The sequence below is a fragment of the Nuphar pumila genome, chromosome 4, assembly GCF_984573655.1.
Source record: "Nuphar pumila chromosome 4, dmNupPumi1.hap1.1, whole genome shotgun sequence".
Lineage (NCBI taxonomy): Eukaryota > Viridiplantae > Streptophyta > Magnoliopsida > Nymphaeales > Nymphaeaceae > Nuphar > Nuphar pumila.
In genome coordinates this window covers 140,011,640-140,083,728 of record NC_143252.1, presented here as the reverse complement: position 1 = coordinate 140,083,728, position 72,089 = coordinate 140,011,640, and the positions used below count along the sequence as shown (strand labels likewise).

Genomic DNA, 72,089 nt, shown 5'->3' with positions numbered 1-72,089 from the left:
ACGTAACCCAATCGTGATAAGCAATGGCAGCCCTCAAGTTTTCTAGCGCTGGAGGCGGTTTTTTGGTCCATATACATCCAATTGATGTATATGGATGGCTGGGGTTAGCCCACATCCAGGTGAGAATGTGGAGTAATCTTAGCAATTGATTGAATGGCTAGGATTAATTAAACGCAAGATGAATCTCCTTAATTTTTTCCTGAAAGAATGTAAGATGAATCTCATCTTATGCCAGATTGGAATCTAGCGGTTCATTTTAGTGCCATCACCATGCATATTTGAAAATAACCATCGCTTTCTTTGTCGGCAGCCATTAAAATACCCCACCAGTTACACAACATGCCATTGGGTTTTGAACTTGCAACGTCAAGCGGAACCCCGGCCCGTTGGTACGTGTATTGTTGTTAGGGCTGATAAACAAAGCCGAGCTTGGGGCATAAGAGATATCCAGTAGGGTCTGCATAACCCCAGTTTGTCTTTAGAAAAATAAAAAATAAAATGACATTTGAATTATGTTTTTATTTTTATGAAAATGTGAATTTTTTACTTGAATATAAAAATGATAAGGTATCGATTTTCAAACCTTATAGAAAATTACCCACATGTCAGAATTTAAGACAACATGAGAGTTTATTCCTATAAATTCGATCACGAATTAGATCACATATGTATGGTCATGTTTGATCCTGGTTCTCTCTCCCCCGAATGGAAAGTATATACAGCCTCAACCTCACAAGAGATGCCCCCTTGGGTTTTGAACTCATGATGTCCTGTCAACTTGGAAGTCAACCCTATACTTGGAACTTTATTGCACTTTTGGAAGAGAGAAAAACTCATAGAAAAAGAAAGTTTTGCCTGTGAAAAGTTTTTTCTCTTGTTTGTGTAGCACGAGAAAAACAGAGTAAAAAAATGAGAGAAGGTGGGTGGTGGTGAGATGAGTGGTGCAGAGTGTAAAAATAAATTTATTTATTTTTGGTAGTAAACATTCTTCTAGCCTTCCCACGAACAAATGTTTTCTGTCAAAAAATGTACCTTTTAAAAAAAACTCTTAAAGTGAAAAAGTCTCTTTTGTTTGGAAGGGTCAAAAATCCATATAAATTTTTTACCCTTACAAATGAGAGAGAGTTTTTTTTTAAAAAATACATTTTTTTTATAAAAAAAAATATATTTTTCTCAATCTCATCAGGTTTCACTACCACCACCCACCATCCTTCTCCTTCTCTCTCTCAATTTTTCACTCTGTGTTTTCTCATGTACAAGCGAAAAACTTTCTTTTGAAAAACTTTTCATATCAAAAACTCTCGTAGGTAAAACTTTCTTTTTTAATGAGAGATTTCCTCTCCTCCAAACGTGCTCTTAGTGTTCTTGAGAATGAACCCTTACCCCCACATAATTGTTTTTCATCAAGTATTGACGAAACGAGGTCAACTAGCTCAGTTTAACTAGCTAGTTGTAGCCCATAAAGGCTTCTCACACCTAAATAGGTACATCACCTTAAAGCATTAAAGTTGAAGGACGTTGAAAGTTCAATACTTAAAGTGAGCATCACTCGAATCCAAAAAAAAACTATCTTCAGTTGGCTGGGAAAATTTTACACTGCATAGCACTAAGAGGAGACCGCCATGAAGGGGCACCTTTCTTTTTGTGGCTCCATTATAAAAATAAATAAAATAAAAAATAAAGAGCTAAATCTAATTAGAGATTCATATAGGTCAGATTCATGATAGAAGTTTTGCAATGGTATAAGAATATCTTTATATGTTTTGGATCACTGTTTGCTTCCCTAGAAGTAGGGATATAAGCCACTTATCGTTCATTTTTATATAGAATAGGTCCAGACCTGAGATCCACCTCGAATTCATGGTCCGCTCCACTAGAAAATTTAGATATTCTTATACCTTTGCATCGGGTAAGCTCGTGGAGTTTTGCGCTGTCAGGACAATGATAGTAAGTACCGCATGCTCCAAAGGCGAACAACAATCTTAAAAGATAAGCAAAATATCTCAGATAATCCGATAAGAATATGCTTGTCATTCCTAAAAAAATGTGGGAGCATATCCTCGTTTTATTTCTTATTCAGTTATACCCCTCCATCCTTCTAAAATGACTTATTTATCCCCTCAAATCTTTTTTCCAATGTGACTGACGTATCCGCTTGAGTTGCAATCATCTTAAACAGATGCAAGCGGGTCGAGTTCCGTCTGTTTTGGAGGCATAGCTGAAGCCTGAATCCGACATGCTCGGACTTTGACTTGGATGATGCAAATGGGTCAGAGATCAAACCCGGATCCAAACAGAATCCGACCAACGTTGTTTGATAGGAAGAAGTTCGGGTTTCGGGTGAGATGTGGTGAATACCGTGTCCAAATCAGATATGGATCTAAAATCGGACCCACTTTTCAAAATTGGGATATTGAAAGACTCCCTCAAGACATCAAATTTTAATGGATGCTAACAATCAGTGTTGTGAGAGGCTTACGCCTCAGAGGCGAGGCGCATACTCAAGGTACTGAGGCGTTGCTGTGATGCGCAAATTGCCCCTCATTAACCTCCGACCAGTTGTAACCACCGACCACCGGAGTTGCTGTGCTGCTCAGTCTTCTTCGACCACTGGACGACCCGCATATCCCACACTTCCGTATCAGCTGGGCGCGTGGTCCTTCTCCTACTGCCTCCCCTCCCACCGCTTCACTTCCATACCAGTTGTGAGAGACGTACCCCTCAGGCTCAACGCCTCGCTTCGCCTCATCGCATTTAACAACCTTGCTAACAATAATTCACATGCAAAATTAGCCAACTAGGTGAGACCTTTATTGGACCATTATATATCGATATTCTCAAATGTTATCACGTACAGATATAAAAGCTCCAAACTGGGCTGAGGCCGGATCCAGCTGGGGATTAAATTCAGATAGGTTGGGCCATTATTGACATTGAATGATACCCAACGAATATGTACATCAAGATGCACAACCCTTGGCCTAGAAGAGATAAAGTGATATGCCAAAACACTTTTCATCCCTATTTAGGCATAATCACCGGCCATCGTGACTGGGGACGTCAATGGATCGGATATATCCGGTATCTGACCAGATTTTACGAATCCAATTACTCGGATTTGGCAAATCCAAGGCAGGGATCAGGATGGGGACAGAGCATGGGCAATCCCCTCCTCCATCCCAGGGCCCCATTTTCCCCAAGTCCGCTGCCATCCCTAATTTGGTCTTAGCTTTTTTTTCATCCAAATCTGAATCCGAATCCAAGCCCGATTAACTAATATCCTATTAGTTGGGTTTCATATGGCAACGTTCTACCGGGGTTCAAAACTTCTACATCCTTAATAGTGACAAGATGACACCATGAGCATGTTATGGTGGACACCAGGGTTTGCATCTCTATAACTCGTTGCTTCTTCTCATTGGCTGTGGGGCCCACAAAGCGGAGAGCAGATCAGGTGATCCGTCAAATTACTTTAAGAAAGTGATTTGACATCTTCACCGTCCATTGCGTCGAACTTCACGATACAATTTGTGGACGGTGAGGATGCCAAATCACTTTTCTTGAAGTGATTTCGATGATCACCTGATCTGCTGTCCACCAACCGCGAGGGTTGAACAGAAAGTCGCAGCGAAGTGGCCCCACACGCCTTTTTTTTTTTTTTAACGAGCCCCCCTCTGTCCGCGTAAGAGTTAAAGAGGTTTCCCTCACGTGCGTGCATGGATCATGCCACACGTGTGTGATCCGTGGGCCCCGCGCCCGGCTGTCTCTCTTTTGGACGTGAGCGAATTAAAAATGAGCCAGGCTGATCTCGTCCTCTGGCATTTATTGGTGTGCATTTTAACCAAAAAAAAAAAGATGGGGGTATAGATGATGTGTATCTTTGTAGGGTCTGTCTCCTTCAAGGGTATCTTTCGAAGAGCAACTTGCCTGCATTAATTTTTTATCGAAATGCAGCTTGCTTTTGTCCTCAAACTTTCACTGTACCTTGTTCATTAATTGTATATTTGCACGTAGGGATTGTAAATTTAATCACTCAACTGTATATATAATTTTTTTTAAATATATATATATATATAGAGAGAGAGAGAGAGAAGATGGTACTACCCTGTTAGTTGCCTATCACCTTTTTTTGGCCTACCGCCAGCTTATTGGGCTTTCCAATGTTTTTTCATGTTTTTTTTTTAAATATCATCATACAGATGTGTTGTACATGCTTGATTTTATAGGAAACAACTCTTAAATTGTCCTATTCTCACACACAAGTCAGATTTTATAAGGTTTTAAAATCAACGTTGTAAGATTTTTATAAAAAATTCAAAGCTTAAAAAACATATTTTTCTTCAAAAAAACTTGTTCTAAGTGTCGTTTCTTAGCAATTCAACCATGTCAACACATATGCAAGGTTAGATTTAAAAAAATAACTCAAAAATGTGTGTTCACTGCACTAGGTTGGTGAAGCTACCACTTTTCATATATATATATATATATATATATATATATATATATAGAGAGAGAGAGAGAGAGAGAGAGAGAGAGTAATCATAGGGTGCTCTTGGAGCACCTACTCCTACATACTAGAAAAAATAGTTGTAGGTTGCATGCATCTTCTCAATCAGACTTTATAGATGTACTCAACATAGTTTATTTGATAGGAATCATGCTTCAAATGATGTTTTTTTTACATAAAATAAGATCTTTTAAGTCACGAGATTTTGATACATTATAAGCATTTTTTAAAGGTCTTAAAAAACCTAAAAGTATGCTATAATCACATGATCCAAAACTTGTTTTCTACTAAATAATGCCTGTAGATCATATCTATAGGCCTGATCAATAAAAAAAAATTAAGAAATTTTAAAAATCTAAAGCTTCTATTAGGTGAGAGTAGGTGTTTTCTACTAAATAATGCTTGATAATTGGTTACTACTTAATAGCTTATAAGAATTCAATTTGGTTGCTAGGTATGGCTTCGGATGCAAGAGGTTGCGAGTTCTTTTTTTAAATATATCAGAAAACAAGAGATTGTGCAAAATATCTTATGATGAATATTCTTTGAAAAAATAAAATTTTTCTTCAACTGAGCCAGCTTGAGCTCGAGTCATGATCAGGGCCGGCTGGCCTCTTTGATATTTAAGGCCACCGCCTAGGGCCTCAAATGAAAAAAAAAATATAACGCTTATATTTCACATGCAGAGGGCCTCGAATGAAAAAAAAATTATGAAGAAATTTGGGCCTCCAATGAAATATGCCTAGGGCCTCAACTTCTCTTGAACGCCCCTGGTCATGATCATAATGAATCAACTTGAGGTCGAGTCAAGCTTAGTTATAGGGTGAGCTTAGCCTAGTGCTCGAGCACACATTATCAAGGCAAGCTCAGCTTGTTTACTAGCCATAACTGTGTATATCCTTGCGATTTGTTATCACATAATATGATTTGGGGATTTTTGGGGGTTTGCTCAAAAAATGTCCTTCTCAACTTCCCAAATAGTATGATCAGCTAAAAGTAGAGTTTACATATATTAAGAATTATAACACAAATATACGGATGTTTTGGAGTTGGATATCTGACCAAATTCAGATCCATTTAGGCAGATTCAATTCCATTGATAATTGGATCCGGATATTATATAGAGTATAGTAAGAAATCCCAAATCCAAATCCCACAGACATCTGAATTTGAATATGTAAATTCTATACTCGATTAAGTATTCAAGCTACTCGGATATAGATTAAATTTTAGCTTTTCCATTCTGAATCTGAATCTGACTCTGAAAAAAAGGAACCCCGAAACAAGGCCATAGCCAATGTGGCACTTCTAGGCCCGTAGCCGCGACCGTGATCTCGCCTCGTTATCAAAAAGAAAAAAGAAACCACCAATGTTGTCTAAAAAAAAAAAACCTAATTAACCCCTAGGATAAAGCATATTTGTGGTCATTGAGCTGACATGACTGAACTTGGACAGAACATGAGCAACATTGCATTGTGTTTTGTACGCCTTCCAACCAACATAAGAGGGTTTATGCATAAATGCCCTTGACCTAGAACTTAATGTTCAATCAAATAACAATTCATATAGTCTAAAATCACGTTATATTAGTGGTTGTCAATTGATAATCTAATCAACACCACACTAGAGACAACGAAAGAAAGAGAAATGAAAGGTGAATTAATGCTCATGAGATTCATGAGAGTGATATATATATATATATATATATATATATATATATATATAGAGAGAGAGAGAGAGAGAGAGAGGGCAACTTAAATATTGCGTCATGTTCTTAAGAAATTTAACGAGGGAACTAAGAAAAGACCTAATAAATAGCAAATAGACAATGGCATGTGATAGGAGATTACAAATCGCTTATATAAATTTCAACTTGAATACTGCTTTGGATTTTTAGGAGAGAGGTCAAGTATGGGAGGTACTCATGAAGTGGGAGAGATGCTGAACTAATTGAAGTTAGGGATGGCAGTGGACCGGGGTAGAGGGGGGGGGACAAGGTCTTCATTGGAGTTTTAGGAGATCTAGAGGTCAAGTATGGGAGGTATTCATCAAGTGAGAGATGCTGAACTAATTGAAGTTAGGGACGGCAGTGGACCAGGGTGGATGCGGGAGACAAGGTCTTCACCCCCCCCCTTTCTCAAAATTCTACCCCGTCTTAAAATTCTGCTCTCCATCTCAGCCTTCATCCCTGCACGGGTTTCGATTTTAACATCCATCCTTGCCTTCATCTCCGTTTCATGTCCTCCATCCCCGGTCGACTGCTATTCCTAAAAGGTATTTTAGTTATTTTACTAATGGAGATTGAAGACGGGTTGGGGGTGGGAGTGGTGCGTACGTCCATCTCCACCTCCATCCTCACATCGGTTTTTGATTTTAACCTCCATACCCACCTTCATCCCCATTTCATGTCATCCATCCCGGGACCAAATGGTGCGAGGCCCCGTTTTCCCCGGACCACAGTCATTCCTAATTGAAGTCGGTTGAAAACCACCCCTGGAATTAGAGACCTAGCCCCACGGACCACCCCTCCCCCCCAATGGAGTTGCCTTGCTTAAAAAAAAAAAACTGTTCTGGTAGCGTAAACCCACGCCCTCAAGGAGTCGCCTTAAAAAAAAAAACTGTTCAATAAGTCATCTAGAACAAATCTTTGGTATATCTGGGAAGAAGGTGGATAACGTGGCACTGTACCCGAAGATTCCTATGTTCAAATTTGTGCACTACTGCTATAGAGGGCAAAGAGATCCTGCTCTGTTGTTCTAATGCGCTTACAATAGGTTGTGTTGGGAAAGATTGTACATCTTTCATGTATATATGGAATGGAAATAGAGGTAGGGGCCTATCACCAACGGGGGCTTCGCTTGTCTTGAAGGGAGCAGTTAGTGGGTCGTTGCAGGTTCAAAAAATCCAATGGTATAGTTGTATTGATTGGTAGGGGTCTGCCTAACCCCAGCTAGACTTTTTAAAAAAGAAAAAGGTAGGGGCCTATCCCCAGCTTTTCCTTATGAAAAATAAAAAGTACACAAAATTCATAGTTATTTTCTATCATTTTTGCATGCATGTTGCCTTCCCGTACAATATTTTTAGAAGATATATATTTACCAGTTTGAATGATCTCCCGATCAATCGTATTCACAGGCACCACCATCAATTACCATGATTCAATTATATATTAGGATGGTCCAATTACCAGACTCTCTCTCTCTCTCTCTCTCGAAGCAGGTTATTTACCAAGATCTGGTTGTTAATTTTGGTACTCTATTCTTTACTGAATCTGCGTAATAAGATCCAGGTTCAACCATCGACTCAAATCTGAATCGTTGGCATCTGTCTCTCTCTCTCTCATCATCCAAATCTTCCCTTCTCTGTCACTGTATTTGCAGTTTGCATATACCAACGGGGCCTCCGCTTGTCTGGTAGGAGCAGCTAGTGCACGTCACCTTCTGTTGGGACGGTGCAGATTCATAACCCAATGGTATAGTTGTATAACTGGTAGGGGTCTGCCTAACTCTTGCTTGCCTTTCAAAAAAAAGAACTTGAGTGTCGGTGACCCCACTCTGGTTTTTCCTTGCAGAGGGCAGGCCCATTAAGTAACCCCAACTTGTCAGATTTGAATGCAAAAATCCAAACTGAATCTAGATCTGGTTGTTAATTGGATGCTCTATTCTTTACTGAATCCGCGTAAAAAGATGTAGATTCACTACCCAAATCCGAATCGTCGGCATCTCTCTCTCATCATCCAAATCTTCCCTTCTATGTCACTGTATTTGCAGTTTGCATATACCAACGGGGCTCTGGTTGTCTGGTAGGAGCAGCTAGTGCTAGTCATCTTCTGTTGGGACCGTGCAGGTTCAAAACCCAATGGTATAGTTGTATAACTGGGTAGGGGGTCTGCCTAACACCAGCTGGACTTTCGAAAAAAAAAGAACTTGGGTGTCGGTGACCCCACCCTGGTTTTTACTTGCATAGGGCAGGCCCATTAAATGACCCAATTCTCAGAGAAAAAATAAATGTTTAGTGATGAATGTCCCTTTGTGTTGCAGGGGGAAAACACCCCTATGTTTTACCAAAGGGGGCTCCTCTTGTTTGGTAGGAGCTGTTAGTGCACGTCACCTTGTGTTGGGACCTTGCAAGTTCCCAATGGTATGATTTATATCAACTGGTGGGGGTCTGCCTAACCCCGGCTTGCCAATAAAAAATAACCATAGGTGCAAGCTTTGTCACAAAATCTAACCACACAGATGTGTTGAGAAAAGATTTCTTCGCTAACAATCGGATCTGGAAAAATGTCTCTCGGATCCAAAGAATATGATTTTTTTAAGTGTCAAAGTTTTGGTACATTGTGGACCCTTGATTTTTTAAAGTCTTTAAAAACCTACTTACATGTTATAATTACATGATCCAATCTTTTTTTTCTAATTAAACAGATCATGTAGATCACATTTGTAAAGTCTGTTAAAAAAAGAAAAAAAAGGAGGTGACTAATATGTTTGGTGAAACTCAGATTTGGTACGCCCCTTATAGTCAGTACTTTGAAGAAGCAAAAACAACAGCGCCCTCATCTAGTAAAGCATATATAGAGTAGCTCTTTTTCATAGTAATCGCGCCCTAGATGAGGCGAATTGCTTTGGCGCTACCCTCGACTTCTAGCCAGTGCTATACCGTGGTTTAAATTAGGGGTGTCAACGGGCCTTGTTTACCCGAACCGAACCCTATAAAGTCAGGGTATGGTGATAAATAACAAGACCCGATTAAGACACGGGTCTAGATTCAAAGGTCCGATTAATACATGGACCCGGGTATAGTTTATGAAATTTTATAACAGACCTGACCCCAACCCAAGTTCTAATTAAGACTTGTAATTTTTCAATGGAAAAATGATAAAAAAATATGGTTTTACCATGTATGGTCTGGGTTTGGTTCATGTCATTCTTATCGGGTTCGGGTATGATTTTTCTTATAGTAGACTCGATTAGACCTGGGTCAGGTCCCGATACCATACTCAAAAATCTGGTCCAAGTCTGGTTTCACCTGGGTCTGAACCAAACCCGACCTGTTGATACCCCTAGTCTAAATGAGTGTTAGGTTCACCAGTCCTTCCTCTTCCGAATAGAATCTTTGACTCACTGTGGCATAATCACTAGATTAGTCATAGGTATAATCCCAATGAAAATCCAAAGCGATACTTGATAGTGAATTAGGAAACATTGTTTGAGGTTCATATTACCGACTCCAAGATGGTATTTGAATTACAATGTGGGAGGCCTTCTTTGTCTCTTTTAAGAAAGTCATGAGGCAAGGGGGACCTCAAGGGTTTTACCAGCTAGCCAGTAATGAGCTTTTTCAATTGGATTATCTTAAAAAAAAAAAAAAAGTAAAGCTAGAGAAAATTCTCAATTAAGAGAAATTCTCACCACCACACCTAAACACTTCAGGTAGTCGCCCCAGGCGGCTTGACGGGCAGTCTAGGTTCAAATCCCATGGTCATCACCCCCTGCATAATTCGAAACTTGGCGACTACCTGAGGCAGAGGAGTAAGCAAGTTTTTTTTTTATATGCAGGGGGTGATGACCATGGGATTTGAACCTAGACTGCCCGTCAAGCGGCCTAAGCCCAACCCCACAGCCGCAAATCCCTTGGGTCTCTTAGGAGTAAACAATTTACAGACACTTGCCCATGTAAGGATTTTTTTGTTTGATAGCCAAAATGGGGACAACCCCAAATGGGATCTCAAGTGAAAAATAGTGGCAGGACTACCTTACCAACTGCTCAACTTGGCTCCCCCAATTTTGTTCAAATTTCTGTTAGTAAGGGTGGGCATCGGGTCGGGTACCTCACTAGTTTGGGCTGCCATGTGCAGCACAAGTCTGATAACAGTTGGGCTCTACTTCACCCAACTAGTAAACTGGCAAGGCCAAAACAATATTTCAATAGAGCCCGTACAGTATACAAGTTGTGCTTAAAGGGTTCGACTAGACCCACCTAGGCCTTAGCCTGATAAGACCAAGGTCCAACCCGAATCAAACAAGAGCCATTCTGGGCTTTGGCGAGCCTGAGTCTGGGTTGGGCCTGTCGGGCCCTAATGGGCCTTGGCCAGAGTCTGACCTGGCTAGACTCATGCCTGTGAATGGATCATTAAACTAGGGATGCAAACGGGTCGGATCTAGAACAACAGCTAAATACATGATGGAGTTGGAGCAGCCAAAAATTACAAAACCTCCATCCTAAATCTGACCCATTTGCATCCCTACCTCGAACTGTGGGCCCCACTCTAGGGTATAGTTATGTTACAGGGTGCATGTGAAGTAGGGCTCATTGACTACCGACCTCTTGTGTTTGTCACCCTGTCTTACGGAAGAAGCCCCACACAATTTGGTTCTTTTAGCCGGCAAGAACCTTCCAAAGCATGTGAACCTGAAGACTTTGGCGATAAACCCTAGCTCTAAGTAAATAACTGATCTAAAGAAACAGCCAAACTTAAAAAACTACTATTTGTACTCTTATCCTTTCCTCAATGCTTAAAAACACTTAATTGACTAAGAAAGCAAGACAAACTTCTTGATTATATTAGAAAAAAAAAAACATTTTCTTCCTAGGTTTACCTTGTAGAGGGCGGCGCCGCGGCGGGCCCATTAAATGACCTGGTTCTCGGTGAGGATTCCTTGTCATCCAAAAGAAAAGAAAAGAAAAGAAAGAGAGCCTTCTCCCCTCGATTGATAAAACAAAAAATCCAAAGTACGATAGGTCTTTGATCCTGGGGAGCAATTTCTCCTTTTTAATCGGTCCAAATCAGTTTATTATGAAGTCAGGGTCGTTTCTTCAACATCAGATATCAAACCAAATTTCTCCTAATTAATGATTGAGAAGCCTTTCTTTTTCCCAATTAAGATGTATTTTAGAAGATCAATCTGTGATAATCCCAAGCTTTTAATCTTACTCTTCTGTTTTCAACACATTGATTTCCATGTAGATTTTCTTGGATTGCTTTCTGGAAAAGAGTGACCTTAAAAAATGACTCTTTTAAACTCTAATGGTTTCTAACTACGGTGCTAATGGATCAGGTTTGTTGGGGACCTAAAAAACAAATCCGACCACTTGTTTTTTATGTGGATATCAAAGCAGAATCTATGTGTATCTTGCTAGATCAGATTCAGCTTATCTGATCAGATTATTTTTCAGATCTGGACTGACTGGGATTTGAGATTTTCTGATGGATCTTTGTTGAGATTCCTGATCAAATTTTGATCTTTTTATGCTTTTTACACATAAAATACATGTTTTCGGCCTTTTATTGGATTCAAAATTACCATACAACAACAACAACAACTACGCCTTCATCCCAAAACAATTGGGGTCGGCGATATGAACCAAAAAAGAAAATCATTCTGGGTCTTCCACATGAATTCTTCTCCTCCAATCATTTCTATCCAATGCCATGTCCTCAGTGAGGTTCAAAGCATTCATATCCTTTCCTATCACCTCCATCCATGTCTTCCTAGGCCTACCCCGACCTCTTTTAACTAATATATTTTCCCATTTCTCCATCCTTCTAACTGAAGCATCATTATGCCTTCGCCGAATATGTCCAATCCACCGTAAACGAGTCTCTCTCATCTTATTTTCAATGGGTGCAACGCCTACCTTCTTACGTATCTCCTTGTTCTGAATCTTATCTTTTATTGTATTTCCACACGCAACTGTACATGATCGAATCTTTACAATTCATCTTCGGGTTTACACAAAAATTTGGATCCACATTAATTTGGATCAACCATGATCTGGCCTATACATGATACGTTTGTACATGTCCTAAATCAAGGTCATTTGGACAAATACGTAAATCGGTTTCTATATTATCATCTTTAACCTATGTCACAAGAATACGCCAACTTAAACTCGTATCATGTCCCCTTGTATACTTCTCTGCCTGCGAAATTACATAAGAATACCGTGTCCTTCTAGTTGTGTCAATGTGACGTAGCCTTAATTGTTATGGGTATCAATTGGAAGTACGATTGTAGAAGTCAAGAGTCTTGAGATTTTCCACAAATTGCATACACCAATGAAGATCAGGACACATTTTGTTATTGCACAAATTGGTTTTGAATATACACTACAAGAAAAATGTGGATTAGCGACAAACATTTGCGATGAATTTTTTTTGTCGCAAATGTGCGACGGATTAGCGAGCGAAAATTATTCGTCGCTAACATTCAAAATATTTGCAAAATTAGCAATGGAAATATCTCCCTCGTAATTTTGTCGCTAATGAGCAACGAATTAGCGACAACATTTTTTCATCGCCAAACACTACAAGAAAAAATGTTAATTAGCGACAGAATTAGCGAAAAAATTATTCCGTAGCTAATCTGTCACTAATTAGCAAGAGAATTTTTTTCGTCTCTAATTAGCGACAAAAAAATTTCCTCGCTAATCCCTCGCTAATTTTTTATTTAAACTGTCCCATCTGAAGCACAAAACTTTTCCTCTCTCCTCGTTCGAAATTTTTCGATTTAAACCATCTCCCACCACTCCCCCTGTGAGGTCCTCCGCTCCTTCAAGGAGCTCCGTCGGCTCTGCATTGAGCTCCCCGACGGCAAGCTCAGCGTCGACGGTGGCACCCTCCTCAAGTGGCAGGCCGAGTTCGGGAGCTCACTCGAGAGTTGTGCCATCCTCGTTGCCCCCTCCTTCCGTCGGTGGCCCGCTGCTGGCTACAATCTCCCCATCGATCTCGCCATTGAAGTAGAGAGGGACCCCAATTGCGACCCTGAGGACCAAGGAGGCATCCCAGAGTCATTTTACATGAACGACGGACAGAAGCTATGCATCGTCTGGACGATCACCTCGCTGATCGCCGCCTCCGCCGGAGAGCATGCCGGTTCTGTGCAAAAGACCTCGCAGTGGCGGGCCGGGCAGCTCGAGTGCAATGCATGTGTGGTGCGGTACAAGTCTAGCCTATTGTTGTCGGAATACCGCCCGGCAGAGAGCAATTTTTTTAAATTTTTTTTTTTAAAATTTAGCGATGGATTAACGATGGATTTTATCCGTTGCTAATTTAAAATAGCGACGGACTCGCGGCGGATAATATTCGTTGCTAATTTAAAATAACGATGTACTTGCGACAGATCATGTCCGTCGTTAATCTGTCGCAAATTAACGACGGATGTAGCAATGGATAAGTTCTATCACTAATTAGTGACTAGGATTATGCGACAGACGCTATCTATCGTTAATCCATCGCTAAATTGTTTAGCGACGGATAGTGTCCGTCGCTAATCCATATTTTTCTTGTAGTGATATTCGTTTAGATTCTACCTAATCTAATTTGTCAACTAAAGCGTCAAAGTTCAGACTAGCAATTACCAAGTATATCCCTATCTAACAAATATCGATGATATGTTGAAAATATGGTGATTTTATCGTGATATTTTCAAATGATGATATAGTCCCCAATAAGTAATGGTATTTTTAAAATATTACTTTTTCATAATATTGACTCAATAAACACCTTTTCAATTTCTTGTTTTAAATTATTATAGTTTTGATTTCTTATATATGCAAATATTTTTTCCTAAGCTTCCCAAAAAGAACTTTCTTAATTGATTGCAAATTTTCCTTAAAAAAAGTTTCTTAATTTTATTTTTCGTGTTCACATGTGGGCTATAGGGCTGACTTGGAGTGCAAAATGCTAATATATATATATATATATATATATATATATATATATATATATATATATATATATATATATATATAGAGAGAGAGAGAGAGAGAGAGAGAGAGAGAGATGAGTAGGTGTGAAATTGGTACTGCTAAATGATACATGTTAAATGGGTTTTTTTGCTATTCTGATATTTTTTTCGCAGTTCGGACCCCATAAATATGTTGGGCATGGTTGATTTACGAGAAATCCACACCTAGATCATGTGTTTTCAATGAAAAAAATTATGATTGGAGCGTTACAAAGATTTTGTATGGTTGATTTTTCAAACCTTATGAAAACTACCCATGTGTTCGAACCGAAACACTTCAAGAGCTAATCCCTATAAAATCAGATACATAGATCACATCTTTATGGTCAAAATTTAAAAATAAAATATAAAAACCCTGAAAAACTCATTTATCCCATATCATTTAGCACCTACCTATTAATTTATATGGGTTAATATTTGATGTATTTGAAGGCACCAAATTATATGAGCTAAAAATCATAGGTTCAAGCTTTATCAACACAATCTTACCATATAGACGTCTTTCCAGTGCGCACGGTTTGGTTGGCGATCACTCCTCGGATGCGAGCAAGAAAAAAAGGTGAGTTTCCTTTTCTTCCATTTCGAGATATATTAAATTCTTGAATGGAGATGGAGCATCAATTCTATGATCGAGAATATAACAAAGAAAAAGTGGGGTGAAAAGGGAGTCACTTGCAGTTCAATCTTTTCTCATATATTATGGAAATACCCATAAAACCAAACATGGAATTGTATTCCGCTATATGCTCTTTATGATGCCCATCGCTAGTGGCACAGGTGTCGAGCGATCGTGTACCACTTGTTGGAGGTTGTCCTCCATTATGTGCATGGCTTTGACTTGTTGCCCTACAACCTTAGCTAGGTTGGTTAGGGTATCCATGATGGTGTTGCATCTTCCTTGCCACGTCATCTCAGGATCATGCAAGAAAGTACTTTTATAAGTGAGGTTGGTTTTTATCTTGGTATCGCGTATTCAATAAAATTGATTCACACCAGTAAGAAGCAAAAATTAGATATATTACTATGCTTTTTTTTTGGGTTGGTTCTCAACAACACACAAAAACAACACCAAAAAGTACCCAACAATGTTGGTAAACACTTGTAACCTATCCCACCATAAAATCTAGAAGTTGCTAACTCCTACAAAGTTGGATGTATCTGCATCCTATGGGCAACTGGTGTAATACCCACAAAATTTTGAGGCATTTTCATGAATTTTATATTTTGCTTTATTGAATAGTAAATCCAAAATTTTGAATTTAGGTAGGCACTGTGCTAGAGGGTTTGTAGAAATTAGAAAAAAAACATTAAATGTGAAAAAATATCCTACACGCTCAAGGGTCTCATCGACCCTTCTGAGTTTAAATTTTTTAGAAATTATTTATGTCACTAGGTTCTGTGGGAGATGGCCATGAAAGAAAATAAGTTCGGACTCTATAATCCCACAGAGACTACAACAAATGTAGATCAGGACATCAAAAATCTAGTACGAACTTATTACTTATCTGAGGTTTTCTCTCATATTAGGTATGTTTACTATTGGGTTTTAGGTTTATTTTTTTACAAAGTGCTTTGGTTATGACACTTAATCTAATTGGATGGCATGTCTCATGGATGATATTCCTTAATAAGAGAACATGTAATTACTTTATACATGCATCTAAACTCAATACGTACATATACATGTTGACTTTATATATGATTATTACAGAAAAGAATATGGTATATTTGTCCTGATGTATATGTAATACTTAAAAAACATAAAATTAAATTTTATATAAGTACGTATTTATGTCCTATTTTTTTGTGTGCGTATGCATCAATTCTACTAGTTCCAAGCACATGAGTAATTTTTAACACTATCAGAGGAAGCAAAAGAATGATTAGATTAAATGCATTTTTAAAAATTCTTAGAGCTCACATCATGATAAATTGATCATAGTCTCGTAGATTTTATTATGCAATTATGGAATTTGGCAACCAACACAGTTAAGTTCTCTGGTTTTGAGATGACCATAATTTTGAAAAACATGGCATGTATCACTAGATTGAAGTGCTTTGGGGAGCCAATGAATACACCTCAGTTTGAAAATTTTATGCACTAATATCAAGTTGTGTTGAAAGCACTCAAAAATGCATTCGAAGGTAAAAGTTTAAAGTTGTCATGGTTGAAGAACAAATATAATAGCTACAAGGTGATAAGAATGAAGGAAAGTTGGCTTATGTTGAAGGGAATGCCGATTATAAGGTAGACAAACAATTAAGGATATTTTTGCTCTACTTCTTGGGCATATATGTATTCTTCGGCATTGGTTTAAAGTCGATCTATGTATCATATGTGCAATTGGTGCGAGACTTGGATCACGTTGATGAATATACATAGGGAGTAGCTTCACTTGCACACCTATATACAAGTTTGAATTGTGTAAAGTGAAAGAAAACACTTGGCCATGTTGGTGTTGTTGAATGTACGAATATTGATTTGATTTGTTTGATATAAAAATATGATTTTATTATCTTTATGTACTAATTTATGAATTAATCTATATATTAAACCTTGTAAGTTTGGATATGAGAGCACATATCCATTGAAAGACCCCTTGGACATGACCCTATCCCTCAATTTTCATGTATTGCTATGTGGAGTATGTTATGCATTGAAGGAAACCTAGATTCTGAGAAGGAGGATCAAGAGGAGAGATGGGTTCTCAGTTGGGAAGGACCTAATGTACTATAAAGTTATACATGCAGACCAGAGCACATGTAAGTATACGTGAAAGAAGTTATATTTTTATAACTAATAAAATATATGATTTTAACCATGAATGAAACTTTATTATGTAAGTAATGTGGTCCCCTATAGAGACTCTAGTATGGAGAAGGATGTGGTTGTTCTTACCATGGACCTCACGAGAAAGGACATTTGGTTGCATAATATAAATAAAGTTTAATGTTAAATGGCCAACCGAGTGGTCTAGCAGTTTGGGTATGCTCAACAATAACCTTGTCACTCTCACGTAGTTAGCAAAAACATCTCAGCCTGTTTAAAGGATCGGTCAAATGATTACCCCAAGTTGTTTCCCTCCAAACTGAAAAAAAATGACATGATGATGGTGATGAAATCAGCTTGTATTCTATGACATGTGTCAAGCAGAAACACGTAGTTGCTGACAACCTATAGTTTTTAAGCAATTTTAACACAAAAGGGGTATTGAGATGAGATGGTAATGCACTTATACATATATTAACTTTGTTTGCAAATTTACTTTTATTACAAATTTATTACCGTGTAAACTTATATATACTTTGATTACAAATAAAAAGAAAAGCAAATTATGATAAGGAGATAAAAACAACGAAGGATTGCAAGTGGAGAGAGGGACATTGAGATGATATATGCCATATAAGAGTCCATGAAGACTCTTCTTTTAGAAACCCATATGAAATGGGTATTGAGATGCAAAAGGCAGCCTATGAGGTTTCTTGGTGAATAAGAAAAATAGAAAAGAAACAGGAAAGGGAGGTGATCGTCTTACCTTAAATGTGAGGTAAATGTCTCTCTTTTTGGCTCTTGGCTTTTGAGAATTGTCAAAAGAGAGGACATCTCTCTTGGTTTAGGAGCTCTCTTTAGAGGATGTGAGAGTGATGCATCTTCTTGGCCTTTTGTTGGTTGAGAGGAATTGAAATGAGAGTGGGTTTGGCTTGCTTTGTAACAACTCTTAGGGTTTTGGGATTCTCTTGGGTATTGGGAGGAGTGGTTGAAGGAGTGAGAGACAAGGGTATGCTAGCTTCTTCTTGGTCACAAAGAGAAAGATCTTGGCAATATTCATCGATCCTCTTGATGGGTTAAATCCTAGGTATACTTGATTTTATATTAATAAAGGCTCTTAGTACTCTCATCAAAGATGTAGACATATTGTCAAACAACATAATTCTGGTGTTCTTGTACTTAGTTTATTTATTTGATAGTTATCTTGTACTTGTGTGCATTTTTTAATTGCATTGTCATCAAATTCGACCTAGTGTGATCTTAGGTAGGGGCTTCAAAACATCAACACATGGTATCAAAGTTGTTGGTTGCAAGGAAAATCAAATATGGCCTCAAAGACGATAAATATTAAGTTTAAGGTTGAGGAATTTGATGGCAAATAAAACTTTACATTGTGGCAAATAAGGGTTAAAGATCGATTGATTCAATAAAGTGTATACAAGGCATTGTTAATAGGCTGAGTAAATTAGTGGCATCAACCGGTGATAAAACAATATCTAATGGGACATGGTTATGAGCGATGAGGATTAGGAGGATTTATATTTTAAAGCATCAAGCATGATTGGGTCATCCTTTGCAAATGAGGTGATGTACAACGTGCTTGAGATAGAGTCTTCGATAGAGTTGTAGAAAAAACTAGATATCTTGTATATAACAAAGTCTCCAAAAAATAAATTTTATTAAAAGTACCAACTCTATTATTTAAAGATGTAGGAAGGTAGTATTGTGTTGAATCATCAAAATGTCTTCAATAAGATTATGAGTTAGCTCTTTAAAATAAACGTTGTACTTGAAGAGGATGATAAATTTATGATCTTCTTAAAATATTTTTTTGGTGATATAAAAATTTAAAAACTCTTCTTTATATAAAAAATAGAGTATCAAATTTGATGATGTAACTACAATATTACTCTCTAATGAGATGCTTGAGAAGACTAGTCTCAATAATTGATAAAATGAAGGCTTGATGGTACAAGCATTAAATCATGATCAAAGATGGTTCGAGGATCATGTTCGAGATCAAAATCATAACAGAAAGGATAGGTTTGTTATGAGGTGATACTATTGCAAGAAATCTATTCATAAGATGTTCAAATGCAAAAAAGGATGAAGAAGATATGAAGAAAAAGAAAACCAAAAGGTATTGATAAAGCAAGTATTGCAGCAAGCAGTTCTGAGGAACTTCTCGTATGTCATTGGCCCTACGTTTGTATTCTAATGCACTACCTGCACTAGAGGAACATAACAGTTTTGATTTTGCACTAGTGCTTGAACGGCCTAACCTATATTCTGAAAGGTATCCATGAAAAAACCCCAATGAGTCTGTGAATCATCACTGAAAGTGTTCTTATTGAAAGTGTTCACACGATGAGTCATCTACACTTAATCATTCTCTAAGCTAGACAAAGCACCATTCCGGTTAAGTACATCTTAGTAAGGCATACCTAGAATCTTTTTCAAGGCTTATCTTATTAATTTGGCCATGGGTAAATGCAACTACCATATAGGTTAGTGCATTGTGATAATCATCACATGGTTCTCTTTGTATAACCTTAATTCAACATTTATTTTACGGAGCACTCATTATGCATACACAACACTATGTGTTTCTATCACCTTGCATGCATTTCGCATATACTGCATCACAAAGCATAACATGCATTCTTATAACACATGAATCATGTAAACATTTTATTTAATTGTTATTCATCCACTATCACATAATTCTAACGAATAGTAATCAGTTAGGCATGCTCATCATAAATGTATATCATTATATGAAATATATTTTTATATCACCGTTAAGTTATTCGGATCCCATGGTTAGAGTAGCCCGAAACCGCAACAACATAACCATGTCCTTTGAATGGTCTTTATAACTGCTCTAGACGGTATCAAGTGATGTTCTGTATGATAAGGAAGACAAGACTCCCGAATTCACTACAAGAAAAATGCTAATTAGCGACGGAAATTTGCGACGGATCAGCGAGCGAAAACTATTTGTCGCTAACATTTGAAATATTTGCAAAATTAGTGATGGAAATATATTCATCGCTAAATCCGTCGCTAATTAGCGACAACGTTTTTTCGTCGCCAAAACACTACAAAAAATGATAATTAGCGACGGAATTAGCGAGGGAATTTTTCCGTCACTAATTAGCGACTGATTAGGGACAAAAAATTCCCTCGTTAATTCTGTCGCTAATTTTCGATTTAAAGCTGTCTCGCTTGAGGCGCGAAATTTTCCCTCCCCCCGTTCGAAAATTTTCTTCCCTCTGTTTTTCCCTCCTCTCGTTCGATTTAAACTATCCCCACCTTCCTCTGACGATGCACAACGACCTCTCGCACCACGGAGGTCGACCTTCTCAGGCACCTCTCGCACCACGCGTAGCTTCTGCAGCCGCTCTGCAGCGATCCTTCCGTCCATGTCTCATCGTCCAGCCCGACGACACCTCTCGCACCACGCGCAACTTCTGCAGTCGCTCTGCAGCGATCCCTCCGTCCCTGTCTCGTCGTCCAGCCCGACGACACCTCCATCCTCCATTCTCAGGCACCTCTCGGTGGAGACTGCTCGGGCACCAATGGCACCTCCATCCTCCGCATCGTCGTCCAGCCCGATGCCTCCTGCAAGTTCTCCCCCGTGAACCCTGGCTATGCCGCCTGCCTTGACCGCTCCTCCCGGCGGTGCCCCTCGGCAGTCTCCACCGCCTGTCCCGCCTCTCCCTCGCCGGATCCCGTCTCCACTACGACCCTCGCCGGATCCCGTCTCCCTCGTCGGATCCCATCTCCAGCCGTGACTGGCTCGCTGCGGAAGAGCGTCCCGACACCGGTTCTGTACAAAAAAAATTGCTCCCTGCCGAAGAACGCGCCGACAGCGAGCAATTTTTTTTTTAATTTTTTTTAAAATTTAATGACGGATTAGCGACGGATATTATCCATCGCTAATTTAAAATAGCGAAGGACTCGTGATGGATCATATCCATCGCTAATTCGTCGCAAATTAGCGACGAAATTAGCGGCAGATAAGTTGTGGCACTACTTAGCATCGAAAAAATCGCGATGAAAGTTGTTCGTCGCTAATCCGACGCTAAACAATTTAGCGACGGATTAGCGACGGATTTAGGTTGTCGCTAATCCACAGGTTTCTTGTAGTGATTGTCAGAACAAAACAAACTCTCACACATTAGAAGCCAAGCGAATAGTTCACACTAAAGAATTTTAGTGACCCCTCTCTCTCTCTCTCTCTCTTTATATATATATATATATATATATATATATATATATATATATATATATATATATATATATATATATATATCCTATTTTTTATATATCCTATTTTTACATCAGAAAAGCATGATCTAAGGCTTGATCCTTAGCAAATAAACCATGTTGAACACTTGTGTGTGGTTAGATTGAGTCTATAGAACTTGCATCTATGATTTTTTTTTTTGAAAGGCAAGCTGGGGTTAGGCAGACCCCCAACAGCCACAGGGTTTTGAACCTGCAACGTCCCACAGTAAGGAGATGTGCATTGACAGCTCCTACCAACCACGTGGAGCCCCCTGTTGCACTTATGATTTATTGCTCATTAGTTCCTTACCTTCCTTAGTAGCCAATATTTACCCATATATATATATATATATATATATATATATATATATATATATATATATATATATATATATATATAGAGAGAGAGAGAGAGAGAGAGAGAGAGAGAGAGAGAGATGCAAATATGCTAAATGGGTTTTTTCGTGATTCTGACCCTATAGACGTGTTTGACAATATTGATTTACCAGAAATCAACACCCAGATCATATGTTTTTGATGAAAAAAATGACATTTGGGGCATAAAAATTTTACAAAGATTTTGGACATGTTGGAACCGAAAGACTTTCAATATATTAATGTTTAAAGAAACATGGACTGAGCCTGCACTGGTATGTGCTCAAATTCTTGAAGACAAACATCACCAGTATTTTGAAAATTTCATGATTTTATTGCAAATTTTAGTAGGGTGATATTCTTCAAAATTGCAATATTTTCTAAATATCACCTATTTTGAAAATAGGATGCTTTTAACCTGATAACTAATGAAAACTGTCTAAATGCCGAATAAAAAGCAAAAAAAAAAAAGTTCATGGGAAATTGAGTACCATGAATATGAGGATATCATCTTCCTGATCATCTACCAGTGCCTGAACCAAAAGGACCTCATTCCTAGCAGATTGACTGTAGGTTTCAAGCATGGAGATCTGTTAATTATGGCCATGTTCTTCACCATCATCAACCTATAAAACACGCCGTCTAGCCTGGCAAAGTGTTCCAGCTAATTTTATGGCCACCTTTGGTGTTTCTCTTGCTGCTGGAGATATTTTCACTCTTGGTGTTGAAGCATCAGGCTTCCAGCAGACTGAAGGCAGTGCAGGAATTGCTGAGTTCCACACATTTCAACATGGTGGTAAGAAGATAAGATGCTAGAAAGAAAAGTCTGGTTAACCGCCTTGAGATATTTCCAAAAGGTGCTATAAGGAAAAAAGACAATTATAAGAAGGCCCATTGGCTGAACGTTTGGATACAAATGCATCCTAGCATTTTTTTAAGATGATCACCTTGGGTCATGTACTCTTTATGAATTGAGATCAGATGCAATGTGATTGCACACTAGTGTGCTGCTGCACGCAGCGTGGGGTGTACAAAATAGGTCACATAAGGGTGTGTTTAATTGCACGAGGATGACAGCATGGGGCCCATGCAAACACGGACAGGCACCACCTCCTCAAGTCCCAAATGAACACATTTTGGTGTCTTGGGGAGTTCCACCCTCCCCTCTGGAACAAGGGAGGACAGGACACCTTGAATACTTTTGAAAAAAAAACAAAAAAAAGTATCATTTGGTGTCCTTGTCCATGGCTTTCTAAGAACAGGACAGGAGATGATGTACTTGTCCATGGCTCTCAGCAAATAAAAACGCCCCCTGAGAGATCAGCAGGAGGAGCGAGTAAATGCCAATATGTGAAATAATCATTGCTTGCTAAAATCGAATAAACACAATGTAATAGATGAAGAGCAAGAATGTCGTATACAAGCTTCATTTATTAACCATAAGACAAAAAATAATATTGAATCACCGAAACAGATCCTCGAGGCCTGTGAACCATGTGCTCTGTGCTGTGAGTGGGACTGATATGAGCATTGCCATATTTCTTCATCTGCTTAACGATGAGTACAATACATCCACAGGCTTTCTTTTATTTCCAAGCCGCCGAATCAATCTCATCTCTAGCTTTCTTGTACAGCTCAAGCTTCCGAGCAATGCCTTCTCTCTTCTCCATCAGTTGTGGGTCCTCATCCAACATTCCTCCCAGCTGTTTCTTCTGCAGATTCAAGCAGCTGCTGTCAACTGCTTGTAATTTTCATGACAAATTTGACACACACACACATGTGCACGCGCTCCCTGCGGGTCCACAGCAATTGCCGCGTGATAGGAGAGGGTGGATCAAGTGCAATCACATCGCATGCTTTCAGTGTGCCGCTGCACCAAGCCGCCCTCCACTTATGGGATACAGCCTATCAGCTGTGGGGCACAACAGAAGATGGAAGGCTGATCAGGTGCAGCAGCACACCAAAGTGCCCTGTGTGATATGTGATTGCACCTGATCTGCCGCTGTGATAGGGTGACAAGAGGATAGGGATGTAAAAGGTTTGGAATCAGATCGGATGTGGCCAATGCCATATCTTACCACGTTGCCTAAACGGATTCAAATTCGGATTCAGATGGTGAAAAGCTCATACCAAATCCATTTTATTTACGTGTAAACGGATTCGGGTATATGTCAAATTGGATGAAATCCAATTTGGTAGCAAGAGATCAAAACCATATCTGCGTCCGATTATAATAGGATATAGTTTTGGCTCACCAAATTCAACTAAACGGAGCTCCCTTTCAGCGTGCAGAATTTTGAAGTCCTCGGCCACTTTCCCAAAGGAAATGTAAATACAGAGAGCCTCAATGCTCATGAAAGGGAGATCGGGGATTGTACGGCTCTTATTTAGCACAGCTCGGATCAGGTACTCGGGTTATGTCCAAAACCAACCCTACCAACATCTGTCTGGCAGGGTTCGCTTTGGAGGTGCGGTCAGGTCGTTAGATCCTCATCCAAACCCAAAACCAATTGAAATTGAAATAGGTAAAAAAGTAAAAACTCAAATTTAAAACCTGTCACATGGGCACAGATACAATAAGGATCCTGGACCCGATATTTGTATGAAAAGTAAGACACGAAGACGCGTATTTTTCTTAAATATTTAATGTATAAAACATATTTCGATTAGTTACAATATATAAAAATGTATCTACTAATAAAACACAACAAATATTAAAGTATAATATATGTTAAAACGTGTCATACCGTGACATGTAGTGTTGTTTGCATGCTGTGTCGGACACGACCCCAACAGCATGTCACATAGAACCTGACATAAGGTAAATTATTTTTCTTTTGTTTTGGTGGTTGAGACTTGAGCCAGCGCCACCAGATTTTCGATCCCAAAAGCTGTTTTTTTGAGTAATAAATCCGAAAAAGAAAAAGTGCCTTCAAACCTATGTCACAGGGATTCAGCCAGCTGGGTACAGCACTCACATCGATGCCACATGACTCGGGTGCGGGTGCAGCACCCAGTACGGTCAAGCCGATCCTGGGTGCGGTCAATGCACTCAGGGTCATAAATGTCCAACCTTGAACTAAAAAAATTGATGAAAGGGTCTGGGTGAGAGATTAGGGCAAAAAGTTAACTGTTTTTTTATTTCATTAGTGTTACTGTTCTCTGTTAAAAAATTTATATATATATATATGTGTGTACCCTCCCTCACCAAGCACCCAATTTTTTTTTAAAGTGCCGTATCGCTGCACCTGCACCCGCACCTATGTGACATAACCTCAAACTCAAACGCAATAGAAAGAGGGAAAAGGGAAAATACCTCTCTTTTCCCAACTTGGGAATAGAAATGATCGAGCAACGATTTCCTGGCCTCCCGAACCTGAGAGTAAACCACAGCCTTTGGGATCGAATTCCTCAGCGTATCGCACACCATGTTAATATATGCTTGCACGTTAGAACCTGAAAGTTCCACAAATATGCAAATTAGGGTGTGTATGGATTTAGGGTTGACTGATTAAAATCAGGATTCTTAATATAGTATGAAAAGTAGAAATCTTTATAGATAGCATCCTTAAGTGTTTATTGTCTACGGAAAATTCAAGAGAAACCAACCAGAGTAGAATTCCAGTAGAAAGAACCCTCAAAATAAAGAATTGTGGACACAGAGAATTCTCATATCTAGATGAAGCATTGGTCATCCAAGAGAAGTAAAATCAGAAAAAGGTGCAAGCATCAAGCAAGTTTACTTGTCCTCCATATGAATTGTGAGGCGCATAATCAGCCTGTATCGGCAGAAAATCGATAACCTGAATTGGATATTTTTAATAAATGTAAAAAATGCTTAAAATTAAATTTTAAATATTATTTTAATGATTTAAACAAATGTCACATTATGATTGACACAATATTTTGTAATTATTTTTTGGCCGATTCAGAACCATTCACTTGAGAATCCGTATCAGCCAATTCACCTGAATCATTGGCCAAACGATTCAGGGCCGATACGATACTGACAACATTGTATAATTCCCAATTATTTGTCTTCCAAAAGCTGGAAAAATCGGAAATGGTGCAAGAAAAAAAAAAATCACCAGGGCAGTGTTTTTACCTATCCGCCTTAGGTGGTTGTCCGCATAACGGTCCATATTGGGAGCAGTTGCATTCCCACCTTTCTGCTCTCCTTCCAACGGCAGCTTGCGGAAGAACTCCACTGTTAGGTAACTAGATTCCATCTCCACTAGCCTTAGAACGGTCTTACGGCTGTCTTCCCTGAATCTCTCCAGTGCTTCATTTGCTGCTGCTGCCAACTCGGCTGTGAGAGAAGGAAACCGCTTCAATGCCTGTAATGAGAATATTGCATAATTTTTTAAACACTTTTCTTCAGCTTGGTAACAAATTTAGTACATCAGGTTTTGTTTAAATATGAAGAATACAACCACCATGTGCTTCTCTTGGTTTTAAATTTTGAATTTGTCCAACTAGAGAAAAACACATGACCTAAAACTAGCTTATTTATGTCTCTCAAATTTATGCTACTCAAAGCAAAAGCATGATTATTTGATCGATACTGCTTTAGAAAGATCGTACTTGATGAACGCTAACTGCACCTGAAGAGAGAAATATTGTTTTTCCAGGGAAAGTATGAAATATTTACTTAACTTTATTCTAAGAACTTAGTAAACCAGACAGCTGTTCGAATTTTTAATAAAGATCAAGATTTAAATAATATCATTTGCTTGCGTAACAATATTAGGTAAAATAGTTCAGTGCTTCCATACCTCAGTTTCGCTTATAGACTTCCGAACAAGCTCTTTCAGAATCAAGTGTACCTGAACCACAGATTATCAGAATGAGAAAAGCATATCCAAATATTTTAAACCAGTTTCTTCCTTTTCTGTCAGATGGGGTGGGTAAGGTTTGGTGGAGATTTGGAATTCTTGGGAATAACATATCCATGGTATAGGATAAAGGACTATGTAAATATGCTTTTAGTTATGTTGTGAAAAATTGGAAAAAAGAAACAAAAAATAGAGACAGGTTTACATACAGCATCAACTGAAGCTTCTGCTGGGCCCTTGAAAAAGCTCAGTGAACCATCAATAAGACGTCTATATCCTTGTTCAGGAGCAATCAAGTGAGGCTGATAACCATCAGCCTCTGAAACAACTTTCCGGACATTCTGCAGAGATAGATGACGATCAAATGGCAGTTTCTTTAAAGCAGCAGGCAGTTGGTTATCAAAAACTCCATATATCCGATCTCCACCGGGTCGCCTGAGAGGTGAAAGAAGTAAAAAAGCCAATCATCTGGATATGAGAAGAGCATCCAAATTTACAAAGAAAGAAGTTTAGAAAAAGTTAGGAAACTACCTACAAGAGAGGGGAGATCAAGCAAAGCCAACTTGTAACTATTTTCAGATGAAAGCATTTTACCTTCAGGAACGTACGTTGAGAGAGAGAGAGAGAGAGAGAGAGAGATTAACCAACTATTCTTTTCCCTAATTCCAAAGGACAGAAGGGGTTGGACTCTTCTCTCACACTTTCATGTTTTTATTTATTTATATATTTCTTTCTTTCTTTATTATAGCTGAAAACATTTTTTCTAGGAAACAACAATTATTAACTTCATAGATAAGTTTGACTTACCTAAACATGCCACAAAGCTTAAGAAACCTAATCACCTATCTTCTTTGGATTTTCACCCCCACATTCATGGGGCCATTAGGCTAGTATATTTTAGTTGCAGAGAAATATACTTATGGGTTTAAAGATGGTCAATGCCCTACCCTCCATCCAGATGCTCCTTAAATACACGATCAAATGCACGGCAGAGCTCTAGAATGGTGTATAATTGTGCCTGATCATGAAAGCACCGTGTCCCAGTAAATGAAGTGCAAAAGTAATAAACCAGGGCTAGCAGAAACATATTCTACCAAATCATATACTAGTTCTTTTAATTCTTACCCCTGCATCAACTGCAATTGGCCTGCCAAGATGATTCAATTCACTCTCAAGCTGATCAATGGTTTTGTTTATTAAAGCTATGATGCTGGGAATGCGTTGCCTGATCACAGTCTCCAGATGCTGAATATACAAATTATCACTTATCAACATAAGAAAATATTAGAATAATCCAAAGCATGTATGTTATAAAGAATGCCAAATAAAAGATGAATGGAAATTCACCTTTGAAAGAAGTTTTGCAAGATACTCTGAACCCATTTGATCCACCAGGTGCCCATAGTCAGGGCTTGTTGCAAAGTATTCACGCTCTCTACGACGGGCTGCCATCATGTCAACATTCTTATTGATATCTTGTTGTGACCGATTAACTATGCCAACCCAAGGATGTTGTAACCGGTATGATCTTCCTTCAAGAACCTTTAACACAGTGAGTAGAAATTTGAGTTGTGGGACACTAATATCAGAATATTCAAGAGGGAAAGAAAAAACATGACCACAATTCTAGACTGCAAGCATAATCTAAACATTTCTGAAAAAATGAGTCATAAAAAGATCAATAGTTAAAATGACACTCCTAATTATGAGTAACCCCCCAAAGAATCTTAGCACAAGCAAGAATGGTAACAGCTCACATCCAACGCATTGGTCCCCTTGTCCATCAGATCAAGCTTTGTCAATACTCCAAACGTTCTTTCTCCTGTAAGAAAATCACATAAGGAGTTCAATCAAACAATTTTTTTTTTGGATATATCAATTGAAAGATAAACTTCAGTTATTACGAACTTAACATACATAAAAAAACTACAAAAGTAAGATGCACGAAAACAAACAAAAGGGGGATATTTTATCACATCTATATAGCATGGTTGAATATCTTACCTGAAGGATCAACTTCTCTTCCAAGCTTGATAGCATCAGAAGTTGCAATATCTTGATTAGCTGGTGAAATGGCCAATATAATACAATTAGGCTGCAAAACCAATTAGAGAGTTTAAGGACCATACATATACATGAAATTATCTATCAAAGAGAATCTGTCCTCAAGGATCATCTGAAAGCAAAAAAGCATATAATTAAAGCTGATGATGCCTGAGCTAATTCAAGATCCATGTGAAAGGTTGTTTGGGCCACCAGATCAAGAACTTATTGGAGAAGACATGAAGCTTGTGTGGTGTGGGTATGCGTGTGTGTGTGTGTGTGAGGGGTGCACAGAGAGAGTTGCAAATCCTGCATCAATTATGACAAGAAAATATTCTACTTCAGTAGCATGAGCCATACCATGATATGTGTCACATACATATGGATGTTGAAATGGGACATGATGCAGATACACTTTTTACCACACGATAGTTCTCAAATATTAGGACACAAGGACATGGTCATACATACGTGATAGTTCTCAAAGTTTAGAACACAGGGACATGGTCGTACATAGGGATGTCAATGGATCGGATTTTATCCGATAACCGACTGAATCTGGCTTCGTTTAGTTAGACCAAAACCATACACGATTATAATCAGATACAGATATGGTTTTGTTTTTGCTACCAAATCTGATGAATGGATATCAAAATGTGATTACATGTAAAAAAGCAGATTTGGTATGAGCTTTTCACCATCCAAGTCGGAATCTGTTTAGGAAACATCCAATTAGTTGGATTTGGTATTGACTGCATCCAATCTGTCTGAACTGTTTACAACTTTACATCCCCAGTTGTACATGTCGCAGATCATCTCAAGAATAAGATGGAGTTGGTGTAATACATGAACAAGATTGTCCATTCAACTCTTTGCTGTCAATGAGTTTTGAGTCAAAGCTACAAATAAAGCCAGCTTTATATGTTACCAATTAAGTTTGAGGTCAGAAGTCAGAACTAAAAATTACTTGATTGGGATGTCCAGGTCAGCAACATTGCTGTAGACAAATGACCAAATGGAATGGTATTCAACTTGCATAAATGCAACTTGATTGAACTTTCATAATGCAACTTGATTCAGGAGAAAAATATTCATAATGGATTGGCCAGGATGAATGAAAAGATTTGTACCTTGCAACTAGCACATCCGAGCATTAAGAGAAAAACAAATATAATCGGCAACATTGACCATCAATTTATTATCTAGTTAAGCAGGTTTGCCACATGATTGTTATATCAAAAGTATTGAGCATATCTGCCTATCAAAAGAAGTGCAGACTACTAGTATCAAATACCTTTTCAACATAGGAGCGAACCATGTTATCAATATCTTGAACAATACTATCTGGTTGTCCCTCTGCAGAAACCAAACACCAATAAGTACACAAATAATTCATATAATACAGATAAAGATGCTCTGGTTAATGAATGGTGGGCTTCCACAAGCAAGATTACCTACGGCAACTTTGGTCATCCCTGGTAGATCAATTAGTGTTAAGTTCACAACTGTCAAAAGGAGAATGACAACCCAGTGAATTTGCAGTAGAGAACAGAGTGACTTCATCAGAATGAGCTAATTATACAGTTTATACTGCAAAATAACACTGCGGACCTACAGCCTACATATTTATGAATACAAAGGAAACATGGACAAGGACAAATGAAATAATAGTAAAATCTTGTCACATATGATGCACAAGATCCTGAAAGGGTTTCAAATTTTAAAGATTTCTGTTGAAAAAAAAAAAACAATAACTCTTTAGTAACAAAGAATAGTAGTACTGCAAAGGTGCAAGAACCATGTCCTGTGAATGTGAGGGTGTACACTCGTTGAGAAGACATGATATGAAAACAATGAAATTAAACATCCAAATCATTTCTAGTTAATCGAGCACCTCGTTTACAAGCATGCCAATGCTTTTCAGAGGAAATGTGATAGATATTTCCCTACAATTATACATATTTAGGATACAAATTTGCTGATTATTTCAAGCATAATGATTAGGCACAGTCTCTAACTGTAAAAGAATAAACTTAACAACACACATATAGCATGATTGAAGTTTACAATTTTGTTTTTAGCAGTTTAAACATTTTGTGGACTGAATTAACAGCATTAGCCCATTGTGTTATCTAGTACAGTTATTCTCTTTGCATACTTTGATTTCATGTCCCAAATATCCTTCTTGGGAACATCTTGACAGGAAATATGTTGGGAGATTTTCTGAAAGTATGTTTCACAAAGGAAAAATATAAGATGTTTAAAACGTGATTGGGTGGCTGGCTACATGCAGTGGTAGACTATCATTAATGCTAATGTATTTGCTTGCACTTTGTAGACATCTTTTATCCATTTATGCTCTTTTCACAAGGCATGCCAGCCATCAATATGTTTCAAACTATAGGCCCATCATAAATTTTACTTTCACTGAAAGATAATAGATCCATGATTCAGTTAGATTTTAATATTTTTCATGTACCTGTGTAGCCGTGTAGGTTTACTCCAACATCAATCATGTGTCATATCTACAGTGCATTAGTGATTCTCGTCTCCTTAGGTTCTGCCTCAGTCAATCGTCAGTGGCACTGTGTCTCACATATGCTCTTGCTCAAGGGGAAATGACTAAGATGGTCAATTGGTCGGACCTTCACTGGATCCAGGTGGATACAGTCCCAGGTCCAACCAGACCTACCACAGAAAAAACCATATCCAGGTCATATAAAGATTAGATATACCAAATCTGGTCATACCAGGTGAAAAAATATCCTTTGTGTGCTTTACATTGAAAAATTATGGATCTTAATCAGAACTTGATATGGACCCAAATCTGGCATGAAATTTCATAAACCACACCCAACTCCATATATTAATTGGACCCTATGTGTCCAACCTGAATTCTTAATCAAACTTCTTTTTATTACCAAACCTAAAGCTGGTATGGGTTGGGATCAGGTCATACACGACCTTTTGATACCCCTAAACATGACTCTTCAGGCTGCCAGATCCTCCCATTTCTCAATGTGCATAGCTCATGCACATATGTTCCGGTGTTTCTGTACTTTGTAATTTAATAATTACAATTTTCTTAATATCGGTTCATTCATTGTCTTCCTGCCATGTACAAATAGCAGATCTCGACATGCCAACTCATGGCACCTCAAATGAAACTGTAAAATCAAAACCATGACACCATAGTATCAATATGAAGTAAAACCTTATCAAATGCATGTTTTCCTTCTCCATGCAAGAAAAAAAGTCATGATGAGAAAATTGAGATCACACTAAACAATATGAAGTAAGAAGCAAAACAGTGACAGCTATAAAAGAACCAAAAGATTGGCATAATTTACATACCATTTGGAGAGTATATGCTCAAGTGAATTGGAACATTAGAAATCTGTTTTGTCTTTCCTGTGATTCTGTCAGTTTCATCTGAAATCTCCTTTCGAACAGAAGCTGCACAAATTGAAACAAATCAGTTGAACGGAAATGCTTAGTTCCTAATCTACTTCCTCTATTGCCTAAAATGAAAACCATTCAAACTAGATATCAAAAATTTGAGAGTTTTATGCTAGACATGGAATATTGTGCCTCTATAGATCATGTGACATGAATCTATTAGTAAATAGCTTCATATGACTAGATGGAGCACAGAAAATAACACATCCTTTCAAGATCAATTGGAAACATAAGCTACTCTTATATAGGAAAGAGCGGACGGCACATAAAGCTGACCTTATGTAAATGTGATAAGACATGAAATGTTTGTTTCCTAACATTTAATGATGTATAATCAAAATCTCGAGAATTCAGAGAATCAGATAGTAGGATTAGAGGGTTTCTCATGAAGAGATTCACATGAGCATGTTAGATGACATTTTATGTGTTTGCCCTATCAGAAACTGATGAAGGGAGTGGTTACCCTTCCAGGGTGACAACATCTTTGCTCCTTCTACCCTCTCTGATGTCAGAAACAAGTGTAAAGGTGTAATTTACACACACAGGGTAAATAACTAATGAAGGTAAGGAACTATTTAGTACAAACGACCTCTTTTTCATATTTTTTGGATTTTTTTTTTTTTTGTAAATCGGATATTGTGCATGAGATCTACAAGGTTTTCTTAGTAAAGAATAGGTTTTGAATCAATCATGTGATTGTAACATGTAAGCAGTTTTTCAAGGGCTTCAAAAATTAGTGGCCCACAATATATAAAAAGTTCAAAACTTCATGAGTCAAAGAATCATGTTTTTTATGTTAGAAAAACACAATCCAAGGTCCCATTCTTAGCAAACAAGCCATGCTGAACACATCTATGTGGTCAAACTGAGCTGATATATATATATATATATATATATATATATATATATATATATATATATATATATATATATATAGAGAGAGAGAGAGAGAGAGAGAGAGAGAGAGAGAGAGAGAGAGAGAGAGAGAGATTTTGTATGTGTGAATGGGGAAATAGATCACCAAAATCCGTAAATCTCTTCTTCGGTGCATGAAGAAACTCAGCATATTCCGGCTGTCCTTCATCCGTCTTATGAAGCTGTAACACCAAAGGCCGCCTCGTAACAATTCCTATTAAACAACACACCTAAAGGAATTATCGCAAATTTCAAGCAGAAAAACAAAACACAGATAGATTTCCGTGAACGTTACCAGATCCACGGGGAAGAAAATCCCTCCCTACAATGCTCTCCAGAACAGAGGATTTCCCGGAACTCTAATTCCAAAATCAAGATCAATACTTTCAGATCACGTAACAACACCCAAAAGATTACCAAAAAAACCAACGCAGTCATCAAATTCTATGCCAATCAGAAGGATCCGAGATGAATAACCTGTCCTCCGACGACGGCGACCGACGGAAGCGCCTCCCAGAGCGACAGAGACCCCTCACCACCGCCATGATCTCCCAGGACGGTGCACGCCCTCTGTATTCTATTAACTAATCCTATCAAACTCTCCATCGTCGCCATCCTCCCTTAGCAAAATCTCTCAGAAACACTGATGCAGGTAGAAGATCGGAAGCTCAATCGAATCCGTCCACGAATTCCGCGAATTGATCTCAGATCGAATTGGGAGAAGAAATTGACGAAATTCCTTGGAAAATCAGGCAAGTAATTCTGAAAACGCGGAATGCGGATGAGAAAAATTGCAGAGAAAGAGAGAGGGATCGACGCGGTTGGAATTAGGGTTTTCAGAGAACTCAGATCTGATGAGATCGTCGCATAAGAAGGTAGAGAGACGATGGGAGATTTAAAAAAACGGTATTTATAGGAATGACTTGGTGACGATCCCGTTTCGCCCGTTTTTTATTTTCAAATCAGTGCGAGGTCAATGCAAAATTTCCATATTGATACTACTTTTGCCTCGAAATATCTGTTTCACCCTCCTTTTATTTTGGTAGGTACCTAAACGGTTCAGATTTAGGGATGGCAGTGGACCGGGGCGAGGGACAAGGTCTCCACCCACCGCACTGTCTCAAAATCCGAACTTCACTGGTTTGGATTTTAACCTCCATTCCTGTTTCATGTCCTCCATCTCCTGTCCAAACGGTGAAGCCCCGTTTTCCCTCGGTCCATTGCTATCCCTAAAGAAGGATTGGGGACGGGCGGAGCAAGGCAAGGATCAGGATGGAGACGGGGTGGGGCGAGTCAGGGATCAGGATGGGGATGGGGCGGAGGAAAGCGTAAGTCCATCCCCGCCTCTATCCTCGCACAGGTTCTGATTTTAATCTTCATCCCCGCCTCCATCTCCGTTTCATATCCTTTATCTTCGATCCAAACGGGGTGAGGTGGGCCACGTTTCCTCCCAATCCACTGCCATCCTTATTCAGATTCTAATGGAATGTGGTCAACACCGTATCTTTTTGTTTTTTTAGAGTTAATCATATATTAGCTAAAAGTATTCAGATCTGGATCGACTCGGATGGCAAAAAGCTCATACAAAATCTAAATTTTCACATGCATTCGGATTCAGATATCTATCAAAACCAAGTATCATTTGAATTCATTAGCAAATGATCAAAAACCATAATAGCATCCGATTGTTATGTTTATAGCTTACCAAATCCAACTAAATAGACTTTAATTAGGTCAAATATTGGACAAATTCGATCCATTGACATCCCTAGGTTTTGGACTGCTCTCTAGTCCCCCAGTCTTGAGACCCGTAAGCGAGAAGGTATATAATTTTAGACAAAAAATAAAAAATGACAAATATTATATCTCAGACATCAAGAAAGGCAAAGGTTAAATAGGAATTTGTAATTTCATAGTTGTTTATAATTTTTTTTTTCATAAAGAATTGCCCTCCATTGCCTATATTAGATTTTGCGCTCCAACAACACTTTCAAAGCGAACGCATGAAACTAATCCAACAATACGATGTGAAGACCGAGTCCGTCAAATAAATATGTTTTTTTCAATCAATTGGGGCTCCATTTGTATGGTAGGAGCAGTTAGCTTACATCACTTAGGGCTTAAGGTATGTTTGATGGCTTGTCCAGGGTTGAACGAAATGAACAAAAAGAATTTGTTCCTTAACCACTGTTCCAAGTCCAACGTTTGTCTGGACCGTACTCAAATGCTATGTTCCAAATGTCGGTTGTTTGATGATGATGTATGGGTCGAATTACTTCATTTTAGATCGTATGACCTGATCTGTTCACCATTTTACATGTTTTAAGAAAATTATTATGGTTTTTTGCTCGGATATGAATCCAATTGCGAAATTATATCTAAAATCATGATTTTTTGCCATAACTATGGATTTAAAATTGGATTTTTGCCCCAAATATAGATTTTCCCCCAATTTGGTTGGTTGAGCTAAAATTTTTGGGCAGTCCATAGTCAACATTGATGAATCCTGCAAAAGTTTGATCAATTTGTTAATATTTCTATGTTTTGACAGATTTTTTGGGTTCTCATGCATATTATATACAGATTGTAGTGTCTGAATTAAAAAAATCATGGTTTTCTTTAGTGTGAATAACTTTGCATTAAAAGAAATCATCATTCAAACAGTTCTACGATAAAACCTTATTAATTTCAAGCTGAAATTCATCTACTGGAGGTACTCAGATACTTTTGGCATGCATCTTGCAGCATTCAAAGAAAGCTAAAATTGCAAAACTCTTTGATGCTAAATTGATGCATCATTTTTTTCTTTCAAATTATGAATTTTCATTACAAACCTGAGTAACATCAAAATAACATTTTCTTTTCTTTATTCCAACCCAGGCCAAATTTTCTCCGCATAACAAATATGTTATTTGGGATTCTCTTGAGGAAGCTAAATTAGACGTAGAACGAACAAAAATAAAATTAAAAATGAAAACAAAATATGATCCCTAATTTTCAATAGAATGAAGTTTCTTGAAAATAAAAGGTAATCATACAGAATAAGAGGATCTGGGCATGAGAGAGAGAGATTATGATTTATACCAGTGGGCCTTAGATGGCAATGGCGAAGTCTAAGGGAACACAGAAATGGATGTGCTTGTTGAGTTGCCGCCTGGACCTCCGTTCTACAATCTTAACGAGGCCAGAGGTGAAGTGGTTGCCAAGGCTATTGGCCATCAGCAGATCGACAACGACCAGGTGATTGAGGCAGGCCACCATCACTCCACTTTTGGGAGGCGATATAAATGGCTTTTCCATCGACCCACTCCCCCCACTCTCCAAAGGGGTCGAACCACTGGACGACCCTTTATTCAGTCGGATCTATCGCTCTGGTTTCATCTAACCTTGAATAAAACCATTACGAGGGAAGGCTACTACGAGGAGAGTGTTCTGCAACTGCTAGACGACGGTGATGAACAGCCTCGCCCGACGCTGATGATGAACAACCACCACCATCATCGCCTCTGCTCGTCCGCCTGCTACACAAGAGAGGGGGAGGTCGGGCACGCCCATCGAGAAACAGTTAAAATTGTTTCTCTTGTACCTATTATTTTTGTAATATGGGAGGGGGTAGACCAAAAATAACACTCGCAGAACATTGTCTGCCGCGTCCCATGTTTGTTAGAAAACGTGTACATTTTGTATATTTTATCCCACACAACATGCAGAACGTGCTATCAAACATACCCTTGATGTTGCAAGTTCAAAACCCAATGGTACGGTTGTATAACTGGTGGGGATCTTACCTAGGGATGCACAACGAGCAGAGCTAGCTCATGGTCGGCTCGAGCTAGTCTCTAAAAGCAAATGAGCCAAGCTTGTACACAAATCCAGGCTGGATCTACATAAATGAGCCAAGTTTGATCAAACCACTAAACTCGATAAAACTCAAAAAGCTTGATTACGTAAAAATATTATATATAAAAATATGTTTGTAAAAGTATAAACAACAATTAATATTTTTCTAACGGGCAGGCTTTCAACTTTTATTGGAAAGTTTGCTGTATTGAATCTGCAGCCAATACAACTTTGGCCTAACGGTGAGGTATTTGTATCATTTTGGAGAGGTTGGGGATCGACCTTTTCAAAAGTGAAAGATGTATTTTTTTAAAACTCGGGTAAAGCTCAGCTTGGCTTGGAAACGAGCCGAGTTTGGAGCCGAGCTTGAAAAGGGTTTTTCTGAGTGAACCGAGTTTGAATAGCCTTTGCTCGGCTCAAACTTGGCTCTTGTGCACCCCTTGTCTTACCCAACCTCATCTTGCCTATAAAAAAAACATGTATTTAAGATATTTATGATTTTATTGGTCTTTATATCAATTGCTTATACAGTGGACTTACTTGAAAAAAAAAATTTCTGCTTTTAGGTCATAAGAGTATTAAAGAAACATATCATCTTAGATTGGATCAAGAATATTAAAGAAAGATAGCATCTTAGATTGAATCAAAGTAGGTATTTCCAAAAATGGATGAAGCGATGGAGAAGAGTCAAGGACTCAAGGCTTCTCGGATGGGACCCTGATACATGGATCCCATCATTTGAAATAGGCATCATACATTCAATCCTAGCCATCCAAGCAACCGCTAGATGGTTCTGCTGGATGGCTAAGACTGAATGCATGATGGAACCCATCCTATTTCAAATGATGGGATCCATGTTGACGGGTGACCCTCACAAAGACGCGGGGTCACCATCCTATCGGCAGGGAGAGAAGGCCTCCCCCATGAGAACATGGTCAGAAGTGGTAAGTAACCTACCACGATCTTACAAGCATTCGGAAGACTTCACTCCATGCAGGTGGAGAATATGAATGTGATCTTTGTGCATGTAAGTAGAGGCTGGATGAAAGCCTTTTCCTGGACTCCCACCGCAGGCTTTGCAGGCAATCAAGCTAAAAAAAGAAGGATGGAGTTTAAGTTTAGAACTTAAGGAGGATGTGGGCAGGCATTGGTGATTTGCAGTTCACTTCAGGTGGTGATGGGTTGTTTCTTATCAGAGTTAATAGAGAAGAGGACATGCAACTGATATTATGGAAAGGTTTTTGGAAATTGGCCGACGCATTTTGATTGCCCACAAATGGGATCCGAGCATGGAATGAAAGCTGAAAAGAATATCAACTATTCCTTTGTGGATTCGTCTTCAAGATCTGTCTATCGAATGCTGGAGAGAAAAGTATTTTTGGGGTGTAGCAGATAATATCGTGGCGAAGCTGTTAGAGGTTGACGAACGCACGAGAAAGTTGAGCAGGATGCAATATGCTCGAATATGCCTTGAAGTTCCTCCAAATTTCGTTTCAGCAAGAGAGATCGAGGTCATGTTGGGCCACGACCATTCAAGCAACTGGTGGAATATGAATCTCTGTTCATATTTTGCTTGCTACGTGGATCTTCCTACCATGGTGATGAAAGGTGCAGGCCCTCTCAACCAACTTCCACATCTGAGCCAAAAGATCTAATGGATGGCTGGCACCAAGTTAAATCCAAGAAGATTTGCAAAAAGGACCCTGTTCAAAACGTGAACAAGAATCCATTTGCTGTCCTTGGTGAAGAATGAATGGATTCAAGAGAGAATGGTGAGTTGCAGACGAGAGATGTAGTAGGTGAACAGACTGGCGTTGTTCATGCTTCGCAGGGCAGGCCAGAATCATGCTTGTCGGCGTCGGGATCTGGTCACTCGATGGACGTAGATCAGGCGGCTCATCAGCCTCCTGAACGTGCAACAAAATCTAAAGAAACTGTTGGGTTTCCATCCTTTGTGGGATCCATTGGTTCGATGCACATTCAGTATCACTGCAGAATTCCAAGCACGATGCCTGATCTTCTTGAAGACAATTTTTGTATTCGCTAGATAGCGATTTGTATAAGTCCTCTCAGCTGAATGATGATTCAACTATTTAGAGTTTGAGGATCAGCGATTTGCCGATAACAATTTGGCAAAGAGTGCTTTAACCTGAATAGCGATTTGGAGTACTCGCTCGATAGCGATTTGTATTATCGCTGGATAGCGATTTGTGGTATCGCTGCATAGCAATTTGTAGTAGTCGCTGGATAGCGATTTGTGGCTTCAGGTGGATAACGATTTGTGCTAACGCGCTTCAGGCGCATTGTAAGTTGTGCAAGACGTTTAGTCTTTTATATTAAATGCATGTCTCGTCCTCTATTTAAGGGATGGATGAGAGAGCAAAAGAAGAAGCAGAAGAGAGCAAAAAAGGGTGAGAAACTCTTTTTAGGGCATCGAAAGGGTGTGGAGTGAACAAAAAGCAAGAAGTGCTACTACACTTTTTTCAGGACAACTTCGTCAAGCTGGTTCTTCAGATCATTCATTTTTTGTTCCTCAGTGAGGTATATTCTCTTGTTCATTTCGTTACACCTTGTGTATTTGTAAAGCTTATGCCTTTTGGCCACTCTGTAATCTTTGTTTGAAGAAAATGAAAGTTGTTGACCTATTGGTCACCGTGGACGTACCTTAGTTGAGAGGGAACCACGTAAATCATTGTGTGCTATTTTGTTTTCGCTGTTGGTTTGTTTTGGTTGTATTTCTTTCACTGTCATTGCTTTATTGTTTTCATTGATTCACACTTGTGGGGAGACTCGGTACGTTCGTTTTAACCCCAACATTTGGTATCAGAGCTTTGGTTTCTAGTCTCCGTTTGTCATATATTTGTGTGTGAGTCATGGAGAACAACGTCGGTCGCATGATCAGTTTGAATGGCACAAACTGGATGACGTGAAAAACAAAAATATAAGACTTTTTGGTTTGTAAAGATCTGGATAGACCTACAGAGGGTGATAGTAGCAAACCAAAAGAGATGAAAGATGACGAATGAAGAAAGTTAGACCGAAAGACTGTCGATTTTATTCGGCAATGGATAGATGATAGTATCTTTCATCATGTATCCACAAAAACTTCGACGCATGGTCTTTAGACTAAACTGAAAAGTCTTTATGATAGAAAGACGATAATGAATAAGGCTTTTCTATTTTTAAAGCTTGTGAACCTCAAATACAAAGAGGGCAACTCTATTGCAGAGCATTTAAATGAGATCAAAAGCATTGTAAATCAGTTGGCTACAATGAAAATCACTTTTGATGATGAGTTGCAAGCCTTGTTGCTCCTTAGTTCCCTTCCCGAGAGTTGGGAAACCTTGATGGTCACAGTCAGTAACTCCGCACCTAATGAAACGGTAACAATGAGCCAAGTTACCAATAGTCTTCTGAATGAAGAGACGAGAAGAAAGTCATAAGGTCCTTCTACCTCTGAGGCACTTGTGATTGAAAACCGGGAGAGAAGCAGGAGTAAGAGCAAGGCTCCGCACTACCGTGACAAATCCAGAGGTCACTCATACTCGAGCTCAAAGAAAGATGTCGAGTGTTATTATTGCCACAAGAAGGGGCATATGAAGCGGGAATGTTGGAAGCTGAAGTTCAAGGAGTAGAGCAAAGAGAAGAGCTCAGAAGAAAAGCAGAGTGCCACAACCGCAGTCATAGATGGAGACCTCATTGTTATATGTGATGGCATTAACATCAATCTGATCGGTCAGGAGACTGATTGGGTTATTGACTCTAGAGTTTCATTTCATGTTACCTCATGGGCTGATTTCTTCACTTCCTACTCGCAAGGTGATTTTGGGAATATCCAAATGGGAAATAAAGATGTGTCGAAGATTGTTGGCATTGACGACATTTGCTTGGAAACAAACGTTGGCTGCAAATTGTTGCTGAAAGATGTGAGGCATGTACCAGACATCCGATTGAATTTGATCTCTGCCGAAAAGTTAGATGACGAGGGCTACAACAACACCTTTAGTGATGGAAGGTGGAAGTTAACCAAGGGTTCCTTGGTGGTAGCAAGATGAACTAAGACCTGCTCCCTCTACACTTTGCAAGTGAAGACCTGCAAGAGTGTTGTGAATGTTGTCTCGTCCACAAAGATATGGCATAGAAGGCTCAGGCATATGAGCGAGAAGAGACTGCAAGTCCTAGTTAAGAAAGAGCTCCTGGCGGGTGCAGCAGGTACATCTTTGGAACTTTGTGTTCATTGCTTCCATGGTAAACAGAACAAAGTTTCTTTTCATAGAAGCATTGCATCTAGAAAATCTCATGTTTTAGATCTTGTACATTCTGATGTTTGTGAACCTTTGAAGGTCAAGACACTTGGTAGTGCATTGTACTTTGTGACTTTCATTGATGATCACTCTAGAAAAGTCTGGGCTTATACACTAAGAACTAAAGACCAAGTTCTAGATGCATTCAAGCATTTTCAGACCATGACTGAAAGAGAAACTGGAAGGCAGTTGAAGTGTGTTCGCTCGGATAATAGTGACGAATACATTAGGCCATTTAATCAGTATTGCACCAATCATGGCATCAATCATGAAAGGACCGTGAGAATGACACCTCAACAGAATGAGGTTGCTGAGAGAATGAATCACACCATCCTTGAGAGAGTCAGATGTCTACTGTCACACTCTAAATTATCAAGATCTTTCTGGGGTGAGGCAATGAGGACAGCAGTTGATCTTATCAACTTGTCTTATTCTATTCCCTTAAAGGGAGATGTTCTAGAGAAAGTTTGGACAGGGAAAAAACCTTCTTATGGACACTTAAGAGTGTTCGGCTGTAGAGCTTTTATTCATGTTTCAAAGGAAGAGAGGTTCAAGCTTGATCCAAAAGTCAAGCAATGCATATTCCTTGGCTGTGGATACGAAGAATTTGGCTACAGACTCTATGAACCTGTTGATAAGAAGGTGGTCAGAAGTCGAGATGTTGTCTTCTTGGAAGATTAGACCATTGAAGACATTGGTAAGTCGGAGCCATCAAAGTCCAGTAAAGATGATCTTGTTGACTTAGATCCCCTTGATGCGCCGACTATCTAGGATTTCGTGGAGAAGATGTCATCTCCTCACAATTATGCAAAGGAATGATATGATGAGACATAAATTGAGGAGGAGCCAACACCCCAAGAGTCACTTCCTCAGACTTCTATAAGGAGGTCTACCAGAGAGAAACAATCATCCAAGAAATACTCATCGAATGAGTATGTGATGATTACAGATCAAGGTGAGTCAGAAACTTTTGAAGAAGTTTTGGAGGACGAAAACCAAACTGAATGACTTAAGACAATGAAAGAGGAAATGAATTCATTGCATGAGAATCACACCTTTGATTTGGTAAAGACACCTAAAGGGAAGAAGGTGTTGAAGAACAAGTGGGTCTTCAGACAGAAGACTAATGAGATCAACTCTCAACCTAGATACAAGGCACAACTTGTAGTGAAATGTTTTGCTCAGAAGAAGAGAATTGATTTTAATGAAATCTTCTCACCAATTATAAAGATGTCCTTTATCTGAACTGTGCTCGGTATAACTGCAAGCATGAATTTAGAAGTTGAACAGCTTGATGTGAAGACTGCATTTTTGCATGGTGATTTGGAAGAAAAAATTTATATAGAGCAACCTGAGGGCTTCATTGACAAGGGTAAAGAGCACCTAATCTACAGGTTGAAGAAGAGCTTGTATGGATTAAAGCAAGTACCAAGATAGTGGTATAAGAAGTTTGATTCCTTTATGACTGAGCATGGATATTCAAGAACCTCCACCAACCATTGTGTGTTTGTGAAGAAATTTTTAGATGGTAATTTTACCATTCTCTTGCTTTATGTGGATGATATGATGATTGTGGGCCAAGACATCAGCAGTATAAACAAGTTAAAGTTGGAGTTGAGTGAGACCTTTGCCATGAAGGATTTAGGTTCAGCAAAGCAGATTCTTGAGATGAGAATCGTTTATGACAGACCACATGGGCTGATCTGGTTATTACAAGAGAAGTATATCAGAAAGATTTTTGAGAGGTTCAACATGGACAAAGCAAAGCCTGTTAATTGTCCACTTGCAGGCAATTTCAAACTTAGCTCAAGTCAATGTCCTGCAAATGATGAAGAAGGAATTGAGATGCAGAAAATTCTCTATACTTCGGCAATAGGTTCGTTAATGTATGCTATGGTCTGTAATCGACCAGACATAGCTCATGCTGTTGGAGTTGTTAGTCAATTTCTGTCAAATCCAGGGAAGGAATTAACACTGGGCAACAGTGAAATGAATTCTGAGGTATCTTCAGGGTACTTTGAAGTTGAGCCTGTGTTTTGGAAAGGGTGAACCTATTCTTAATGGGTTCACAGATTCTGATATAGCTGGTGATGTAGACAGTAGAAAGTCTACTTCTGGGTATTTGATTATTTTTGTAGGGGGAGCAGTTGCATGGTAGTCGAAATTACAGAAATATGTAGCTCTCTCCACTACAGAAGATGAGTTCATCGCAATTATAGAAGCCAATAAGGAATTGTTGTGGGTGAAGAAATTCTTGCAAGAGTTGGGCTTGAAGCAAGAAGAGTATGCTCTTCACTGTGATAGCCAGAGTGCGATTCACTTGAGTAAGAATTCCTCGTTTCATTCAAGATAAAAACATATCGATGTTTGATACCACTGGATTCAAGATGTCTTGAATGAAAAATTGTTGCAACTGGAGAAAGTGCATACTGATGACAATACATCAGATATGTTGACCAAGTCATTGGCCAAGGACAAGCATGCGAAGTGTTGATTCCTAGCAGGAATGGAAGAAGCTTCCACATAAGTCGGGAAGGGGGAGAATTGTTGGGTTTCCCTCCTTTGTGGGATCCATTGGTTTGATGCACATTCATTATCCCTACAGAATTCCAAGCACGACACATGATCTTCTTGAGGACGATTTTCGTATTCGGTGGATAGCGATTTGTAAAAGTCCTCTCAGCTAAATGATGATTCAGCTGTTCAGAGTTTGAGGATCAACGATTTGTCGAAGAGTTCTTTAACTTGAATAGCAATTTGCAGTACTCGTTGGATAGCGAATTGCAGTATTGCTGGATAGCGATTTGTGGTATCGTTGCATAGCGATTTATAGTAGTCGCTGGATAGAGATTTGTGGCTTCAGGTGGATAGCAATTTGTGCTAATGCGCTTCAGGCGCATTGTAAGCTGTGCAAAATATTTAGTCTTCCACATTAATTGCGGGTTTCGTCCTCTATTTAAAGGATGGATGAGAGAGCGAAAAAAGAAGTAGAAGAGAGCGAAAAGGAGTGAGAAACTCTTTTTAGGGCATCGAAAGGGTGTAGAGTGAACAAAAAGCAAAAAGTGCTGCTACACTTCTTTCAGGACAACTTCTTCAAGCTGGTTCTTCAGATCATTCGTTCTTTGTTTTTCAGTGAGGTATATCTTCTTGTTCATTTCGTTACATCTTGTGTGTTTGTACGGCTTATGACTTTTGGCCACTCTGGAATCTTTATTTGAAGAAAGTGGAAGTTGCTGACCTGTTGGTCGCTGTGGATGTACCTCAGTTGAGAGGGAATCACGTAAATCGTTGTGTGTTGTTTTGTTTCTGCTGTTGGTTTATTTTGGTTTTATTTCTTTCACTGTCATTGCTTTATTGTTTTCATTGATTCACACTTATGAGGAGACCCAATACGTCCGTTTTAACCCCAACAGAAACGTCCTTGGGGGCTCCTTTAAAAGTGGTAATTGCTGCCATGCTATCTAAGGTATCCTCCGACGAGGACCTCCCACATGAGGTAGCTGATTTTTTGTGGACTACTTCTAAGGAGTCGTGTGAGCAAGAATACAACTTGGTAATACGTCCTCAATTACCATAGTAAAAAATGACTTGAAAGGTGATTTTTTGTTGACTATTTCTAAAGAGCCCGTGAGCTAGAATGTGGCTCAAGCACCATAGTAAAAAAATGAATTGAAAGGTAAAAAAACTTTGTTGCCTTTTTCTAAGTCATTGAGAAGGTATATCGAATTTACCTCCCTGCAAGTAAGCTCTTGAGAGTTGAGAGTAAGGCCCTATACATCACTAATGTCAAATCTATTGGAGCTAAACGGAGTAGAAGGTTGTCCATAGAGGATCCAGGATCCAATATGGCTTTGGTGGTTTTGCATCTTATTCAAGATCTTAATAAAGAGAACTCTGCTCCAAGATCCAAAGTTGTTAAGATAGCAGGATCCTTCAAGGGGGCTCAGGATATAAAGGATCTAGATCCAAGTCAAAACCCAATCTTACACTTGGTCAAACTCAAAGAGATGACAACATCGGAAGATTGTTGCTGCATTCCCAGGAATGAAGACACTCACTTCAACAAAGACTGAAGATAAGGTTGATGTGAATCTGAAGCCGACTGTACATTCTTCTCAAACAAAACAACAAGTTGGTGGTTGTTCTTGCTGAATTTCCATCCAATAGATTTTGAGGAACAGTTACAACATGGAGACTGGTATTCTAATTCATTTAAAGGTGGACTGAGACCCCAAGTGTTTAATTTTCAAGAGATCCTAAGTGTTCTGATGTCTGAAATGGGACTCCCAGTGACTTTACTGGGTGATAATCAGATCTCTAGCCCTCTGCTTCATAAGACAAGGTTAAGCATTCATTCTAAAATTGTTGTGAGGAATATTCTAGAACCCTTGTTTTTTCCTTTCTTGTTGTGGGTCATTTTCTAGAAAATTGAGGGTTCTTTTGTTGAAATTTTTGTATGTAAAGTTCTCCGATGGATAGTTGGTAGAATGCTTCTTAGATCGTTGGGATCAAAACTTGGAGGTGCGCAACAAAGACATTGTCTTGAAAGCGATAGTTGCCCCATCAGGATTTAGCCTGGGTACAGTGGGGCTATATAACCAAGCCTACATCTCTCGTGTAATACTAACCTCCCTTGACACTAGGTAGGTTAGTCACCGTGACAAAGTTACTTGAACAACTTCACAAGTTGAGAGAGACTCGAGAAAAAACAAAAAAATAAAAGAAGTTAACTCGTGTTTTAAAAATCTTTTTCCATATAAAACAGCTGAGGTATACCAAACTAAGTGGTGCAAGGTAACTCGCCCATCCTGGGCGGCCACCGACCCGCCATGGGTGTCACACGTCACTAACGTCCCATCATGGGCGGCCACCACTACAACATAGGCTCCACTTGTCACTTACCTCCCAAGGTGTTTAAACATAGAGGCTATCCAAAAGGATATGTATCGCCGCACTGAAAAGTCATAAAGGACCTTTGAAAACTTTTAAAGGTAAAGGTCAAGGCCAAGGTCATGACTAGGGCCACGATCGGGTCCGGCTCCAAATCCAAATATAAATATTAATATTAATATTAATATTTGAAGTTCATTTTGACATGCATTTTACATACCCAAGATCTAATGCCTTTAGGGCTTTGCCCTCTAAGGCAACCCTTCTCGTTATAAACTTATAAAGTTTTCCAACAATAATCAATACTGGACAAAACATTTTTTATAAAATGGGTTTTTCCCTCCAAAAGACTTTAATAATAAGAATTGATTATTTTGACAAAAAACCTTGTTTTCAAAAGGTTATATTTTGAGCCAAATAACATGGGATTGTTCTATGTATCTCTTTATGCACTTGGTTTTTATGAAAGATCTTAAACATTTATGGTGTTAGGATAAAAATAATAGATTTTGAAAAAATACAAAACTTTTTCACAACGAACTTGTGTATCCTGTTAATGCAGTTGTTTCTTCCTCCTATTTGATTGAGACTTTCTCTGGTATCAGTGTTGCTGACCTTGTTCATGGCATTTAGAGGTATTCCTGTGGTTTATAATGAGAATCCAGAAGTGCTGATTGTGATCACCCATAACCCCATGTATCAGATGGCAAATCATGGTTGTGTAGCCTGAGGTTAGGAACAATATTTTCCTAACGCTCACCTCTATGTTCTTGGAAGGATTCATCTTTGGCTGCTAGGTACTATAACTGGTATTTCTGTCATAAAAATTAGCTTATTCCCTCCTGCTACAACAACAAGCTCTCGAAATTGTCAGTGATGTGGTGAAAAGGGATAAGCAGTATTTTGCTGACTTGTTTTAAAGTAATATGATTTCTTCTTGCATATTTTTATCAATTTTCCGAATCAAGAACATAGAGGAGGCACGAAGCAAACCATATTCTCATAATTTTAGCAAGATTTCAATGCAGTGACATCATTTTAAATCTAGTTGGTGTATCCCTTTCAAGTGATAAACAGATTATGAACAAGCGTACATACATTTGGATTGGTTGCAACTGTGATGGTATCTTTGATACATGTTCACTACAAAATGAAACCTTCCAAACTCCTGCTATTTAGAACTTGGGAAGGGAACTAATTTCAGAAGCAATCAAAATATGTTCTGATACCGATTATTAGAAGTTCATCACTAGTTTCAACTAGACTGCTGATGATTAGAAGTTAATCACCAGTTTCAACTAGACTTTATACATACACATTGTAATAGTTCAGAGTGGAGGGGGCACACCCATGCCTGCGTTGGATCTCAAATGCAGCAGTCGAGTTATGGTGTGTAAAATAGAAGTTTGGTATATTACTAGGAAAACCTGTTACAAGATTAGGTGCAAAAAGTGTGGGCATGATTTTGTACAGCTACCTGCAATATTTTAGTCTATTATCTAAAAGGGACCTCAACTTTGCCTGACTTTGTGCAAATATTTTGGAGTCAACTTGTGACTTTGGAGAAGTGTGGTTGCTTCTGTAAACATGGTATCATGCCAGAATATGCAATAAGAAACTCACATAGTTCAGTTGCAAGTTGCAGTTTTTCTCCATCAAAGTTCAGAATTTATACCAAAACTACGCAGGAGAGAGAGATGTTACATAGTTTTTAATAATATTTTAATAAATGATTTTTTTATATTTGAAAATATAAAAAAACAATTTTGTATTTATTAAATATTTTTTTTCTGTCATGTTTCAAGCTAAACTCATGTCGCCAATCAGGTCATACCAGTATCTTTGTGACATAGCCCCAAAGCAAGGACACAAGAAAAGAGGAAATTGAATAAAGAGAGGCACCCTGCTGCCATCCACCTATGAGATGAACGGCAGAGATATGGCCTCTTGTGGGCACTGTTACATCATTTTCCTGGTGTTAGATTAAAAAACAGCAAATAAACAGCTCACGGAGTTTTACGCTGCCAGCGACCGACCGTAAGTACGGCAGGCAGAGCCAGCATAGCTAGGTCTCTGATCCTGGGGCAGTTTCTCCATGTAAATATCAAAAAAAAAAAACAGCCCACAGTGGTAGTCTTCAAGTATCAAATGTTAGTGACATCCATCTGTCTTCGGTGCTGGATCCAGTTACCACAAACTGTCTCCAGTACCAATGCTTCTCCCACACTTTTTCCATGGCCTCCAGTGGCACCCCCTTGGTTTCCGGCAGGAACGCGGCGATGAAAACCGTCATGATCGCGATAAATCCGGCATAAAACAGGAAAATTCCATACTTGAAATGGCAGAGCATGGAGAGGAAGACCTGGGCCAGCAGAAATGTGGTGGCGAAGTTGACCGCCACAGTTATGCTTTGACCAGCTGGGCGTATCTCTAAGGGGAAGATCTCACTTGGGACCAGCCAACTGAGGGGTCCCCAAGACCAACCGAACCCAGCTGCATAGGCACACATGAGCACCAGCACCAGCACTGCATCACCCTTTGACAATTGTGTTGTGCCTGAGCTCCCTATCTTCACACCAAGAACACATGCAACAGCCGCCTTCCCACCGGATCAAAGCCAGACCAAGGAAAACAAGAACATTGTCATAATAAATTTCATGAAGTTGGGGGGTTCTCCATTGAGGGTTTGGAATTGAAATCTAAAACTATTGTTCAGTAACTACTAGTATGATTCTGCAAGCAACTTTTTTTTTTTTGGTTAATGAAGGGAACCGATGTTTTTTTAATTTTTTTTTTTTTGGGGGGGGGGGAATAGTCCTCCCCACAATCAAGGGTCTCATGTTCCTCAGGCAAAAAAAGAAAATAGGATCAATCTCTAACACGTAGGGCTGGTAAACGAGCCGATCGAACCAAGCAGAGGGTGTTCAAACTTGGCTCATTCTAGCGGTGAGCCGAGCTGACCTTGAGCTCATGGCGAGCCTGAGTTAAATGAGCCAAGTTCGAGCTCCTGGCTAACTCGAGTTAAATGAGTAACTCTAGCTCGCTTATTTATGAAAAAATTGAAATTAGAGACAACAGAATTTGGACTCTAAACCTATTGAGCCAAGCACAGACTGGCTCACTTACAAAATAAAGGCATTGTTTCAAAGGTATAAGCAATAGGATTTGATCTCTAAACTCATTGCTTGCAAGCCAAATACTTCAACCATCTATAAAAGATTGTTGCCTAATTGGCTTCAAAGAGATACAGAGACCTATGGAACACAGGGCATGTGTCGCGTAGGTAGGCACCTTTTTTTTTATGATGAAAAACCTACGCCGAAGCAAGGAAAACCTCAGGTGGGGCTCCATGACCATCTTGCCTTAAGTCGCCCACCTCTGAAAGGGGGTTTGATCAGGTGCCTTCATCTTAGCACACTCCAACCACCACCTTGATGGCCACACAGGAGACGCCCTGTAGTGGTCACATAGGCAGGCACTTAAGCGATCCCTTTATCCCAACTCCTAATTGGCTCATTACCCAGTCTCAAAAGACTCCATTATTGTAAAAGCATACCCAGTTATAATTAAGGCCACAAACTCCCTTATAGAGATCCTTGAATGCCTTGGAATTTTATAGAGATCCAGCGATACGCGGATCAATGCATGGGACCCGTAACTTGATTCAACTCTCTTTCAAACAAGATCATTTCAGGGGTAGCCCACGTGGCGGGCGGGGGTGGTTGTGAGGGCCTTGAGATGAAGGCATTGAATCGAACCCCACCAACGTGCAGATGTGTCCATAGCTTTCATAAGGCAGGGTGTGGTCGTGGAGCCCAACCTGGGATTTTCCTTGCTTTGGCGAGGGTTCCTTTTCAGCATTGCTCCGCACCACCTTAGGTTCTTGGATTTGAGATCCAAAGCCCTCAAACGCATTCTTAAGTTACACAACAGAATTGAGATCAGGTGCAATGCCATTGCACACTTTAAGTGTGCTGCTGCAGCTAAACACCCAACATCAGATGTTGGGCCCCACCGTAGTTAGCAAAACTCTGTTTAACACACATTTTTCAATAAAAAATTGAAAATGAAAAAAAAAAAAAACAATTGAAACTTCGTCCTTTTTAAAAAAAAATCAGCAAAAAAAATGCGTTTTTTTGAGAGAAGCGTTTAGAACATGAAAACTTATATTTAAGTAAAATACTTTTCAAAAGAGCTCAGTTATGGATCCAACTAGATCAGATCTTGGATTCAGATCATAATGATTCTTGAATCTGAATCTCATTGTTCTTATGTCCTAACTAGTTTCTCATATATATACACTTTTGTAAAATTAAAATCTAATTAAACCCGTAAGTGTAGTTTGCCAATTTTGTTGCGACTCATTCTTTCATACCGATTTTCTCAGCCATCTTTTTTAATGTGAGACCTTTCAAATAAGGTTTACGTATTGCTAACTATGGGCCCCACAGCTGAGGCTGTATTTAGACACAAAAAAGTGTGCAATCACATTGCACATGTGGATAGCAGTGAAGAGAGTAAGATGGTCCCTTACCAAGCATAAGATCATCTGAATCCCACCCTCCATGAATAAAATTTTCCTGCCATACCGGTCAACGATGTAAGTCGAGATAAGAATGGAGACCAGATTGACCAAGCCGAGTATCACAGCAGCCATGAGTGACGAGTTGCTCCCGAAGCCGACACTTCGAAACAGAACTGGTGCATAGAATGCAATCACATTGATCCCGGTGAGCTGCTGGAAACATGGGATCGCAATCGACATCACGAATTGAGGTCGATATCGGCGCTTAAGTATGTTTCTGAAGGGCTTCTTCACGGCTTGGGACCTCTCACTATCTTCGGCTAGGCATTGCAGCTCGGTTTCAATGTCGGCTCCATGTCCGCGGACCCGCTGCAGGGCACGCCTCGCGTCATCCATCTTACCACGTTGTATCAGGCTGCTGGCAGTGTCGGGCACAAGCAGCGCACCGATGGTCATGATCAGTGCCGGGACCACGGCAAGCCCGAGTGACAGCCGCCAGCCCCAGCCATGGATCTTAGCCGTGCCATAGTTGATCAGGTTGGCGGCTACCACGCCAATGGCTATGAAGAGCTGGAAGCCGGTGTTGAATGCGCCACGCCATTTTGGTGGAGCCATCTCTGAGAGATACACTGGGGTAGCCTGCTCCAGAAGCAGCAAAATGTGTAAATGATGGAAATACCAATTTTCCAGAAATCTGGGATAAGTTGGGATTTCTGGATATTTGAGTTGGACCCATATGTCCAAGCAGTATATGGACCTGTGTTCGGTTTGAAAGTCTATAAACCAACCCTGGGTTTGACTTCAGAACTGACAGGATCTAGCAATTCAACGTACAAAGAGATTTCAAAACAGAGCTTAATTTTAGTCAATTTACCGGGTCTAGTTTTTACCATCTTGATCCATACCGGATGTATCTAGGCATAATATAATGAGGATCCAGACCCTGTGCCAAACCCTTCTAAAGCTGACCCTGTCCAGTTAACTCTGACACATTCAGGGCCCTGCCATAAACATGGTTTTGAGACGTTCAGACACCGAACTACAAGGGTTTGCTGGGTTGGATCCATATCCATTGGACAAGAATCTTTATTCGGATCAGGACATCTGAACCGACCAACTCACACCCGACTATTAAGTCAAAGCCTGCAACAGTAACCAAACAGCTCATAAAGCAAGAATTGGATCGTACTGAAGGATCCATTTAAATATGGGCTACCTATGTTTGCATACCGCAACGGCTGGACCTGCCACAAATTTGTTCGTGCTCAGTTTGTATAGCTGGCGAGCCAAGCCATGAGCAGCTTGTTTAACATAAACAAGTCGAGCCCTAACACACGGTGTTCAACTCTGCTCAACTTGAGAGAGCTCACACACTCGTAAATATATGAGAATGAAAACATACCCAATAGAAAGCCTTCCTAACCTACCCACTAAAAAATATTTATAGGATTTTTGGTGTTTTTTTTTTTAAATTCCTACCTTACATATGTGATTTATGGGCTTGTTTTTGTATGAATGAGTTCTTGGCGCATTTAATTCCAATGCATGGATATGTTTTTATAAGGTTTAAAAAATCAATGGCCTACAATTTCATAAAATTTTTAGGCTCCAAATACCATTTTTTCCATCCAAAATGCATGATCCAAGTTCTGATTTCTAGTAAATCAATCATGCTGAACACATCTGTAAGGTCAAAATTTTGAAAAAATACCAAAAATCCGATGAATGTTTCTTAATGGGTAGGTTTATAAGGTTTTCTATTAGGTAAGTTTTAATTTTCCTATATATATATATATATATATATATATATATATATATATATATATATATATATATATATATATATATATATATATATGAACTATTAAATATAATGTATAAAAAATACATATATTCCATGTAGAAATAACATAGAATGTCGCTACACAAACAAGCCCTTATTGGCTTGTTTCATTTGGGGACAAGCCGAACTCAAGCTCAGTTCGGCCAAACAAGAACACAAGCCGAGTCACAAGCTCAATCTACTGGTAAACAAGCTGATCCCAAATATGACGCGTTTGGTTCATTCTGCTTGTTTACCAGCCCCTACAGCTAACTTCCCAAGTACATGAAAGTGAACATTACAAAATGTGGCCCATTTTTCCGAGTTGAGATCAAAGGTGTGGTTAGGTGCCATGGCTATGTGATACTAGCCAATCACATAACTTCATTGCATGGGGTCCACACCTACAGAGTGTAGGCCCCACATGAAATGCTGTCATGATTGGCTGTGTCAAATAGCCATGGCACTTAGCCGATCTCTGGATTCCTTGCTTAATTTTCCCAAAACAATAATAAATTCTCCCGTTTTCTTCAACTTTGAGGAAATAATAATTTCCTTCTTTTGTCAGAGGAGGGGGTAAAACTGCAATTGAAATTTTTTGACTGATAATTCATAAATCCATCCACGTTATCCAGTTTATGGTTTGATTTGTAGCAATACAACAATATATTAATAACAAACAACAATTGCAAAGATGATAGTGATGATAATAATATGAAAAGAGAAGAGAGGAGTCCGGATCTGGTGCAATCACATGGCACAAAATTTGTGCATTAAGAACCTGCTTGCCCTCCATCAGGCCTTGGGCCCCACAACTGACAGGCCTGTCTCCAAGATGGAGGGTGATCAGGTGTTTAATGCACAAATATTTGTGCAATCATAATGCACCTTATCTTTTCACATTAAGCACCTGATCACCCTCCATCTTTGGGACAGGGCCTGTCAGGTTTGGGACCCATGACCTGATGGAGGGTGATGGCGTGCTTATTGCACCCGATCCGGAGTGAGTAAAAGTGTGCATTACGATAGTAGCGACAGTGGAAAGAAAATTTAAATCCTATCCTATCATAAATTTTATAAAAATATAAGAATAGTTGAGGCAAAAAAAAAATTAGCTCTTTTATAACTTTGTGTTAAATGACAACGGTACGATGTGTCTATTGAAGGAAAATATTGGGCATTTGTGCATTTTTTTTCCAAAATTTTGAAGTGTTACATGGCACTAGTGTAATTTTTGCATACAAAGTTATATTAAAATCTCACCTAATGATCTCTCTCTCATCCTCTCTCTCCCTCTCTCCTTGATGTTCTTGATTGTCAATTTTTCATGACCATTCTACCTTACAACTAAACAGTTTTGTTACATGGCTTTAATTGAGAAAGTGGTTATTATAGAAGGTAGCTATTTGTTATTGTAAGGTTAGTATATCAATAATAGAGGTTAAGAAATAGCTTCATAGCTGGCCCTATCGATTTTTGGTTCCAATGACATCTCCAGCACTTTTACTTTGGCTCATACACCTCTCAATTCATATATGCAGTATCATCAATGGTGCACATTTTTTTAACACTTTTTTGACATATAAGTGTTTTAAAATTAGTTTTTTCCTTCCTCGCAATTATTGACAAGATGCATTGTTAATCTTGTCAAAGTTTTCTTCAATTAGGAGTTGTACAAAAGGGTAGTTGTTTAGTTTTTTTTCATAATTTTTTTAAGACAAAATATTTTATTTTATATATAGACTTTTTGTTTTCTGATAGACGAGCTGAAATTTTATATGTAGACTTATTTTTATATATTCTTAATTTTTTGTTCTCATAATAAAACATAGAGATAAATTTTATATCTAAATCCCGGCTCGGCTCGGTTAGAGTAAAAAACTTGACCAACCGGATTTCCAGCTATTGTCTCTAACCAAACACAGGGACCCCACAAAGCCCGCATTTACATAGTTAAGGTTTTTTATGAGAGTAAGCGTAAACCATGATGACCATACCTAAGCCACAAATGAGCTAGTCCATGCAACAAGTTATCCATGGAACTTGACAAAGGGAGTGAGCTAGGCTAGGAAGATCATGAGTTTACCTGGTTGGTGAAGCCGACTCCGAAACCGAGCAAGATGCGACCGAGGATGAGCATGGCCACATTGATCGCGGCACCGTTAATGGCTGCCCCTGCTAGGAACGTCGCACCGCCGAGGAGCATGGTAGCTCTGCGGCCGAGTGCCCGCGTCACTCGGCTGGCTCCAAGCGAAGCCACCAAGCCGGCTATGTAGAGGGAGGAGGTGAAGGACGTGAGGAGCTGGCTGTCATACATGCAGTAGTCATTCTGTTTTGCCTTGCTCATCTTCCTCAGCACCGAAGGGAAGAACCTCTTCAAGAACGACTCCATCGTCATCACGCCACCTGAAGAAGCAAGTAGCGTCCCACACGTTTCACCGATCAAGTCAGCATGACCGTCCATCTCGAGAGCCAACCCTCTAGATAAGTGGAAGCTCTGTCCCCACCTTTCACAACATGGGTCCCATCCCTTAACTCTAGAATTAGAGTCAAGTTTGGTGGTTTGTGAACTTTTTTTTTTATAACCCGAAGAAACCGCAGCCAGCACGAAGAGCTGGTCGTGCTGGCTCAGCTTGCCATACCTATCGCCATTGTGCCAGCAGCATAAAACTCGAAGGCTAGGATCCCTGCCTCCGAGGCTGATCGACTCTTATTCTAGGTTTAGCATAGACCATTTACAAATATTGGCTTGACTGGATTAGCCAAGTAAGTTTTAGAGGCTTGAAAAGACTGACAAAAAGAGAGAGAGAGAGAGAGAGAGAGAGAGAGAGAGGATCAACTTTATCACTCATGAAGATCAACAAAATGTTGAACCCATAAACGGAACAAAATAGAAAAACAAAACTAAAATATAGAAAAACAAAAGCAAAAGAAAAAGAAACTACATACAGCTACCAACAAACAACAAAGCCAAGCTCAACCAGGATCCTCTGGATAAGAAGGAACCACCGATGAGTGAACGTTGTTCAGATGGAAGGAGAGGTCTCTAAGATGCATACGTAGAATCGCGTATACATCAACCAAGATTTTATGGACAAGATTATTAAGTATGACCGGAATTTGACCAAAAGTAGCATCATTGCGTGCCATCCAAACAAAGAGAGAGAGAGAGAGAGAGAGAGAGAGAGAGAGAGACCTGAGATGCCGATGTCGTAGCCGAAGATGAGGCCTCCGGTGGCTGCAACGATGCATGTGATGTAGACGGTGAAGGTGAGCTTTTCTCTCCCGAAATCCCTCACCGGCCCGATGACCGTTAGAGCCCCCACGGCCATCCCCCTTCTCTCTCTCACTAGACCCTTTTTAGTGCCCACACTCTCTCACTAAACGCACTAACAAGGGAGGGACGAGAGAGAGAGAGAGAGAGAGAGAGGTGTGGTGGTTGAACACCAGATTCAACCGTCGGTCTCATATTGAATTCCTTCCAACCACCCTTGAGAGAATACAAAAAATCTAGGACTTCCCAGTGAGAGGTTCATAATTTTTCTATTAATCCCAAAACGGGTACTCATCTTTCTGAATTTCTTGATATGGGCCTCTCGTTTCTGGAAACTGCTAAACAGAGACCTATCCAGCTATCCTTACTATATTGACCATGAACTCATCTTAAATCTCAGTTAAATTGAATTAGATGACATTAATACAATCAAATGACTAACATATCTACAATGTTATATAAGCACTTTTCAACTCTCCAAAGGACATTATAAAAAACTTAAAAAGTCATCTTTCCCAAGATGTTGGAGTTTAACCTGAGTGCTCTATTTGGTAGCTTTGCTGAATTCCGTGGCATATCAGAATATTCAGAAAAGCCATGCTGTTCTTGGAATTAAGTGCAAAGGTTGGCCTCAAATTAAATAATCCCTTTACTTTTAGTGTGTGTGGGGAGGTGAACTCATCTACTACGCCACGTGCCAACAACCACTGTTTTAAAGACAGTTTTACGAGGCATTAGAAGTACGGGTGTTAAACGGGTCCGGTTTACCTGGACTCAACTAGGACCAAACCCTATAAAGTCCGGGTATGGTGACAAATAAGAAGACCCGATTAAGACCTAGGTCGGGACTCGAAGGTCTGATTAATACATGGACTTGAGTATAGTTTGTGAAATTTTATATCAGACCCGAGGCCGACCCGAGTTTCGATTAAGACCCATAAAATTTCAATGTTTGTGTGCCGTTAAAAACTGGGGCTTTTCGTAGAAACATACAACTTCTGGTGCATTTTTGCAGGGCTCACAATGACAATGCAAATGTTGTGATCCTTTTCCTCGCCAAAAAAAAGCCCCAAAATCAACAATCTACCCCCTTTCAGGGGAAACGTTTCACGTTTGGGGGAGGGGAGGGGAGGGGAGGGGTTAGATTTATTTACCGTGGAAGGAGGCTCCGTGCAAGAAAAAAAGAGAAGAAAAAGAAAAGACCATAAAAAAATAATTAAAGGTAATTATTGTTCCTTTTCACTTATTTAGTTTTTGTTATTATATTTAATTTATTTGTTTGTTATTATATATTTTAGTCAATTTTTGTAACTAAAGGTGATTTTAATTTAGATCTTTGCTTTTTACTTTAGTTTTTCTTGAATTCTTAATCACAAAGCCCCATCAAGAAGTTTTGTAAAAGAATTCAAGTAGACTTTGCTCTCTATTTTTTCTGTTTACTAAAGACTGATTATTACAAAGGTTTTTTTTTTTAAAGATCTTTAAGTCAAATCAACATTTTACTGAACAAAGAATAACCTCCTTCATGATAGATGTTCTTAATTTTCTACGGTTATTATTTATATATATTTTATAGTTCAAATATGTTTTTTTCTAACAAATCATTCTAACCTTATTTCTTGGTAGTTTCGAGGCTTACGTTTAGTTGCACCTCATTCAGAATTTTAAAAAATGACTCATTACGCCTCACACCTTTAAAAACCTTGCCAACAAACAGTGTAGCTGTCCTCGGCGATGAATCGCTCAAATTGCCGAGGAACCGTGATGCCCGCTGAACACGATTAGTCGGTGCCAATGTATACTGGATATCGGTACATCGCCAAATTGTCATAAACAGGGAACGAGAAACCGTGATTCAGCTGTTTCTATAGAAAAAGCCAAAAGAAATACAACATTGCTATTCATGAAGATCAACAAAATGTTAAACCCATGAAATGAACAAGAGCAAAAGCCAAAATAAATAAAATAAAGCAGCAACATGAGGGAGCATACACATGATCACATAAACATCCACCAAGATTTTATGTACCAAATTATGAATGTTAACCAAAATTTGACAAAAATGAGCATCATTGGGCGGCATCCAAACAAACCACCAATAGGTAAGCAACCACATCCGCCAGATAAACCTTCACCTCATGCTACGCCTAATACAAACCGGGTCCAAGATTGGATCGAGCAGAAAGAGAGAGAGAGCATGGGCATTGAATCAATAAAAACATGAATAAAAGAAATTTATATCTTAAATAAACTAAGTAAAATGATAAGACCTCCAATACCATCAAAGAGAAGTGGACAGCTCTCTCTTGTTTGGCAGAGGCGGGGAAGATGGAAGAGGAGTTGCTAGGAATGCCTGTGAAGGGACAATGGAAGTAGCTTTACACACCCGTTCCTTCGTACCGACCAAAGAAAGTGGTGAAGATAAGTCATTGAAATGTTTGCTTTTACCAAGAGGATCAAAGGAAAGGATATGAAGCCTTTAAAATTAATATGTACATAAATAATATTTAAAGTCATATTAAAAGTAATGAAATTTAAATAATTTGTTAAGTAGACAAAAAATTATATCATATATTTTTATGGGTTTATTAAAGAGGTACGTTGACATATCTTGAATTTAACTTTTTTTTAGCAAAAGAGTTGTATTAACATAAATTTTTATATAAAATATTACAATCATTTAGTTGATTAATCATGATTTACTGAAAAGTCCATTAATCATATTTAGTCAAATTAAGAATTACTTATTAAAGTTGACCATGTTTTTTAGCGATTAATCAAATTTTATTTATCTTACCGATTAATTACGATTTACCGAATAATCCAAACACCAATGTTGACCGATTAATCACGATTCACCGATGAGGACAGTTACTGAGGACAAGTTCGGTTACTATGCCAATCACCACCACCACCCGAATTAACAGCTTCTAAGCTCGCTCTTAATTTTGTTTGAAAGGGGTTTCCATGGTGAAAAGATCAGGTGCAATATGATTGCACCAATATTTGTGCATTAAGCACCTGATCACCCTCCATCTTAGGGACAGGGCTGTCAGGTGTATGGCCCATATCAGAATTATGGATTTTAAAGCTTGTTGGTGGGCCCCCGTGGTAAAGTGTGTCAGGTGTCCTCCATTCATGATAAAAATGTGAAGTTTGTAGGTAGGGGTGTCAACGGCTCGGGTTTAGTTCGGACCCAGATGAAACCAGACCTGGTCCTGATTTTTGGGTATGGTTAAAATACTATTTTTTATGATTTTTGTATTGAAAATTTGCAGGTCTTAATCGGAACTTGGGTCGGGCCCGAGTCTAGTATAACATTTCACGAACTATACATGGATCCATGTATTAATCGGACCTTTGGGTCAGGACCCGAGTCTTAATCAGGTCTTCTTATTTATCACCATACCTGGACTCTATAAGGTTTAATACGGATTGGTGCGGGTAAACCCGACCCTTTGACACCCTTATTTGTAGGTGCCCAACTCGTTCTAAAAATGGGCAGTGTGGTTAGTAGATGCCCAACTGGTTTCTCATACGTCCACCATCCGAGAATTTTGAGTAATTTACAAAATGTCACCTAACTTACCAGTTATTTATAGAATCACCCAACATTTCATTTTTCACATTTAGCTGCCGGCTTTATGTGAGTAAGTTTGAAATACCCGCTTGAAGTGCAAAACAATCTTTTAATCATTTTTTATCAATTAACTCAACTTATATGCTCTTTTATTAGATGTTTGATTGTAGGTTAAAGTTTTGGTAGAAAGTTTTTTTTTTCAAAACAGTGGGACCCATGGATTTCTCCATGTTTCTAGCAAACATGGAAAAGCTTTAACCTCAGCTTTTGGGACAGTTTTGGCTTATTTATCCGGGAAAACATGTTGGATGCAAGGACAACTTACCTTTTTCTCCATAAAGGTTTTATCCCACTTTTTTTTTCCTCCAAATATTTTTCCAGAATGCAAATGGGGCCTTAAGGAATTGATTTCCTTTGAAAAAAAAAATCCCCTTTTTTTCATAATTTTCTTGATTAGGCAAGCTAGGGATTAATATCCTTGCAATTGATTGAATTGGATTATGCACCTCATTTGCTGAGATGATGATGCAGTGATTATAAGGATCGCTCCTGAACTCCGCAAGAATTGCCACCATAATTTAACTACAAAACTAAAAACTATTTAAAACATGAAATTGAAGAAAAATAACTAAAATTATCTCATGATTCGTTCATCAAGCTCTCTTTATCCTCTTTACAATGAATATATATAGCAAACCCAGAAGGACCTTAGAAACCCTAATCCTACTATGAATATGAGATAAATCTGAAACTTAACTAAGAGATGAACATGAACTCTACAAGAATCCACACCCTAGTGCATCTATAAAACTGAAAAATTAAGTAAACATGGAAAATAATATGAAATTGAGAAAAAATCACAAAAAAAGTCACATAATTCATTTATCAAACTCTCTTTTTTCTCTTTACAATAAATATATATAGCAAATTCAAACGGACCTTAGAAACCTTAATCCTACTACATATCTGAGATAGATTTGAAACCCAACTAAGATATAAACAAGATCTAAAAATCAATATCCAACTAGCATAATTAAAAAAAAATATGAATAATTAAGATAGATCTTGGACCCTATTAACCCGGTAGTGTCTTGCTCTCACTCTTGCATTAGATCATTAATAAGACTGATCTTATTTGAGCACAATAGATATTTTTGAGTGAAAAAATGTGTGTTGATAGCCCCAAAGAGGTTTAGCATAGTGGGATGGGACTTAGGCGGCTAGTCATGTGGTCTAGGTTCAAATCTTATGGGCATCACCCCTTGTGTAAGCCGAAGCATGATGACTACCTGGGGGTAAGGGGTAAGTCCACGGAGTTTTATGCTATCAGGACAATGATCGTAATTACAATAGGCTACCAGGACAACGATCATAAGTACAACATGCAGAGCTAGCGTGGCTAGGTCGTTGATCTTAAGGGTGGTTTCTTCGTGTAAAGAAAAAAAAGTGTCTTGATAAATCAAATTGCTATACCATGAGGATTATAGGAGGACCATTGTGTTTGACATTTTGGATTGGGTCTAACCCTAAATGTGATCTGGTTTGACACTAATGAAGGCTTTAGTGGGGGAAAAATTACGTAAATGTGAAAAGGTTCACATTCAATATGGCATGTGAATTGTTCACATGCACAAATGCCATGTATGTAACCTGCCACTTTCCTTTCACTATAAGTCGAGGCATGACTGCTTGATGAGTGCAACCAAGGGTGTCCTCATTTCTCATTGGGTTCAGGATCTTGCTCACCATCGACTTTATGGCTTGGGCTCATCGTGGGTGTTGATAGGCTGAGGAGAATGCCCTACACATGCACACCAACGCTTGTTTCTTCTATGGCAAATATCGGTATGTGCTATATATTTCTTTAATAGATTCCGATTATGGTTTCACATGAATGCCAACATTGGCTTATGGGCCCATGCCGTGTATCTGCTGCGCGTGGTGTGGGTTTGTCGGCATTTTTGCGTAGCTCATCAAAAAAGTTGTCACCGAAGAGGCATTCACCGACGACACATAGTCTGCAAGACAACAACAATCGTTGTCTCTGTGCAAAGGCTAGCGGTGGTCACTGCCGACGAACAAGGTCTCTAGGTCCCAGTTTCTATCAGGATTATGTAGTCACCCCTTTTCGGAGTCCCATGAAAGCCATCAACCAAGGTGTTTTGGTTTTCTGGGCCACGACTTGGCTCCAATTGTTGCACAGTCATGGTCAACGTCAGTCGACCGCCTGAGGCCGGCCATCATTGACTATGCTTGAGGCTGGACTTTGTAGCAGCAAAAATTATCAGTAAAGGGGGGTCATGATCCCTTTTCGAGCCCCTTTTTCCACCAATACGGATCAGTGTTGTGAGAGGCGTACGCCTCAGTACCTGAAGCGTACGCCTCAGAGGCGAAGCGCAAGCTTAAGGTACCGAGGTGCTTTAGTGAGGCGTTTGAGTCTTGAAGCACATGCTTCACATGGGTGAAGCGCACGCCTCGCATCGAGGCACGCTTCGCTTCAAAAGCGTACACATCATGTTACTTTTCCATCTTCGATGCGCGGTGGCCGAAACCTCAGCTTTTAGTGGCTCGTTGGAGCCGAAGTTGGTGGTGCCAGCAGCTGCATTAGATGAGAAGAAGAAGCAGCCGACCTCTGGGCTGTCAAGGAACGACAATGTTAAAGACGAAATGTTGTCTTTCTTCTTTGCGATCGTCCTTCCGTCCAGAGTGTAGTCGGGGAGAGACTCGGACCACTCCGACCTTGAGGCATTGGTGCGGGAGGCAGAAAGTTGTCGGGTGGATCTCGAGATGCGACTGAGGAAGCGGGGCAGGAAGCCAGCCAACGGGCGAAAGGAGCCGCTGAATCATGTGGAGGCGGAGCAACAGAGGCAGGAGAAGGTGAACCAGAGGTTCTATGCCCTGCGAGTTGTCGTCCCCAATGTCTCAAAGATGGACAAGGCATCACTTCTCGGTGATGCCATCTCCTACATCAATGAGCTCCACAACAAGATGTAGGGGCTTGAGTTGGACCGGGATAATTTGCAGAGCAAGGTCGAGGCATTGAAGAAGGATTTGGCTGCCCGAGAATCGCTGATCTCCAGCTCAATGAAGATCTTATCTTGGAACCTTCTGGGCTTTGCGGTTTTTTTCTTTCTCTTTGTTGCAAACGGTATCTGATTCGACCTCACTCAGGCAAATTCTTTCCCAAATCAAAAGATTTTGGATGGTGTAACGAATCGGGTTCTGTTTCAAATCGGCGAGGGCCGATTCGATCTAAATCGGCCGATTCAGACTGATTTTATTTGTTTCTATCGCCCAGAGATGATGTTTATGCTTACATTCATCAATGGAGGTGTGCAACTATTTGTTCATATAGAATTTTTATTTTGATCATGAAGCTTACACTTCAACGCCTCGAGGCTTATGCCTCACTTCATAACAGGCTCAATGCCTCGCTTCGCCTCATCACATTTAACAACCTTGATACGGATGGCCTAGGCTGACGGTGGCATTCCTTGGTGGCTGCTAGGGCTGCCCGCTGGAGTGAGATAGCTGGATGGTGGTTTTGAGGGGACTATACCCTACCAGCGCCATTGGCAGAGGGAGACCAATGATAGGGTTGTCGCCATCGTCAGTGGCATTTTGGGCTGGCCATCGGTTCTGGTGACAACAAGTAGTCAAAATGGGGGCTGATGTGCAAAAATCCCCTTTTTGCTATGTGTTTCTAGGTTTTATCCTTTTTTTTTCATTGAAGGCATTTACCTTCTGCCGTTAGACGGTAGTGGAGGATGGAGGTCGCCGACACCATCGTCCAACTGTCGTCGGTCGGACAAGTGATGGCTGCTCATCAGTGGCGATTGTAGCCTCAATGATAGATGTATATAAAAAAACAAAAAAACTATGAACCCTTACCTGCGCCAGCTCTGTTGGCTATCTGACTGTTGTCATCGAGGAGGTGCTGGTGAGATGGTCACCATCATCGGCGGCCTTGTCGTTGCCATCCACTATATGGGGACAGAGGCTTTAACACGAGCTCATCATGGATTTTGATTTTTTAGAAAATCGAAAGCCTTCGATTTTCTGAAAAACTAAAAGGCCATCGAGACCCGGGTCAAATCGGGTACATCGACCCAGTGGCATGCCCGATCTAGACCCATTTTGGGTGGTTCAGGTATGCATCACATTATAGTCGATCTTGATCCACGTATCAAATCCATTAAGGAATTGGGTGGATGAGGTTAAGACTCGATCTATTGAACGAGATCGAAGCTGGACCCATTTTAGATATCGAGTCTAGGTCTAACCCGCTTCATACTCGATCCATGGATATGGACTCGGCCCGCATCTTTTTTGGAATGGGTCCAGGTTTGGACCAGGTCAGGTTCTTGGATCTAACCCAGGTCTGGATTGAACTGGCTCAGGGCCTGGTGCGAGGCAGGTTCCTGGATCTGACTTAGGTCCTGTATAGACCAGGTGCAAATTAGGATCAGGTTGAGGTTCAGACCCGACTTGAGTCCTATTTAGATTGGGTCTGGATCTGGATTGGTTTCAAGATCGTGATATGACCGAGATTTGTTACGGATTGAGTTTGGATCGTGGGATCCAACCCGAGAACCAGTTATTATGGGTTTAGATTCAGACTGAATTTAGACTGGAGGGATCCGATCCGAGATCCATTAGAACTAGATATGAATCCAGAGTGAATTAGATCAGGTCTTAAATAAGGTCCATGTACTATTTAAACTCATTTAAAATTGAATTAGTTCCGTGACTGGTACGAGGCATTTTGGGGTCGGTTTAGAGCCATTTTTGACCGATTTCTATCGATTTTCACTGGTGCTTGAATGCAAAAACTTTGTTTTCATAAATCTATGAAGTAATATGATTTTTCTCATTCGATTTTAGGGATTTATGAGCTTTTGTAAATATTTTGGATCAGTTCAACTGTTTAAAAATTGGTTTAGGCTATTGGTTGACTGGTTTGAGAATGTTTCAAACTGGTTCGAAGTATTATAAGACCAGTTCCAGCATGCGGACCCCAAGTTTTACCCATAAGAGCATGTTTTTATCATTTTTCATGCTTTATATGTGTTTATTGTTAATAAAGTTTGACTTATGCAAATCTAATACATGTGTTTTATGTTGTTTAAGTTATGCATAATATTTTAAGCATGAATTATGATTAAATTTATGACATTTATGATGTGTTTTCATTAAAATTTATTTATGCATTTAAGTCAAAGTATGAATTTTTATTCTTGATGTAATACATGGTTTATCATGAATATACATGCATTATTATGTGTGCATGAACATGATCTATTATACAAATATGTTTGCGGTAAAAGTTCTCGATGAACTGACTTATGCAATCACTAAAGTGATCTGAGTTGTGTTGATTGAGGTTTTTTTAGACAATATTATGATTGTGTGTGATTTTATGAAACAATGATTCTACCCAAAGGTTGGTCATTGTATTCTAAATTCACACATGGTACAATAGTAGATGTGCAGACCAGCCCATGAAGCATGTTCGTGCCTAAAGATATAGTATTGAATTGCCTTTGGTTACATAATCTATTAGTTTCACAAATTGAAGTCAATTCTTTATGAATTGAGGAAACAAGACAACTATGAGTATTATCGTTTTTACCAAAGTAGAATGATAATGGCTAAATTATGCTTGTTTCAAAAAAAGTAAATATGAAAGGGTCTCAATTTTTACCTTTTCAACAAGAGTCTCGTTTGAGATATAATAAGGTCTTTTTTTTGTTCCTTGTTGTATCAGGTTCTTTCATCATTGACAATTCTAGTAACATCTTCTTGTTCGATGGATCCAATTTTTCAGATTGGAAAGAAATAATAGTATTCATTGTTCGATGGATCCAATTTTTTCAGATTAAAAAGAAATAATATTATTCACTCTTGATTACATGGACTTAAATTTAGCCCTTAGGATTGACAAACCTTCAGCTCTTATAGAGCATAATACAACTGAACAGAAGGCTACTTCTGAAAAGTTGGAGCACTCGAATAGACTTAGTCTGTTGCTTTTACAATCTCAAATGGTTAAAAATATTCGAAGCACTATCCCTTACTACAAGGAATTTCTGGGAGCCATTGAAGCTCAATTTGTTAGTTCTAATAAGGATAGAGCCAATACACTAATGTCTAAATTTGTGTCTATGAAATATTCTAGTGAGAGTCATATTCGACAGCACATCTTAGAAATGAGAAACATTGCATCTCAACTGAATGACATGAAGTTCATCATTTCTGACTCCTTGTTGGTCTATCTGATTTTGACCTCATCGCCTAATGAATATGGACCTTTCAAGATCTCCTATAGCATACCTAACGATGAGTAGTCTTTTAATGACCTCTTGACCAAGTGTGTTGAAAAGTAAGAAAGACTGAAAGGTGAAAGGGTGTTGAGTGCACATATGACTTCTCATAAGGAAAAACATAGGCTGAGAGCAAAGAAAAGTTCTTTTAAGAATAAGAATAAGAAGAAAACCTTTGGAGAAAGTTTAAACTTTCAGGTAAAAGCTAAATCTCAGGCAGAAGGTTCTTTTATAAAGTATTTTTTCTACAGAAAGAAGAGACATAAGAAGATGGACTGCCTAAAACATAAGAAATGACTCGAGAATAAATGTAATAAGTCATTTATTTCTCATAAGTGTAATTTGATTAATGTTTCATTGTATAGTTGGTGGATTGATTTTGATGTCACGGTGCACATTGCCAACTCTTTGCAGACATTTTTAAATAAAAGAAAACTAACAAATCATGAAAGAAATGAAACATCTTCTCAGAAAATAAGTTGCATTCACATGTCAAGAACATTGAGACCTGCAAAGTTGTACTGAAGTTAGAATTCATTTTGGATTTGGTCGAAATATTTTATGTTTCATCCGAAAACTCTAAGCTTATTATTGTTAAAAATTTTATTCCTGTAGCTTCTGTATATGTGTGTGATAGTTTATATTGTTTGAAAAATTAAATTTTAAATTCAAGAATCTCACTCTGTTGAGAACACTATGATTTACAATAAACGTGGCTTAAAGAAGGATCAATCCTATTTGCTTTGGCATCGAAGGTTCAGACACATCTTGAAAGAGAGAGTCTAAAGACTTGTGAAAGAAAGAATTCTTGGATTCCTTAATTTCACAGATACAAAATCATGTGTTGACTGTATAAATGTTAAGCAGTTTAAAATATATAAGAAAGATGCCAAACACAATAATAAAAATTTGAAAATCATGCATATGAATGTTTGCAGAAAATTTTCTTCGTATTATATGAATGAAAAATATTTTGTCACCTTTATAGACAATTACTCACAGTATATATATCTCTACTTATTATTTGAAAAATCAAAAGTCTTTCCGGTTTTTAAAAATTTCAAGAAAGAAGTAGAAAAATAAATCAATGAAGTTATTAAAGTGGTTATGTCTGATAGAGGCGGTGAATATTATGTTTGTTTCACTGAGATGAAACAAAATAAAGGGTCATTAGCATGATTTTTAAAAGAGAAAGGTATTGTACCTCAATATACCTTATCTTATTATGCCTACTAAAATGGTGTAACTAAAAGAAGAAACCGTACACTTAAAAAAATGGTTCGAGTAATATTGAATTACTCAAACTTTCTCTTTATCTTGTACGATGAAGCTCTCAAGACAACAGTGCATATTTTGAATAAGGTTTCTATGAAAGCTATCCAAAAGATATGGCATGTGAAGAGTTCACATACATGAATGTCATGTACGTAACCCCCCCACTCTTGATGAATGCAACCAAGGGTGTCATCATTTCTCATTAGATTCAGGGTCGTGCACACCATCGACTTGACGACCTAGGCTTATCGTGGGCATCGATAGACTGAGGAGAACGCCGTGCACTTGCACCAATGCTTGTTTCTTGCATGGCGAATACCGGTATGTGTCATTTCTTTAATACATTCCGGTTATGATTTCACATGAACTCCAACACATAGTGGATCTAAAAGTCTAGTGATCGTGCTTCCATGGGTTTAAAATCAATTGCCTTACTGTTATACCTAACTCCACAGTTCAGGGATGGCCATTGAACCAATCAACTTGAGCTTGGCTTGAATACAACACGTTAACTACCTATTTGACTTTGGCTCGTTAAGTTAACAATCCGAGTTTGAATCTAAGTAATTAAAGCCCATTCTCAGGCAAAACAGAGCTCAGCTTGGATTAGCTCGATATCAATGCTCGTTACACACACAAATGCCTGATTTTCCCCTTAATGTAAAACATTAATTTACAGTGTACTTTTGAAAGCATGAAATGTTTTGTCATTTATTACCCATTCCTGTGTCTTTAATTTCCTTGTGTATCTACTTAGGGTGTGAATCCTACCATTTAGCTCGAGTAAAATGTCAATTATCTTACAGAATCTCCTTGGTATGCCTTAATGCAAATATGTTCTTGAAGTCCTACTCATTCTATGGCTGCAAATGGATCAACATGGACTAGATCTTGGTTGATCTGAATCAAAATCTGAAATATTTACAACAGAAAAGAACACACGAACGAAAGCCGATGATGTGGGATTTAATCCAGATCTGAAGTGTAGTAATATTTGATCCGTAAAAGAAGACCCAAAAAGAGTATTTTGCTTGCTAAAAGTTCAAGCTCAGATCCAACATAAAATACTAACCCAAATTCTATCTGAATAGACATCCAGGTCTTAGATAAGGGTATCTCTAGCCGAGACTAAAGTGTCATATTCGGATCAGATACCCATCCAAAGCCGATATATTTCAGGCCTAACCTGCCACTATGTTGCACCAAGAAACTTGTTGGAGTACTGATCAGGTCACTGGTTTCCATCAGCATGCAACTGTCAAGGGCTTGCTCCTCTCCATTGTTGCCAAAAATATGGATATATGGCTCTTTGTGAGTTATGTGTCAACGGATAGGGTTTGGTTTGGACCCAGGTGGAAGCAGACCCAGGCCTGATTTGAGATGATGGTACCTGGTCTGGACTTGGGTCCAATCGGACCCACCATAAGAGAAACAATACCCAGATCTTATAAGGATTACATGAATCAGACTCGAACCATACCCAGTAAAATAATATTTTTTAATCTTTTTTTACATTGAAAAATTATGGATCTTAATCGGAACTCAGGTCCAGCTCAGGTCTGGTATGAAATTTCACAAACCATACCCAGCTCCAATTTTTAATTGGATCCTTTGAGTCCTACCTCGATTCTAATCGGACAATCTCATTTATTACCAAACCCTGACCCTATAGGGTTTGTTACGGGTTGGGCCCAGGTCAAACCCGACCCGTTGACACCCCTAATTAAACCTTTCCAATGCAGTCCATGCATAGCATGACAACATTGGAAAGTGGGCTCATCCAAGTGATGAGCATCTTAACCATGGTAGTTTGGATGTCATTTTAAGATGAATACCATCTATGGCATCCCTAACTCGGACTGCCGTTATAGATGCTCCTTATCTGATCTAGTATCGGCTTATATATAGACATCATTCGTGATTAGGGATGTGACGCAGGTATAGAGCAGAATGTACCCGGGTCTAGGATCCATTTTGGGTCCATTTTGTTTTTTTTGGATTTGTTTAATATTCGGGTCATAGTTAGGGCTTGGATCTATTCTAGCTACGTTCATATTAGATTAGGTTTTTTCTAGTTTCGAATAAATATTCATTATAAAGAGTTATTTTTCAGGGCCATGAATGAATGGATTATTGAGTATTTTCCATTGAATTTATTTGATTTTCCTATATATCATAGATTATAGTAGAATACATCCTAGTTTGGTAGATCTTAGTATAGTTTCAGCGAATCTGGCAAGATTTGCATCAGGATGTCAGTGCATCAGTTTTTTATCTAACATTCAACTGATTATCAGTTTATAATTGAATGTGGGTATGGCTTTGATTTTTTGCTTTTGAATCCAATCAATATCTAGATTTGATGGATATCAAAATCTGTTTACATGTAAAAAACATGATTTGGTACAAGTTATTTTACTGTTTGAATCCAATCCGAATTTGAATCCATTTAGCCAACATCCGATTAGTCGAATATGAACTTGGCTACATTCGACCTGAATCTGAACCATTTACATCACTATCCATGAGCAACTCCACTAAGGCCTTGTTTGGAAACTGGTAGCTGATAGGAGTTAAAGTATTTGGTAAAACTTGGTCAATCTACCCTGGTGTTGGCTGTTTGGGAGAATAACATTGAGGAAGTAGTTTATGCACTTGGGAAAGGAGGTGAGAGGTTATCTCCTTTTGTATTTGCATTAAAAGCAGGATTTGATAACTACCACTTCCTAGATCAGGAATTGACAACTACCACTTTTTTGAAATGCCCTCTAACTGTTAATTCCAAAACACAGTCCAAGTCCAACATCCATATTTTCTCGTGAATGCTAGTAGACATATTATGATTGAAGAACTCCTAAATTTAGCCAAGTTTCAATGATGGCACAAATATTTGAGACAGTTAGTTGATGCCACGTTGTATGTAGGGATTGACAAATGAACAACTGTTATCCCATATCCAACCCGAATCCGACACCAATTAGTTGGATACGGTAAAGGAAGCTGAATCCAATTAATAATTGGATTTTGGTACGGATTGAGTTGGGGATTTCCCATATGAATCCGATGGAATCTGAATCAAAGTGCATGTAAAAAGTCAGATTGGGTACTGCCTGTTTCTGTCTGAATCCAAATCCAACTCCGAATCTGAATAGCCAATATCCTAATAAGTTGGATTCAGTAAAGGATACATCCGAATCAAATTCGAATCTTTTACATCCCTAATTGTATGGAAATACCGAGTTCAAACGTCTTGGTGGCATTCTGAAATTAACTTTGATGCTGTGATCAATTTCATCATTTGTAGAATCCATATGCCAAGACCAATAGTTGCGAATAGAAATGCAAATGGGTTCAAATTCAGAGATAGACCCGAACTGGATCCTACCTCTATTATTGGTTATGGATAGTTTAACTCCTAATCCGATTTGGAACAAATATAATATGGTCCATTTGATTTCGTGTTGGAATTGGATAAAGATATATGGTTGAGCCTGGATCAGCTAACCTGCTTATCTTTTCTACATAAAGGATCAATAAATTCATATGTTTTAACCGGATGTAGTACCACAATGGCCTCATATCTTAGCTAGATCTAAAAGTTCAGTGCGACATCAAATCAAGATTCAAAACCAGAACTACTTTTCAAACGTGGAACCATATCCAAGCAGTTGACATTAACCAGTTATGAAGAAAGAAAACAAGAGAATCAGAAAGATTGTAGGCAGATAAACCAAATTTTGGTGTCATTTGACCTAGCTAACAGTTGGGAGGGAGTTTTAAGAAATGGCCACATAAGGTTTTGACAAGGTAATTGAGGAAACTCAGGTAATTTATGCATTTAGGCTTTTTCTTTCTCTGTTAACAATGTGGAGAAACCAATATTATAGTTTAGACCAGGGTTACCGAAAATGGTATAGGAGGATGGAAAACACGTTTTTCAGAAAATGGTTTCCTAAGCGAGAAACAGTGTTTCCGAAACTTATTAGAAACGCCAAAAAAATTATGGGAAACTGTGGGAAACACATTTCCATCCTAAGGAAAACAAGTCTCATATTTGAGAAACTTGTTTTCCATGTGTTTTCTCATGCGTTTCCCAAATGCTTCCCTTTTGTGGGATACATGTTTCTCATGTTTGATAAGTTTTTTCATCTTGTTAAATGCTTCCCATTCATTTTTCGCTTTCCATTTCACATGCACCTGAAAAACAATTTTTATATTTTTCATTTCCCAAGACGTTTTCTGTTTCTGTTTCCCTTTCTGTCCTCCCTGGTTTATGTGTCTGGTTACGGGCCAAGAGGTACCACATTGGCTGTGGTCCTATTGTAGTGTACGTGGTGTAAAACTCAACGAGTGCTCTCCCCTTCTACTGAGGATAGTTTTTTGTTGCGGCAAAGGATGCAAACACTGAGTATCCAACTCGCAATGTTCTTCAACTGTAATGCCTTAACATGACCCATCTAGCCAGGCGTTTAGAAGCCTTGCGGGTGAATGTGGGCCTTCAATTACACACTAAAACGGAGTGGTTCCACAAATCTCTCACAGGGATGAGGTACTTATGGAATCCCAGATTCCCCTTCATTCTTAAAAGTTTGGGACCGTGTTTCCTGCACAACAAGGACAGTTGTTGCTACAGAACTAGGGATGTCAACCAAGATCAGCTCCTCGTTCCCAATCTTTTCCCAGCTTGGTATGCACAAAAACCTCTCAAAAATATTTTTTTTTTCTTTGACAGGATTTAATTATCATAGGAACAAGCATTCTGGTAATGCATTTCTGTTTTCGGGAATGCACCAGTTCACCGCTCCCATATGCAGCTCATATACCTCATGTACCATAGATGGAGTGCTTTTTATTTGATCCCTACGCTCACCATCCAAGATGGATCCAAATATTAAATCCTTGCTATGCACATCCACAAGGTATCAATGACTTGAAACTCATAGGTGTGACTTATCTCCACTCAATCTGACATGTAGATATGATCTACATGTTTTATTAGATGGTGCTTTTTAATATATATATATATATATATATATATATATATATATATATATATATATATATATATATATATATATATATATATATATATATATATATATATATATATATATATATATATGAGAACTGCACATATTAGGCTCCATTTTCTCATTCTGCCCCACAGTTTGAAGTGTTTTATAATAGATCGGAACCCTTAGATGTGTTTAGCATGCTCGATTTAGTGAAAATCGACTCTTGGATCATATATATTTTTTGACAAAAAATGCATTTTTATGAGCCAAAAAAAATTGCCCTTCATAGCCATTG

At 38.9% G+C, this 72,089-nt stretch overlaps 2 protein-coding genes across 3 annotated transcripts; both read right to left on the bottom strand.

Moving 5' to 3' along the window:
- Positions 1 to 23,056: 23,056 nt before the first annotated feature.
- Positions 23,057 to 33,693, bottom strand: LOC149841319 (phragmoplastin DRP1C-like). 2 transcript variants are annotated; one of them, XM_090004754.1, is made up of 16 exons: positions 33,424 to 33,693; positions 33,242 to 33,305; positions 33,053 to 33,160; positions 31,927 to 32,028; positions 30,027 to 30,077; positions 29,867 to 29,928; positions 28,534 to 28,624; positions 28,287 to 28,351; positions 27,877 to 28,071; positions 27,655 to 27,774; positions 27,477 to 27,547; positions 26,739 to 26,964; positions 26,470 to 26,520; positions 25,800 to 26,031; positions 25,011 to 25,150; positions 23,057 to 23,406 (listed from the first exon to the last, which is right to left on the bottom strand). In XM_090004754.1, the coding sequence occupies exons 1-16, from the start codon at positions 33,559 to 33,561 to the stop codon at positions 23,281 to 23,283; spliced, it is 1,842 nt and encodes a 613-aa protein (XP_089860880.1). In that variant the 5' UTR covers positions 33,562 to 33,693; the 3' UTR covers positions 23,057 to 23,280. The 2 variants fall into 2 exon arrangements, with proteins under 2 accessions (XP_089860880.1, XP_089860881.1); XM_090004755.1 differs by lacking the exon at positions 30,027 to 30,077.
- Positions 33,694 to 47,850: 14,157 nt separating this feature from the next.
- LOC149841318 (sugar transport protein 5-like) lies at positions 47,851 to 55,670 on the bottom strand. Its single transcript, XM_090004753.1, has 4 exons — positions 55,524 to 55,670; positions 54,414 to 54,733; positions 50,515 to 51,144; positions 47,851 to 48,579 (listed from the first exon to the last, which is right to left on the bottom strand). Exons 1-4 carry the CDS (start codon positions 55,657 to 55,659, stop codon positions 48,118 to 48,120), a joined length of 1,548 nt encoding a protein of 515 aa, XP_089860879.1. The 5' UTR covers positions 55,660 to 55,670; the 3' UTR covers positions 47,851 to 48,117.
- Between the last annotated feature and the right edge of the window lie 16,419 nt (positions 55,671 to 72,089).

What these genes read in the sequence shown, in the direction of transcription:
- LOC149841319 (XM_090004754.1), bottom strand. Translation starts at nt 33,561, where the DNA reads ATGGCGACGATGGAGAGTTTGATAGGATTAGTTAATAGAATACAGAGG. An exon ending in AGGGGACCAATGCGTTGGAT is followed by an intron (nt 28,072 to 28,286) that starts GTGAGCTGTTAC and finishes ACTGTGTTAAAG; the next exon opens with GTTCTTGAAGGAAGATCATA. An exon ending in TTGCAAAACTTCTTTCAAAG is followed by an intron (nt 27,775 to 27,876) that starts GTGAATTTCCAT and finishes TTGTATATTCAG; the next exon opens with CATCTGGAGACTGTGATCAG.
- LOC149841318 (XM_090004753.1), bottom strand. Translation starts at nt 55,659, where the DNA reads ATGGCCGTGGGGGCTCTAACGGTCATCGGGCCGGTGAGGGATTTCGGG. An exon ending in CTACGACATCGGCATCTCAG is followed by an intron (nt 54,734 to 55,523) that starts GTCTCTCTCTCT and finishes TTGCTTCTTCAG; the next exon opens with GTGGCGTGATGACGATGGAG. An exon ending in TTCAGATGATCTTATGCTTG is followed by an intron (nt 48,580 to 50,514) that starts GTAAGGGACCAT and finishes TCCGGTGGGAAG; the next exon opens with GCGGCTGTTGCATGTGTTCT.